The sequence below is a fragment of the Pinus tabuliformis genome, chromosome 1_2, assembly GCF_031772625.1.
Source record: "Pinus tabuliformis cultivar Carrire ecotype Pingquan chromosome 1_2, CPIR1, whole genome shotgun sequence".
In the NCBI taxonomy this organism is placed as follows: domain Eukaryota; kingdom Viridiplantae; phylum Streptophyta; class Pinopsida; order Pinales; family Pinaceae; genus Pinus; species Pinus tabuliformis.
In genome coordinates this window covers 788,558,782-788,630,870 of record NC_142298.1, presented here as the reverse complement: position 1 = coordinate 788,630,870, position 72,089 = coordinate 788,558,782, and the positions used below count along the sequence as shown (strand labels likewise).

The following is a 72,089-nucleotide window of genomic DNA, read 5'->3' as shown; positions in this document are numbered from 1 at the left end:
TGTAGGTTTTTTTTATGCCCCTATACCAATAGGTGTCATATATCATGATTGACTTGGTTTAACTTTGAAATATGTTCATACCTTTACTTGTTGCAAAGGTTTTCCACATTTGTAAAAAAGTCAAAAAATTAAAAAATGCAAAGAGGGTATACCCTAGAAAAAGAATAAAAGGGTGAAAATAATTAAAAAAGAGGCCAAAACAAATGAAAGAAAATGAACCCCAACAAAAATAAAAGACCAGGAAAGTGTGCAAGTCTAAATGCCACTACCTTTTACTTTGGTATAATAAAAAATTATGTGCATCTTGTCGCCTATGCCACAATTCATGAATAGTCAAATAGTTTAAGCTTGACTAGTTCATATTTTCAATTTCATGTTGTAGAAATAGAGAATAAAGATCTAAACAAACAGTTTAATCTTGGCAGATAAGTAGATAGGTAGAGTGAATAAAAGGAGCTCAATAATTTAATCTGAGCCCTTGGATGTAATAAGTGTAGATTTCGATAGAGATCACTATGTAAAAGAAAAGAAAGTTTGATAAGGGTTTGCTAGTCTAAGTGCACCCTTATAAAGAAGTGAAAATTCTAGGGTAAAGTAGGTATGGTAGGTAGATGATGATTGCAGAATAAATATGTGGTGAATGATAAGTTTAAATGTTAAATATTTTACTTTCATCACTAGGCAAAGGCATGTATCACATGGAAAGGCACTTCAACATTCAAAGTCAAAATAATTAACTTCCCTACTCATTCCCTGGTCATCGCGCATATCGCCCAGACCTCTGTGGTCAACTTTTAGCATGCAATGGTGAGTGGTTTCATGAATAGTACTTATGCTACATTTCAAGTAGCATATGGAATCACACAATCTCGCCCAAATACCACTTACCCTCCACTAGCAGTGCGATGAAACCCGCTTACGGCCTCCCGCTAAAGACAAAACATCAAGTCACCTCCCCGCTGACGCCACCTGTCCATATCACGAACCCACCAAAAAGCTTTGAATTTGCATAAAAAAAAGTTAAAACAATTTTCTGTCCTTATTCTGAAAACTCATGCATGCAACTAGAACATAGAAGTCAACTAGCTTGTACTCCAACCATCAGCCACCCTAAAAGTTGAAGTTCAATGCCGCTCTAGTCCACCATTTGCACCCAGTGAACCTGCACTCCATTGCCCGCCACTTAAAAGTAGGTATTTACTAGTTTCCTTCCAGAAACCCTGTAAATACTTGATTTCCTTTGTGATTACTTTGAAAAACCCAAAATTAATTACAATTCAGCTGCGGAATTTAGAATTGAAGACTCCCAGGACCCTCTGTTTTCACCAACTCTACTTGAAAACCCCATTTTCCTATCTAAATCCACAAGAACCAGAAATGGAAACCCTCGTGGCCCTCAATATAGTAGATAAATATTTTCAAATAAAAGACCTTGAAACTGATAAAATCTCCTTGAAAGTATTTTGTCAATGTCGGGACAATTACATGAATGGCTCAGATACCATAGGAAGTTGGGAATCAATTCTCTCAAGGTACATGATCCCCTCTGTGGACATTTTCCCTGACATTATTGATCAATTTCAAGCCAATTATAATCCCACCCTCAGAGCAATAATGTCTCACAATCAAACTGTTCTCTTCACAATTACTGTAGATTTGATCAATGAAATGCTACAGTTTCAGCCCAGTGAAGACCTCACCCCCATTTCCCTTGGGGAATTACTATAGAAAGCATCTAAAATGTCCCAGTCATAACTCAGTTGCCTTTGCCAGATTTTTATGGATAAACAACATCAGCCCAAATATCCTCCTCCCTATGTGGCATCTTTCTTCACATAGATAGGCAAAAATATAGTCAATATGATAGCTACAGTCATGGGTTTCAATACTAGTGAATATGTGGATGAATTGACTCTAGTTTTAATGTCCATTTTTACCCCTGGTCAGCCTCCTGCTGTCAAATATAACTATGCTGCTTTCATTGCTGAGAAAATCCATGACCAGTTCATGAGGCTAGAAAATGAAAAGGTGTTCAAGTATTCTACAGTCATATATCACGTTTTCCTTTACTATCAGTCTGACAAGTTTCCATTCTCTGTAAATAAACTTGATACAAAGGGTAATCCCAGATCAGTCATGTTTTGGACTTCCATCTTCCACTATTAACATACTTTTCCCTATTTGTACAATAAATTCATTGACCAGTTTGTCCACCCTGTGACCACCATGCTAATAGGAAGTCCTCCTCCTAGGCTTAGTGATGAAATCAAGAGAATCCTTCAACTGTCAAAGCAGTACAAGATAGGTGACTGGTACTTGTACCAGAATCACAGTGAGATTTGGATCTATGATTGTGAACTCCCTCCATTCAAACTGCCTAAGTATGTTCCTATGAGATTGTTTGCCCTAGAATGTTATAGGCAAATGTTAAACTCTAATCAAATTAATTTCACCAAGTTGAAGAAGAAAGCCCAATTGAGGATAAAAGACCACTTAGGCCCATTTGTGTGAAACAATAGAGAAGCACGGAAAAGAGAGAAGAAATCCTAGAAAAAACGAGACTAAAGAAAAGCTTTGATTGGAGATATGATCCACAAGGTTTCATTTATGATAGGAGAATGAAACATAAGCTATCACCATATATACATCACAGAATCCCTAAGATAGAACAATATGCAAATATGGATGAATGGAGGGAAGGAACTCTAGTTGAAATTGATAGTGATCAAGTTGAGGTAGAGAATGTGATGAAAGACTTAGAAAAAAAATTGATATAGACTTTTGTGAATAGGCTCCAGTTGAATCTACTCAAAGGCCAACACCAGAGCCTAGTGCCTCTAAAGCAGATACTTCTCAAAGGCACACACAAGAAACTAGTGCACCCCTAGCAGAATCACCACAGGAACAAGACCAGGGAACAAATACTCCAGCATCAGAACAACCAGAGATGTCAGAGCAGCTTGAAATCTCTAAAGAACAAGCTCCACCACAACCTCATCCAGCTCAGGTTAATATGGGAAATCCCTCGGTTGTGCAGACTCCTCTAAATGAGGAAAAGAACTTGAAAAGAGAGAGGGAAGTAGCTACCTCTGCCAATGGTCCTTCAGACCAGCCTGGTGCTAAGAGGCATAGGCTAAATCCATATTTAGAGGAAGACTTCTTTGAGGAAACAATAGGGAGTTTGAGGAAAGAAGGTGGAGACAGTCTACATACATTCCCAATAGGTGGGACACCTTCTACTTCACAAAGACAAGAGCTTGAAAGACAGCAGAGTGCCGAAGTTTCATCTTTCAAATCTTCATCTGAGAAGATCATAGACATAAAAGGAAAATTCAAGGAGATAAAGGCCAAGAATGAGCAGCTGAAGGCCCAAGCCTATACTCAATACTTGAAGATGGCCCCTACAAATCAAACCAGATTGATGTCAGCTTATGACATCAAAGAAGGAAAAATGCAGATGAGCTTTCTAAAGCCCACAGTACAACAACCCAAGTAATTTGCAGGCTACCTCAAGACTAATTTTGAGGTCTTAGCTAAAGATATCCACCCCATAGATCAGATAGAGCTGCATAAGCAAAAAAGGGAGATGGTTTATTCTACACTGACAAGCAAGGCAATGATGGCACATAGGTTGCAAAATTCATTGAACAATACTATTGCCCAATTGCAGCTAGAATAGGCCTCCTCACAAGAAAAGGACAATAGAATTAAATCATTGGAAGAGTTGATTATTGAGTTGGGCCATAACCCAAAGGATATCATGGCTTTAGAGAGCCTAATAGAGAAAAAGAATGAAGATATAGCCGCACTGAGAAAGCAGTTGAAATTTCCACCACTCATTCACCTTCAGACTGCTGAAGTGATTGAGAAGAAAAATGAAGAAGAGCTTATGCACTTGGTCCTTAAGATAAATGAGAAACTAAAAGAGACAGAGAAAGAATTAGATAAAACACTACAAAGAAGGAAATATGAGTTGACCACACAGCCTCAAAATGTAGTGCCAATGGTTTCTACAGTTATCCCTTCTACATTGGCAACTGCTTTAGCACCAAATGTCCCTTTGGCAACAGCTGCAACCATAGAAGTAATAAGTACAGGTACATCATAGGCAGGAACCTCAAATCAGAGCACAGAAGATTTGATCAAGTCCATGGAGGAAATGAAACTCCAAGTTGCTAAACCGAAAAAGTAAAAGAGAAATTCATTACTTTAGAGCAAAAATATGATGTATAAAAATTCAATTTTTCCGAAGAGATGAGAAAAGACAAAGGCTTGACTCAATAGATTAAAACGCTGGAAAAAGATCTTACATTTGAAAAGGCTTTGACTGATATCAAAAAGATATTATGTACCAATATCATTGATTCAATCAATGATATTTGGTCATCAATTCAAATCATTTTTTAACAAATTGCCTTAGTGAAAGTTTCTCTTCAAGAGATTGAAAAAACCAAGGAAGAACTAGGAAGGAAGCCTGAAGAAGCTATCAGATTAGTAAAATTTCTAAATAGTAGAAATAGGCATTAGTTGGAACAATTAGACATTGAGCATAGGACTGCTACCATCCTCAAAATAAAGAAAGTATTGACCAAAAGAAGTCTAATGCAAGGCCTGGAATGCAAATGTCAAAATATGTAGGAAGACATAGATGAATTTATGGAGAAATTTGGCATCTTACAAAGTAAAGGACTTCCAAGTCCTTTAGTCATCAATGACAAGCTAATGTTTCAAAATTATTATGTCAACAAATTACATCAGCAAGCTAACAATCAGGCCAGTTCATCTACAGTTAAGGTATTTCCCATAGGGAGAGTTCTCTATGATAGTCTAGGACCTTTTTTACATTGAGCATGAAGTGAAGCACTTATTTCCAGTGCAACCAAATTTTGTAAAATATACAGAAGCAGATGAAATCTATAGAAAAATGATAAGGACAAGAATATCGAGAGATGATTGGTGGACCAGCATGACAGACATCTTATGATTTACCATGGTAAAAAGTGAAGAAAATTGAAGTATTTAGCATAGTCAATTTTGGTAAAAAGGGATGAATGATGGTAAAACAGGTAAAGAGTATCAGTCATAGGTAAAAGAGTATCAGTGAAAAGCTAAAACCAATCATCCAGCATATAATTACAAGCAAGACAGCAAGATGCATATTCATAGGACCTGCCTCCAACTCCTTCTGTTAGCCTCCTATTACAATAGGTTTCATATTTCATGATTGACTGTTTACATGCCAAATATGTCATTCTTTCCATGCTGCAAAGGTTCCATATTTCCAGCAAGTTCCATTTTTGAAGAAATTCCATTTTGAAGAGTTTTTCGGTTAAGGGTAGGCCAAACAGCTTAATCTTGGCCTCCCTAAATTTCAATTGCTTGTTTTAGAAGATAGATAATGAATATCTGTCCAAACTGTTTAATATTGGCAGATTTGTAGATAGGTAGAGAAGCAAGGGTGCTCAACAGCTTAATCTGAGCCCCGGAAGAAATAAGGATCGATTTAGATAGGAGGATAGCCAAAAGAAAAGTTGAAAAGCTGGTTTTGCTAGTTTAAGTGCACCCAAACCAAAAAGAAGAGAAAATGCTAGGTAAGTAGGCCGGGTAGGTAGTTCTGAGGTGGAAAAATGTTGATTTGTGATCCATTTCATGTTTTCAAGTGTTATATCTATTGAAATCACAATTGCAAGGCAAAAATCCATTTGGAGCAGCTCAAGCGAGGCATGACTAACTTCTCCTTCTTCCTTTTCCCCAAATCATTCACTAATTTCCCCTAAAGATGTTAAGATCTGCTTAATATCTCTAAATTCATCATATTCCATAACATTTGCCTAAGTAAAGATCTGCTTTACTTAGGAGTGCTCATATTTCTTCTATAAAGTTCTATTTCCCCTTTATAGCCTAAGATTTCTATCCTTAGCGCTTTCTGATCAAAACTCATATTAACCTCTAACTTATTATGTAAATCCCTGTCTATTTCCCCTTCCCCTTACTAAAATATGTTAAATAGCTCCTCTACGTACATATCCCCTCCCTTTGGTTGAAAAATAACCATAAATATCCCTTGGGAATTACTAAGTTTGCTTGAAACTTAGTAAGAACCCTTAAGTTTGCTTCTTTAACCATCTTCCTATGCAATTGGACCCCTTCCAATGCATAAAATCCCTCCTTTGATGTATAAAAACCCTCCATTAACCTTGTTTTTACCTTTTCAAGGCATAAAACCCTCTTTCAATGCTATCGGACCCCTTCCGATGCATTAGTAACCCTTTTTAGTGCACAAAAATTATCCTCCGATCTATGAAGCCTTCCCGCGATCAAAGGAATCCCCCTCCGATCACATTCCCCCCTTTTCGACACGATATCACTGTCGCAGGTCACAGCGATCATTTGTTGGCCCATATAGTGATGCTCTGATGGAAACCCTCTGATCGCGACTTCGCAATCGGTGGTCGCAAGAGTTCTATGCCATATTCCATATCCCCCGACCCCTCCGCCAATCGATATCGCTATCGCAACCGAAAGCGATATTGCTATCGCAATGCATCCATGCCGTATATCTCCGCTTGCTCCTGTATACTCCGCTTTATCGTTATGCCCCGTTTATCGCATTTCTCCAGTTTTTCCGCAAAACTTAAGTTTTTCGCAAAACTTATGTTTTGTCGCGCTGCAAGCCCTCATCGCTATTTTGCTATCGCATCGCGCATGTAACCAAAGGCGCATACCCCTATTCCCTACCGACGCGATATGTTGATCGCTCAGTAGCCGTCCGATCAACCCTCCTCATCAACGGTCCATATTATGTCGCTCTTCCCATTTCGCTATCGCTCATCGCTATTTGTTTAAAAGGCTCTGACCCATTGCCCTTCGCCGATGCGATATTCTGACTCATCCTCAACCATCTGATCAGCTCTCCCAGATCTGACATCTATTTATTGATATCGGAGCGCCCCCGACGTGCGGGAGTTAGCGTCCGATGGAGGGTGGTTTTACTACCGTACGCTGGGACGCGTGCCCTGTTTTCATTGCATCGGACCTCCTCCGACACTTACTGCTCCTGTACAAAGGGTGGTCCAATAAAACCACTTACCGCCGTCTGCCTACGTCCTCACCTTGCCACCATGTCCTGTGCCATGTCATCGCCCCAGTCAGCTGCCACGTCATCTTGTCATACCCGAGACCCACCGATGACGTCATGCTGACGTCATCACAAAAAAGGGCACGCCAAAATGCCGCGGAAACCCAAATTTGCTCCGGACAATGAGCGCGGCCTCAGCAAGCCATCAGTGAACAAATCCTCCACCATTTTAGCAGTAATTCTCCCTTTTTGATCAGATTTTGATCGGCCAAGCGCCGATACTCCTCCAGAAACCCGCGGGAAGCATTGCAGCAGCTATTGTTGCCTTAAAATAGCAGAAAAGGGGCGATTTGACAGTTTGAAGTGTATCAGTGGAAGAATAGAGCCCCAATTCAGGTTAAAGAGTATCAGAGTAGCGGCAAAGAGTATCAGTTAAAGATTTGTAGAGGAAGACTTAAAGCCGAGGCAGATAAGCAATAAAGGGCCTCCATCCAAGTCAAAGAAGCAGTAAAAGCCATTTAAAGCTCACCAGAACAGATTAATGAGCAGTAAAGACACATGAGAGCAACGCTTCAGAGCCCAAGACACAGTTATGACAAAATGGCTAGTGCAGAGCTCAAAGGGCACCTCAAAGCCTCGTTTTTGATGCTGCTGCCTCCGGCACAGCTCAAATAGATACTTTTGCATTTATTTCAGCAGAAATTAGGTTAAATGCAGTTATTTCCCCAGATCTTCCCTCAGATCTGTTTTTGTAGATATTTTTCCAATATATACCACCCTGAGCTATGTATTAAGGGTTGGTTGGTTGGTCGATAAACTCATTCTAGACTTGCGCTGCATATTTTGAGAACTTTTATGAACAAAGATAGCTGGAATGCTTTGCTTTTGAACTGTTTGGTGTCGATTTGATGGCTGAAGAGTAGATTACAGAATTCTAGTGCTTCTACATGGATCAATAAATCTTTCTCCCCTGTTTTCAATCTCTATGTTTGTAATATCATCTATGTGTCATGATCTAAGTTGCAGGAAGAAAGAATAGCTCAGATGTTTGCTTAATCGTGCTCTGTGCTCAATTCCTGTTATTTCTCTATGTTTTCTGCTGAATTAGTTTTGAATATGAATACTTTATTGCTCATATTTGCTCTAGTTCCTTCATCTATGAATGTTGTTTAGGAATCCTTGATTGCTCCTATATAATGTTCACTCACCTTCCCTCTATTAGCATAATGAGAGCTACTTAGTCGCCTTTCATTCGCTGACCACCATTTCACCCTTATTCCAGCTTGAAGTTGTTCCTTGTTTAGCTATCATGCTCTGTAGTCACTCTTTGCCAAAGAAGACATATCCAGCATCCCTTAATCCTTGACTCCATGCCCAATGGTCTGAACTTCTCACACTTTGCATACCAACTCTATCTGAAACATCATCCATCCATCCCACCAAACTCAAAACAAAACCCATCTACGCCATAACTAGCCTAAAATCATATCAAAACAAAGCTAAATTACAAAGAGAGAGCCCTTTCTAATTGCAGGTAGGCTAGGACCTGCAATCCAAAGATTGGTTTGTGGTTACCTCGGTCATATCCCTTAAGGAGCCAAGGAACAACCTGAGTGATAACATCATTGGTGACTTTGCTGGGGAACTTTTCAAAAATTCCAAAAAACATGTTAGAAGCTGGCTCCCAAGAAGAAATCACGCTATAAAAGGTCAAATCCACACCCAAATCCCCTAGTTGTTGTTGAAAATCCTAATTTAATCCCAAGGAACCTCAGGAAGCTAGAGCGAAGAGAATATTTTGTTGATTATAGTCCTGAAACAGTTCAGCCAAGTTGTCTTCCAACCCCTTGTTAAAGTTTTATTTCGTTCAGCCCCTACTTCCCCTTGTTCATCATCCACCTCTCCAAGCACCTTTTGCACTCCTCCATTCACTATACATACTATCACTATTACCACTGTTATTACTGTTGTTCCAGTCATTCCATTTATCCCTACTGTTCCACTTATACCAGTAAATATGGCGAATAGATATGCACCCTTACAGCTACCTGATAATCCTGGGGCTATGCCTCAGGATTATCAAACCAAGATCACTTATTTTGACGGAACTGGTTCTCACACAGCCCTACAACATACCAAGAAAATGCAGGACTATTTTGAGAATTATGAAATAGATGATGATCATGTAAGAATGAAGATTTTTATCCAAAGTCTCACAGGGGATGTAAGGCCCTGGTTTAGAGCTCTCCCTGCAAATTCCATAGCTGACCCAGAGGCCCTTTACCAAACATTTCTTAACAGATGGGAGAAAAAGAAGGATCCGCTGCACATTCTGTTTGAGTATGACACCATAAAAAGATACCCTCAAGAAACCGTCTTAGACTATTGTGCTAGGTTCAACAATATTTACAATGCTATTCCACAAAACCTTAGACCTCCACCTGATCTAGCTTTATACAAATTCCTGATGGGTTTGATTCTGACATGGCATATCAATTGAGGGAAAGAGCCCCTCAAACATTAGCAGACATGCAGAATGTAGCTGTTAGTGTGGAGGCAAACCTGATTGCCAAAAGAAATAGAGCAAGAGCCGAGAGAAGAACCACCTTTAAAGAAGAACCTTCAGCTATTGAGCAAAAACTAGATGCAATCATGAATAACATGCATAGTCTTGGAGATAGAATGGGAACCATTGAAAGAAAAACATCATGGGATGGACAGCAAAATAATGTTGTCAGAAACCCAAATTTTAGGAAAAATCATAACCCAAACGTTGGAAGGGCAAGCCCTGATCATGATATAAGACCTCCTTTTCAAGAAAACTATGCTGAAGCATCCACATCCAGTGAGCCAATAGAGGACTCTCATATCAACTTGATGGGTTTAAAGGGTGAACAACAAGTTTTCCTAACCAAGGAAGACCAAGATGACCATGATATAAATCAATTTCAGACTAGATCCAGAGAGTCATTTGACTTCAAAGAAGGCTATGATTCAACAGTTTATGAGGTGCACAAACAATACCAATTGAGGACCAGAACCATAAATGTGGCTGAAACTACCAAAACGAATGATAGTAGACAGCCTAAGAAGATAAAGGACAAAGTTGTTCTCACAAAACCTGCTGATAAAACAAACCCAAAAGAAGTAACTGTAGAGGATATAACAGATATATCATATGTTCAAGCCTCTAATAACAAGCCTTTTGTATCCTCTTCCTCAAAAGACAATGTAAACAGCACTCCTGAAAGCCTTCCCAAAACAGAAAAATCTCAAGAAATCACTGAAAATCAAGAGAAAATCACTGAAAGTGCAATTGAAAAAGGAAAATTTGCCAGTCACAATACTAAAACTCAATCAGAAAAATCATTTGATTTAGAGGCAGAAATTGGTAAACTAAATATATCTATTCCTCTCTCTGAGCTTGCTAAACATGTTGTATATAGACAGCAAATCAAAAGATCACTGCAAATGCTAGAGAACAGGGATGATGTTAATGTCTTAGATGATCAACCTGAATTACCTTTTGGTCCTGAAGTCGATGGCAAAACAACACATGGAGTTGTTCCACCCTTTTATGTCAGTTTACACATACATGATAAAGTGTTACACAATGCTATGTTTGATTTAGGTGCTTCACACAACCTAATGCCAAAAGCTGTAATGGAGAAGCTAAACCTAGATGTCACTAGACCCTACAAAGACTTATTCTCCTTTGACTCGAGTCAGGTCAAGTGTTTAGGCTTAATCAAGGATTTATGTGTGTCTTTAGTCCAATATCCCAACAAAAACATCCTAATGGACATGGCGGTAGCTGACATTCCACCTAAATATGGCATGCTGCTATCAAGATCTTGGGGAGCCAAACTCCAAGGATCTCTGCAGTTAGACCTCTCTTATGCCACTATTTCGGTCTTTGGGCAACCAAAGAGACTGTATAGGGAAACACTGATGAAATATGTGGTAAGTAGTGAGGAAAAGCCCCAAAATTTTCCAATTTACTCAATCCATTCTGATATGGATTCATTTATCTTGTTTAATGATGAATTGTCTCCTCCCACTGATGATAAGCCTTTGGCTTTAGAACAAAAAACATGCATAAGTCAGGAATCGGTTGCCCATACCCAAGAAACTGTCAAAACAATCAATGCAACTAGCACACAAGAGGAACTCAATAAAACAAAAAACTCAAATCTGCCCACTCCTAAAATGGTTGAAACTCTCAATACTAGTCAAGAGCAAAAAATCCTATGGTATTTGGAGTTTGATGGTTCAGTTAATAAGCTAGGAGCAAGGGCAGGAGTATGGATCCATAATACACAAAACAATCATGCAGAGGGTCATGCTTATAGATTAGACTTTAGATGTACTAACAACATAGTAGAGTATGAAGCCCTCCTTTTAGGCCTTAAGCTAATCAAATATCTAGGAGCTACAAAAGTTTCCATTCTAGGTGACTCTCACCTAATTATTCAACAGATGAAAGGAAACCTTGTTGCAAAGGACAATAGGCTAAGAGCTTATAGGTCTGCTGCCACAAAAATCCTCAATTCCTTCACCGAATCCAAGCTTGCCAAAATTCCAAGAAGCCATAATCTCCATGCGCATAGTCTAGCTACTTTTGTTAGCACTTGTAATTTGCCTTTTGAGCCCAATCACCACTTTACAGCCGAGATAAAAAACAGGCCCGCAGTCCCAAACAATGTCAAAGATTGGTAAGTATTTGAGAATGATGCACAAATTAACAATTTCTTGACTTTGCAGCAGGAGTTTTCAAGTTTAAACATTGATATGGATGCCATGGATGACCCACAACAGCAAATGAGCCAAAATGAGCAAACTATAACAGCTGAGGCAGCAAATCAAATGTTGCACCCAACCATTTTTGATGCCAAAAACATTCAAGAGCTGAAGCAAATGAATTTAGAAGATATAGCTGAAGCAGAGGCTGAAGTGATGGATTTAAAAGACAACTTTCTGCCCACAGGCCTGACTCCCTTAGAAGACATTTTTGATTCAAATGATATCCCCAAAAAGCCAAAGATGCAACCATTAAACGCTGCAATTGGAGACTATAATATTGGGACAGCTGAAAAGCCCAAAATGATAAAACTGTCCAACTCTTTGCCTCCCGATCAAAAGCCAAAATATGTTGACTTGTTTAAAGAGTTCCACGATGTATTTGCATGGAGTTATGAGGACCTCAAGTCCTATGACACCTCTGTTATTCAACATACCATTCCTTTAAAACCAAATCAAAAGCCTTTCAAACAGAAATTAAGGAGAATAAATCCTATGCTGCCCCTTTTGATTGAGAAAGAAATAAAGAGGATGCTTGAGGCTGGTATCATTGCACCCATTAGATTTTCAGAATGGGTATCCAATCTTGTTCCCACAAGGAAGAAAACAGGTGAGATTAGACTATGTGTGGACTTAAGAAATCTGAACCAAGTCTCCCTTAAAGACCACTACCCATTGCCAAAGATGGACCATATTCTACAAAGGGTTGTGGGGTCTTCAAGAATTTCTTTGCTTGATGGCTTCTCAGGATTCAATCAAATATTAGTTCACCCGGATGATCAGGACAAGACAGCCTTTACAACACCATGGGGAACCTTTAAATATGTGAAAATGCCTTTCGGACTTAAGAATGCAGGTGCTACCTTTCAAAGGGCCATGGACATAGCCTCTTCCAAGGAAATCCATGAGTTCTTAGTAGTCTACCTTGATGACCTTACCCCATTCTCAAAATCTGATCAAGAACATCTAAAACACCTAAGGCAAGTGTTCCTAACCTGTAGGAAATATGGCATATCCTTAAATCCTAAGAAGTCCTTGTTTGGTCTAGAAGAAGGCAAATTGCTAGGCCATATCATTTCAAAAGATGGTATTAGAATCGATCCGGACAGGATTCAAGCCATTCTCCAAATCCCTTATCCAAGAAACATCAAAGAATTGCAAGCATTCCTAGGAAAGATCAATTTCCTAAGGAGATTTATCCCCAACTTGGTCGAGCTGATAAGAATGCTAAACAACATGCTAAAGAAGGATTCCAAGGTAAAATGGACTTTAGAAGCCAAGCAAGCCTTTGAGGGCATAAAATCTGCCTTAACCCAAGCCCCAGTCCTCACAAGTCCTCAATTTGATAAGGATTTCATCATTTTTTCATTTGCATCTTAACATTCCATAGTTGTTGTCCTTTTGCAAAAGGATGACCAAGGAAATGAAAAGCCAATTGCCTTCTTCAGTTGAGCCCTTAGGTATGCCCCCTTGAAGTACCAAATCATGGAAAAGCAGGCATATGCCCTTGTTAAGGCCATCAAAGATTTCAGAGTTTACATCTTATGCTCCCATGTGATAGCATATGTAACAAACGTTTGGTTAAAGACATTCTAAATCAAGAAGGAATAGAGGGCAAAAGAGGCAAATGGATTGCCAATATCCTTGAATATGACATTGAGATAAAGCCCACTAAACTGATAAAAGGACAAGGTTTAGCCAAACTGATGTCTGAAACCAATTTTCAAGCCCTAGACATAAATCAACTGGAGAATGAACAGGAGCTGGCGACTCCACAGATCAGTCAAGCTTTCTTGCATTCACCTTGGTATGCTGATATTTGTTTTATATTGTTAAACCTGCATGCTCCTCCAGGGTTGTCCAGAACCAAAAAGAGATTTTTAAAGATGAAAGCATCAAAGTTTTGTGTCTTAGATAGTGCCCTGTTTTGGAAAAATCATGAAGGAATATTGCTTAATTGTCTAACTTTGAATGAAACTGACAATATTATGAAAGAATTTCATGCAGGGGACTATGGAGGGCACTTATATTGGAAATCTACAACTGACAAGATACTAAGGGTTGGTTACTATTAGCCCTCCCTCTTTGCCGATGTCAAAAAATTTGTTGTTTCATGCCATAAGTGCCAGATCTTTTAAGGAAAAAGAAAATTGTTGCCCTTACCCCTTAAGCCCATTTCAACTGAGAAACCATTCCAACAATGGGGTTTAGACTTCATTGGTGAGATCCACCCATTTTCTTCTGGCCAGCACAAATGGATTTTAACAGCCACAGATTACTTCACCAAGTGGATTGAGGTCATCCCTTGTAGGCAAGCCAATGACTCAACCATCATCCAATTCATAGAATCCAACATTCTGTCTAGATTTGGCTGTCCCGAAAAAATCATCACAGACAACGCTGCTGCCTTTAAATCCAAGAAAATGATCAGTTTTTGCCATAAATACCACATTACCTTAGGTCATTCCACAGCATATTACCCACAAGGTAATGGCCTAGCCGAGTCATCCAACAAAAGCCTAATCAATATCATCAAGAAAGTCTTAGAGGAGAACAAAAAGAATTGGCACAAGAAGCTCACAAATGAACTATGGGTTGATAGATTGACAACTAAGAGATCCATCAGGATGAGCCCATATGAGTTAGTCTATGGCATGGAGGCCAAGTTCCCTTCTTCTTTGGGAATCCCTGTTATCAAATTGCTGCAAGAGATTCAAGCTGAGCCCAATGATATCCAAAGAAGAATAAATCAAACAATTCATCTACAGCAGACAAGAGAGCAAGTTTATCACAGAGCTCAGACTTTACAAAAGAAGCTCAAGAAAATGTTTGACAAAAGAACCAAGGCTGAAGATTTCTTTATCGGCAACAAAGTCTTAAGATGGGATTCCAGAAGGGAGGACAAAGGAAAGCATGGAAAATTCGACTTCTTGTGGAAAGGTCCCTTTGTTATTCAAGTTGTTCAAGGCAACAATACATATTTCCTCAAGAGTTTGGATGGCACGGAAGCTGAAGATGGCCCTGTTAATGGCTGAATGCTTAAGCACTATCATGACCCCTTTTGATGTACATAATGCAACTGTAATTATATTTGTACATTAATATTTGTGTTTTCATCATGTCTACTTACATCAGTCCGATAAGGGAATAACGCAACAAATTTTGAAGAAAGGATCAAAGGAAATGCACCATTCTGATCTCTGTTTTGAAAATTATCTCAAAGAAGTTCTCAGGCAGATTTGAATATGTTTACAAAGCACCCAAAAGGCAAGAAACAAAGCTGTGATTTTTCTGTAATTCAGCTCAAAAGGGATACTACATATCAGCTTATAAGAATTCAGTCAATAACATCAAGGGAAAGAGATTTTCATATTACAGCAACAGTTGAAGATCAAGGCATTCTGACCTGTTGTTCTTGTCTTTTCATCTAGAAAATCCATCCCCAAGTGGAGCCACTGTTAGCCTCTTATTACAATAGGTTTCATATTTCATGATTGACTGTTTACATGCCAAATATGTCATTCTTTCCATGCTGCAAAGGTTTCATATTTCCAGCAAGTTCCATTTTTGAAGAAATTCCATTTTGAATAGTTTTTCAGTTAAGGGAAGGCCAAACAACTTAATCTTGGCCTCCCTAAATTTCAATTGCTTGTTTTAGAAGATAGAGAATGAATATCTGTCCAAACTGTTTAATCTTGGCAGATTTGTAGATAGGTAGAGAAGCAAGGGCACTCAACTGCTTAATCTGAGCCCCGGAAGAAATAAGGATCGATTTAGATAGGAGGATAGCCAAAAGAAAAGTTGAAAAGCTGGGTTTGCTAGTTCAAGTGCACCCAAACCAAAAAGAAGAGAAAATGCTAGGTAAGTAGGCCGGGTAGGTAGTTCTGAGGTGGAAAAATGTTGATTTGTGATCCATTTCATGTTTTCAAGTGTTATATCTATTCAAATCACAATTGCAAGGCAAAAATCCATTTGGAGCAGCTCAAGCGAGGCATGACTAACTTCCCCTTCTTCCTTTTCCCCAAATCATTCACTAATTTCCCCTAAAGATGTTAAGATCTGCTTAATATCTCTAAATTCATCATATTCCATAACATTTGCCTAAGTAAAGATCTGCTTTACTTAGGAGTGCTCATATTTCTTCTATAAAGTTCTATTTCCCCTTTATAGCCTGAGATTTCTATCCTTAGCGCTTTCTAATAAAAACTCATATTAACCTCTAACTTATTATGTAAATCCCTGTCTATTTCCCCTTCCCCTTACTAAAATATGTTAAATAGCTCCTCTACATACATATCCCCTCCCTTTGGTTGAAAAATAACCATAAATATCCCTTGGGAATTACTAAGTTTGCTTGAAACTTAGTAAGAACCCTTAAGTTTGCTTCTTTAACCATCTTCCTATGCAATTGGACCCCTTCCAATGCATAAAATCCCTCCTTTGATGTATAAAACCTTCCATTAACCTTGTTTTTACCTTTTCAAGGCATAAAACCCTCTTTCAATGCTATCAGACCCCTTCCGATGCATTAGTAACCCTTTTAGTGCACAAAAATTATCCTCTGATCTATAAAGCCTTCCCCCAATCAAAGGAATCCCCCTCCGATCTCATTCCCCCCTTTCCGACGCGATATCACTGTCGTAGGTCGCAGTGATCATTTGTTGGCCCATATAGTGATGCTCTGATGGAAACCCTCCGATCGCGACTTCGCAATCGACGGTCGCAAGAGTTCTATGCCATATTCCATATCCTCCGACCCCTCCACTGATGCGATATCGCTATCGCAACCGAAAGAGATATCGCTATCGCAATGCATCCCTGCCGTATATCTCTGCTTGCTCCTGTATACTCCGCTTTATCGTTATGCCCCGTTTATCGCATTTCTCCAGTTTTGCCGCAAAACTTAAGTTTTTCGCAAAACTTATGTTTTGTCACGCCGCAAGACCTCATCGCTATCTCGCTATCGCATCGCACATGTAACCAAAGGCGCATACCCCTGTTCCCCGCCGATGCGATATGCCGATCTCTCGGCAGCTGTCCGATCAACCCTCCTCATCAACGGTCCATATTATATCGCTCTCCCCATTTCGCTATCGCTCATCGCTATTTGTTTAAAAGGCTCCAACCCATTGCCCTTCACCGATGCGATATTCCGACTCATCCTCAGCCGTCCGATCAGCTCTCCCAGATCCGACGTCTATTATTGATATCGGAGCGCCCCCGACGTGCGGGAGTTAACGTCCGATGGAGGGTGGTTTTACCGCCGTACGCAGGGACGTGTGCCCTGTTTTCATTGCATCGGGCCTCCTCCGACACTTATTGCTCCCGTACAAAGGGCAGTCCGATAAAACCACTTACCGTTGTTTGCATGCGTCCCCACCCTGCTACCGTGTCCTATGGCACGTCATCGCCCCAGTCAGCTGCCACGTCATCTTGTCGTACCCGGGACTCGCCAATGACATCATGCTGACATCATCACAAAGAAGGGCACGCCAAAATGCTGCAGAAACCCAAATTTGCTCCGGACAATGAGCGCGGCCTCAACAAGCCATCAGTGAACAAATCCTCCACCATTTTAGCAGTAATTCTCCCCTTTTGATCAGATTTTGATCGGGCAAGCGCCGATACTCCTCCAAAAGCCCGCGGGAAGCATTGCAGCAGCTATTGTTGCCTTAAAATAGCAGAAAAGGGGCGATTTGACAGTTTGAAGTGTATCAGTGGAAGAATAGAGCCCCGATTCAAGTTAAAGAGTATCAGAGTAGCAGCAAAGAGTATGAGTTAAATATTTTCAGAGGAAGACTTAAAGCCGAGGCAGATAAGCAATAAAGGGCCTCCATCCAAGTAAAAGAAGCAATAAAAGCCATTTAAAGCTCACCAGAACATATTAATGAGCAGTAAAGACACATGAGAGGAGCGCTTCAAAGCCCAAGACACAGTTATGGAAAAATGGCCACCAGAGAGCTCAAAGGGCACCTCAAAGCCTCGTTTTTGATGCTGCTGCCTCCAGCGCAGCTAAAATAGATATTTTTGCATTTATTTCAGCAGAAATTAGGTTAAACGCAGTTATTTCCCTAGATCTTCCCTCAAATCTATTTTTGTAGATATTTTTCCTATATATACCACCCTGAGCTATGTATTAAGGGTTGGTTGGTTGGTCGATAAACTCATTCTAGACTTGCGCTGTATATTTTGAGAACTTTTATGAACAAAGATAGCTGGAATGCTTTGCTTTTGAACTGTCTGGTGTGGATTTGATGGCTGAAGAGTAGATTACAGAATTCTAGTGCTTCTACATGGATCAATAAGTCTTTCTCCCCTATTTTCAGTCTCTATGTTTGTAATATCATCTATGTGTCATGATATAAGTTGCAGGAAGAAAGAATAGCTCAAATGTTTACTTAATCGTGCTCTATGCTCAATTCCTGTTATTTCTCTATGTTTTCTGCTGAATTAGTTATGAATATGAATACTTTATTGCTCATATTTGCTCTAGTTCCTTCATATATGAATGTTGTTTAGGAATCCTTGATTGCTCCTATATAATGTTCACTCACCTTCCCTCTATTAGCATAATGAGAGCTACTTAGTTGCCTTTCATTCCCTGACCACCATTTCACCCTTATTCCAGCTTGAAGTTGTTCCTTGTTTAGCTATCATGCTCTGTAGTCACTCTTTGCCAAAGAAGAAACATCCAGCAGCCCTTAATCCTTGAATCCATGCCCAATGGTATGAACTTCTCACACTTTGCATACCAACTCTTTCTGAAACATCATCCATCCATCCCACCAAACTCAAAACAAAACCCATGTACACCATAACTAGCCTAAAATCATATCAAAACAAAGATAAATTACAAAGAGAGAGCCCTCTCTAATTGCAGGTAGGCTAGGACCTGCAATCCAAAGATTGGTTTGTGGTTACCTCGGTCGTATCCCTTAAGGAGCCAAGGGACAACCTGAGTGATAACACCTTCAACAAAAATAGGGACAACAACAAATAGTTCACATTCAGTTTCTACTTTCGAGACCATCTGTCTCTATATTCATGTAAAAGATATTTAGTTTTCCTAGAATATATCTCTCTTAGCTAGGAGATATTTTGATGTAAATTTTGTATAATTACTTCCTTATTCGAAGTACTGGAGGTGGATTCTTAGACATTTCTGTAGACAATGTACTTTTGGAATTGAAGTGTTGTTAAACAACTTCTGTATCTTTGGCTGCAACAAAGTAATAAAGCAAAGGACTTTTACAGGATACATGTGTTAGACGAGAAACAAATAAGTATTCTATATCTTGTGTTTTTACAGTTTTTTTGGTTTAATCAATATTCATATGTGTTTCATATCTGAATGATAAATGAAAAGTTATATTTCAGAAAGAGCTTTACTGCATTCTGTCTTTAAAATCATTTATTTTCTTAATGTTTTCTTCCAAGCCATTATAAGAAGGGAATTCTTAACTGCTCCCTACTTTCATAGTTTATCACTGTGACCATTTAACAAAAAATACTTAATTTATTTTTGTTAATGAGCACCCTCTTTCTTTCATCATGGGTTTTGTTGAAGGATTCTTGATTTCCCTTCCTCCCTGTTCAAGACCATTCCACCCATTTTAAGCTATCATTTGTCTTTTGTTTAGCTATCTTTCCCTGTGAAATTCTCCTTTGTTAAATCAACCTAATCCAGTTAAGCCATCTTCAGTTGACTCCATATTCCAATGGCTTGAAATACCTTGTTCTATCCATCTACTCTTGAAATCCACCACCAAAAAAAATCAAAACCTCCCAAGCTTTCATAACTAGCCTAATATCCCATAAACAAAGCTAAATCATAAAGAGAGAGCCCTCTCTGAGTATAGATTGGCTAGATTTTGTACTTAAAAGATTGGTTTGTGGTTACCTTGGACCCCTTTCCTTCTTCTAACAACTTCAAGGAAAATCTGAGTGATAACATAGTGGCGACCATACTGGGGAAGGACAATTACTCAGTCAAAACAAATCTTTAAGAAAATTTAAACCTTAAATCTAAAAGCATCTTAAAGAATCCATAGACGTTGTTTTTGATATCTATTAAGAAAATAAAAAACAAAACCCAAAAATCTAGCTTCAGAAAGGACTCATTACACTAGAGCTAATCCTAATCCCAATCCACGACAAGTGTTTGAGAACCCCATTCTTATCCCCAGAATTCATAGAAGAAAAGAAAGTTCTGTTAGTCCTCGACCCACATTCAGATCCTTATCTTGTCTTGGTAATTGGATTTACCTCAAAGACCTACCCTTTGATGAATACTTTGGAAACTCTTTGTTTAGGACTTCATCCAATTCTGAATTAGCAAACCTAGTCCAAGACCCAGAGTTCATCCGAGAATTAGAAATCCAAGTAGCCAATTTGTCAATTGATAGATATTTGCAAAAATCACCACAATCTGATCTTACCACTGGAGCAACCCCTAATCCCTCTGTAATTACTTCTATTTCTGCAAGCTCATTATCATTCCCTCATAACTCTCAACCTCAAACCACTCCACATCTGACCATCACCTCCATCTCTCCATCCACAACTCAAACATCCATTATTATTCCAACCCCAGCTTTTGTTTCACCATTACCAATAGCAATGGCCAACAGATATGCCCCCCTAGTACTACCAACAAACTTAGGTGCCATGCCCCAGGACTACCAAAGTAAGATCACTACTTTTGATGGCACTAGAACCTATACAACCCAGCAACACACCAAGAAGATGACTGATTATTTTGAAATTTATGAAATAGATACTACTGATGTGCAAATGAGAATATTCGTTCAAAGTTTATCTGGGGAAGTTACAACCTGGTTCAGAGCCATAAAATAAAATAGTATAAATAGCCTAAGAACTCTCTATCAGCAATTCCTGAACAGGTGGGAGAAAAGGAAATACCCCCTTTAGATTCTATCTGAATACGAAAACCTAAGAAGAGTACCATAAGAAATTGTGCAGGACTATTGCACTAGATTCAACAGTGTGTATAATGTGATCCCACTAGATCTTAGACCCCCACCTGGTTTAGCCTTAATCAAATTCCCAGATGGATTTTATTTTGATATGGCTTTCCAGTTGAGAGAACGAAACCCCCTACTTTGGAAGATATGCAAAGCATAGCAGTTAGTGTTGAAGCGAACCTGCTATCTAAAAGAGCTAAGTCCAGGAGCGAAAGGAGGATACCTTTAAAGGAAGAAAGCTCACCCTTTGAACAAAAGCTAGATGCCATAATTAAAGGAATGGATAGAGTAGGAGATAGAGTGGAGACAATTGAAAGGAAATATCCCTGGGATAGCCAGCAAACAAATACAGGGAGAAATCCTAATTTCAGGAAATATCAAAACCCGAACACTAGAAAGAATGGTCCTAACCAAAACATTAGACCCCCTTTCCAGGAGAACTATGCAGAAGCTTCCCACTCTGAAGGCCCAGAAGAAGATACTCAAATTAATTTGATGGGGCTTGATGATGAAGGAGAATTTTTCTTAACCCAAGATGATCAAGAGGCCCACATACTTAAACAGTTCCAAACCCAATCAGGGGAATTGTTCGATTTTAGAGAAGGATATGACTCAACCATCTTTGAGGTGCACAAGCAATACAATCTAAGAAGTAGGAGAATTGATGTCCCTGAAACGAACAGCAAACAGTTCTAAATCAGCCCAAAAAAGTTAAGACATTAATCAAACCTATACAAATACTTTCTAGATCAAACACTAATCCTTCTAACCCCATAATTGAAGATGTTTCTAATAATCAACCAAACTATAAACAGCCCTCCACTTCCCTTCCTTCCAAGGACATTGTGGAAGAACCTCCAAAGGTTGATCTAGGAGAATCAACAAATCATGATTCTACTATTGAAAAGGGGAAAAACATAGAAAACACAGAAAACAGAGAGAATACTGCTGCTCAAAATCCAAAGGCCCAAATAAAAAAACCCTTTAATCTATAAATAGAAGTAGGTAAGCTAAAAAAATTTGTCCCATTATCTGAATCAGCTAAACATGATGCCTACCGAACTCAAATCAATAGATCACTGAAAATTACTGGAACTGAAGATTCAGTTAATCTTTTTGATGACCAGCCCGAATTAATCTTTGGCCTAGAAGTGAATGGAAAAAAATTGGAAGGAGGAATTCCTCCCTTCTATGTGAGCTTAAACATACAAGATAAGATTCTTCATAATGCCATGTTTGACTCTGGTGCATCTCATAATCTCATGCCCAAGTCTGTAATGGAAAAGCTAGACCTAGACATCACTAGACCATACAAAGATTTGTTTTCTTTTGATTCTAGTCAGGTGAGATGTTTAGGACTGATAAAAGACTTGTGTGTTTCATTGGTTCAATACCCTGTTAAAAAAAAATTATTGGACATAGTGGTAGCAGATATACCACTCAAATATGGCATGTTAAGTCCAAATCCTGGGGTGCTAAGCTTCAGGGATCTCTTCAATTGGATATGTCATATGCCACTATATCGGTTTGTGGACAACCAAAGAAACTACAGAGAAACATTGATGAAATACGTAGTAAGCAGTTAGGAACGACCCCAAAATTTCCCCATCTACTCAGTACACTCTGATATGGATTCGTTCATTCTTTATAATGCAGAAACCAGTCCTTCCAATACTTTAGAGGTTGTAGCAGCAGAACCAAAAGAAATTGAAAAAGAAAAATCAAGTGTTCATATTCAGGAAATATCAAATAACAAAGAAAGGTCAGATGAAAATGAAAACCCAGATCCCACGGTTAAACAAGTTCCTACTACCCCAGACACAAATTATGAGCATGAAATCCTTTGGCATTTAGAATTTGATGGCTCGGTCAATAAACTAAGAGCAAGAGCAGGAGTTTGGGCGTACAATTTAGAAAATGATCATGTTGAATTCCATGCCTACATATTAAATTTTAGATGCACCAATAATATGGTAGAATATGAGGCTCTCTTGTTGGGTCTTAAACTTGTTACTAAATTAGGAGCAATCACGGTGTCTGTCATAGGATATTTGGAATTAATAATTAAATAGATTAAAGGAACTTACTTAACTAGGGATCCTAGACTATGATATTATAGAGGAACAGTCATAGAAATTCTCAACACTTTTTTGGAAACCCAGCTTGCAACTATCCCTAGAAAAAACAACATGCAAGCCCACAGCCTGGCCCTGTTTGCCAACACCTACAAATTACTTTTTCAACCTAATCATCAATATACTGCTGAGATTAGGCATAGACTAGCCATCTCTGATAATCTGAAGAACTGGCAGGTTCTTGATAGTGATAAGCAGATCAATAATTTTTTAACTTTAGATGAAGAATTTTCTAACATTAACATAGATGTTGATACAGTTTGTTAGGGTCCCACCCTAACCCCCTTATTTATGTAGTAGGATCGAGTCATAGTTATAGTTAAGTAAGGAGTCAATAAAGCCCATATTAATAATTGTAAGTGGTTAACCCGCAATTAATGATGTGACCACAGTTAGTTGCAAATGGGCCATGGTATTAGATAGATGGTATTAATAAGAACCATGGTATTGCATGTATGAGTCATATATAAAGGATAGAGACTCCCTGCGAGGAGCATCGTGTCTTATTTTGTAATCGAGCTTTGCTCTATTGGAGGTTGCCCCCTCGAAGAGGCAATTGAACATTGCTTTCTGAATAATAAAATAATTGCTCTTGTTTCTCATTATTCTATGTTCTGGGTATATTTATTCGCATATTTGGTGTTCTGGTAATCGTCTTACAGGTTAAGAGCATAACAAGTGGTATCAGAGCACTTTCCAGGGCAGGTGGGATCTCCCCGGGGTGCTTATTGGTGATCTAGCCCATAAGAATCAGGACGACGAGCTGAGCAAGGTGGTACCATTCAATTGTTAGTGAAAAAAAAGAAAAAAATTGAGCGGTCCCAAATTTCAAGTACATCGGATTGGTGCATGGTAGAAACTAGAGCTCAAGCTATGGCCAATGAGAAGATCGACAAGCTTGAACAATCCTTGCAAGCCATCCAAGCTCAGCTTGACCAACTAACTGACGCACTCTCTAAGGGCAAGGAGGAAGCCCGCGAGGAGGCGTATATTGGCAATGGACACAATGAGGGTGAGTCTAGCCACTCTCTTCACCGCTGGGGCACCAACCAACAATCTTGTCCGTGACCTCCCAAGCTGGATATGCCTAAATTTGATGGTTCTCACCCAGCCGCATGGGTAGCACAAATGGAGCAGTATTTCAATCTGAATAACATCTTAGATAATGAGACTCAGCTTATGGTGGGGAGCATGTACTTGGACAATGAAAGATGGCAATGGTGGGAATGGCATCAATGTTGCAATGGAAGTTTTATGACTTGGGCCACCTTCGAAAAAGCTCTTACAGAGCGCTTTGACCATGAATCTTCTTTTTTGGGTCATCTCACTAAGCTCCGATAGACTGGCACTGTGGATGAATATGTTACAGCCTTTGAAGCCTTAGCTTTCTGCACTAGGGATCTCCCAGATGCGTTCTACACGGAATTTTTTATCAGTGGTCTTAAAGAGGCCATACAAGCCCACGTCCGTCTACACCACCCTCCAACATGGTCGGAGGCTTGCAAGGTAGCCCGTAACATGGAACGTGCATTAGTAGCCCAATCCATGCGCCCAAATTTCACCGCCAAGGGTCGCCCCCCACAAGCTCACAGCACGACTCAAACACGTAAGGTTCAAAAGGTGTCACCTGCAAAAATGGCCGAAAGAAGAAAGCAGGGATTATGTTACTACTGTGATGAAAAATACTCCCCAGGTCATAAATGCAAGGAGCCCAAATTTTTTCAAATTGATGCCACTGATTACAGCTCATCGGAGGAAGCCCCACCACTTGAGGAACCGGAGGAGGTAGAAGAGGACAACCAGAAGGACAATGTCCCTGACGAACCAGTTATTTCGCTGCATGCTTTGGCAGGGATTTCTTCACCTCAAACTCTCAAAATCAGAGGTTTTATTAAACATCACCCAGTAGTAGTCTTGATTGATAGTGGAAGTACACATAATTTCATCCATCAAAAAGTCGCGGAAGCAGTGCATTGTTTTGTACGAGCAGTTTCTAACTTCCAAGTCCAAATTGCAGATGGGGGAACAATGAAATGTGAAGGCTGCTATGAAAATTTCAAACTTCAAATGGGGGATTATCAGTTGAAAACCCACATGTTTGCCATACACATGGGAGGGTGCGACATTGTCCTCGGTGCTGAATGGCTTCGCACTTTTGGGCCAATCACAATGGATTTCTAGGAGTTATATATGAGCTTTAAGCAGAACAACTCCACACATACCCTCCGTGGACTCCAGGCGAGAGCTCCCTCTATCATTAGCTCACATAGGATGGAAAAATTGCTAAAAAAGGGCCATCATGGAGTTATCGCTCAATTTAATGCCATCCAGGACGTCGAACCCAATTCTCTGCCGATTCATCTTAATATGCAACAGATTTTAAATAACCATCTGCCAGTCTTTGACAAGCCTCATGAGCTTCCACCCTCGCGAGGGGAACATGATCATAGCATCACCTTGGTTCCAGGGGCCCAACCACCAAATGTGCGCCCATACAGATATCCGTTCACCCAAAAGAATGAAATAGAAAAAATAATCAAGGAACTTTTGGAAGCAGGTGTCATTCGTCCTAGCGTTAGTCCTTATTCATCATCGGTGGTCATGGTGCTCAAGAACGATGGGGGATGGCAGATGTGTCCAAACTTCAGGGCCCTCAATAAGTTGATAGTCAAAGATAAATTTCCCATCCCAGTTGTTAATGATTTGCTGGATGAACTCAATGGGGCTTAATTCTTCACTGAGTTGGATCTTCGCTCAGGCTACCACCAAATTCAGATGAAGGAAGTCGACATTCCAAAGACTACTTTCAGAACTCATGAAGGCCATTATGAGTTCCTGGTCATGCCATTCCGTCTTTGTAATGCCCCATCTACTTTTCAGAGCCTTATGAACCACCTTCTCAAACCATATCTCAGGAAATTTGTCCTTGTCTTCTTCAATGACATCCTCATCTATAGTTGCACTGGGGCCGCACATCTTCAGCATGTAGATCTGCTCTTGCAACTACTCCGCAAACATAAATTATTTGTTAAGATGTCCAGATGTTCTTTTGGCACAGAAGAAGTTGAGTATTTGGGCCACATTGTGGGGCGTGAAGGTGTCAAGGTGGACCCCAAAAAGATCCAGGCAATGCAGGATTGGCCTCAACCTAAGACCTTGAAGAGCCCGAGAGGATTTTTGGGTCTCACAGGCTATTACTGCAAATTTTTCTGCAATTATGGTCGCATTTCGAAGTCCCTCACTCAACTCCTCAAGAAAAATTCATTCTTCTGGAATGATGATGCACAACAGGCATTTACAGCTCTCAAAAATGTCGTGTGTTCCACTCCAGTCTTAGCACTACCTGATTTCACCAAATCTTTTGTCATTGAATGTGATGCTTCGGGTACGGGTATTGGGGCAGTCTTAATGCAGGAAGGTCGACCCTTGGCTTTCACAAGGCAACAACTAAGTGGGAATAATCTGGGACAATCTACCTATGAGAAGGAAATGATGGCCATCTTACATGCAGTAGATACCCGGTGACCTTACTTACTGGGGCGACATTTCCAAATCCGCACAGACCATCACAGTCTTTAATATTTTTTGGAGCAATGCCTATCCTCCCCACAACAAAATAAATGGCTCACCAAAATGCTGGGATATGATTATGAGATCATTTACAAGAAAGGGTGCGAAAATAATGTAGCAGATGCATTATCTCGCCAATTTGAGGAGGAAAGTACCCTGCTCGCAATTTCCCTTCCCATTCCAGAATGGATTGAAGAGGCTCACAGGGAATGGTTTTCACATCCCTGGCTCTCCCAACTCATTATTCAATTGTAGGAAGATCCAAATTCCACCAAGGGCTACTCGTGGCAGGATGAGATTCTTCACTACAAGGACATAGTCGTAATATCACCAACATCCACCCTCAAAAGCTGCATTTTGGCAGAATTGCACTCATCCCCCATTGCAGGACATTCAGGCTTTCAGAAGACATATGCTTGCACTAGAAGATCATTTTTTTGGACAGGCATGAAAAAGGACATCCTTACTTTTGTAGCGGAATGCGATGTCTGTCAATGCCACAAAGGGGAGACAATCAAAGCACCAAGCACATTACAACCGTTGCCCATCCTGGCATCTATATGGACGGAGGTTTCTATGGATTTCATTACAGGTCTTCCAAAGTCAGGAAACAAGTCAGTCATCATGGTGGTGGTGGACCAACTTTCTAAGTATGCTCATTTCTGCGCCCTACCTCACCTGTTTACACCGACTTTTGTCGCTCAATCTTTCATGGATCAGATCTTCAAATTGCATGGCATGCCCACTTCTATTGTGTTTGATCATGACCCGATCTTCACCAGTAATTTTTGGCAGGAACTCTTCAGGCTTCAAGGCACCCAACTAAAACTCAGTACTTCCTATCATCCACAAACGGATGGTCAAACTGAAGCTGTCAACAAATGTCTGGAAACCTACCTTAGGTGTTTCACTTCAGAAAAGAAACATCTATGGGTACAGTGGTTGCCTCTAGCTGAATGGTGGTATAACACCAACTATCATGCCACCACCAAAGTAACTCCCTATGAAGCAGTTTATGGTCAACTCCCTCCTTCCCCTACTTCTTATATCAAGGGGTGCTCAAAGGTACAAGCAGTGGATCCACTCCTACAAAATTGCACAACCATGCTCGCCCATCTTAGAGAGAATCTTCATCAAGCTCAAAATTGCATGAAGCAACAGGTAGATCATCATCACTCAGAGTGCCAATTTCAAGAAGGGGATCAGGTATTTTTGAGGCTGCAAACATATAAGCAAACTTCACTCAAAGACAAGGGTTGTCATAAACTATCTCCAAAATTCTATGGACCATATCAAGTACTTCAGCGCATTGAAGAAGTGGCCTACAAGCTATCTTTTCCACCCACTGCAAAAATCCATCCAGTTTTCCATGTCTCATGCCTCAAGAAAGTGATTGGGAACAATTGCAGAATTCAAACCAGTCTACTTGAATTGGATGAAGAAGGGTCAATCTAGCTCCAACCTGAACAGGTCCTAGACACATGAGAACGACACCTGCGTGGCCGCATGATCAAGGAAGTCCTCGTCAAGTGGAAAGACACCTCTCTGGAAGATGCAACCTGGGAACCAACCACTATTCTTCAGTAGTTTCCACAGCTCCAACCTTGAGGACAAGGCTATTCTTAAGGGGGAGGGCATGTTAGGGTCCCACCCTAACCCCCTTATTTATGTAGTAGGATTGAATCATAGTTATAGTTAAGTAAGGAGTCAATAGAGCCCATATTAATAATTGTAAGTGGTTAACCCACAATTAATGACGGGACCACAGTTAGTTGCAAATGGGCCATGGTATTATATAGATGGTATTAATAAGAACCATGGTATTGATCCATGGTATTGCATGTATGAGTCATATATAAAGGATATAGGCTCCCTACGAGGAGCATCGTGTCTTATCTTGTAATCGAGCTCTACTCTATTGGAGGTTGCCCCCTCGAAGAGGCAAGTGAACATTGCTTTCTGAATAATAAAATACTTGCTCTTGTTTCTCATTATTCTATGTTCTAGGTATATTTCTTCACATATTTGGTGTTCTGGTAATCATCTTGCAGGTTAAGAGCATAACACAGTTATTAGCTCTAATCAAATGAATGAGGTAGAACTTAACATTTCAGAAGAAAATTCAACAAATATTCTTCATCCCACAAAATTCACACAAAAAGAAATTCAAGACCTGAAACAAATGGACCTAGATGAAATAATTGAAGAAGAAATAGAGGTTATCAACCTAAAAGACAATCATTTACCCAAAGGATTGACTCCTCCAGAAGATTGTTTGACTCCAATGACATTCCCAAGAAACCTAAAATGGAGCCATTAAAAGCAGATTAGCAGATGTATAAGAGTGCAACTTAGGAACACAGGATAATCCAAAAATGATAAAATTGTCAAATTTTTACCTCCTGATCAGAAGCTAAAGTATGTTGAACTTATGAGGGAATTCCGGGATGTCTTTGCCTGGAGTTACAAATATTTGAAGTCCTATGACACCTCTATCATTCAACACATTATACCTCTGAAAGAAAATCAAAAGCCCTTTAAATAGAAGCTCAGAAGCATTAACCCTGTGCTATTACCATCAATTGAGAAAGAAATCAAACGCATGTATGAAGCAGGGATTATTGCCCCTATTAGTTTTTCAAAGTGGGTGTCTAACTTGGTACCTACTAGGAAGAAATCTGGGGAAATAAGGTTATGTGTTGATCTGAGAAATGTAAATAAGGTCTCTCTTAAAGATAACTAAAGGTCTTCTAGAATTTCACATTTAGATGGGTTTTCAGGATATAACCAAATCTTGGTTCATCTTGATGACCAAAAGAAAAATGCTTTCACAACACCATGGGGTACTTTCATATACATCAAAATGCCATTTGGACTAAAAAACGCAGGAGTAACCTTCCAAAGAGCAATGGACATTTCCTTTACCAAAGAAATTCATGATTTTCTTGTTATATATCTAGATGATTTAATTGTTTTTTCTAAATCAGATCAACAACACTTGGACCATCTCAGGCAAGTCTTTTTAAAATGCAGAAAATATGGCATTTCTTTGAATCCAAAGAAGTCCTTGTTCGGTCTGGAGGAGGGTAAACTTTTAGGTCACATTATTTCCAAAGATGGCATTCGAATTGACCCTTCTAGGATTGAAGCTATTTTACAGATACCCCATCCAAGAAGTATTAAAGAACTTCAAGCTTTCCTAGGGAAGATAAAATTTTTAAGAAGATTTATTTCTAACTTAGCTGAACTCATTAGATTACTAAATAACATGCTAAAAAAGGATTCAAGTATCAAATGGATAGTAGAGGCCAAGCAATCATTTGAAGAAATCAAAATGGCCTTAACCAGAACACCAGTCCTCACGAGTCCACAATTTGATAGAGACTTCATCATTTTTTCTTTTGCATCAGAACACACCATAGCTACAGTTTTATTACAAAAGGATGATCAGGGATGTGAAAAACCTATAGCCTTTTTAGTAAAGCACTCATAGATGCATCATTAAAATACAAAATGATGGAGAAACAAGCTTTTGCACTGGTAAAAGCTATTAAATATTTCAGAGTCTACATATTATACTCTCATGTAATAGCTTATGTTCCTAATGCAGTAGTCAAAGACATCCTAACTCAAGATGGAGTTGATGGTAAAAGAGGAAAATGGATAGCTACCATCTTAGAGTATGATATAGAGATAAAACCTACCAAGCTAATAAAAGGTCAGGGATTGGCCAAACTCATGGCAGAAACTAATTGTCAAGCCCTAGACATAAATGAACTGGATAACGAGTAGGAGATGGCGACTCCACAAATCAGCTAGGCCTTTTCAGATTCACCTTGGTATGCTGATATAATTTATGTTTTACAAAACCTATAGGCTCCTCCAGGGTTATCCAGAACCAAGAATAGGTTTTTGAAAATGAAAGCTTCAAAGTTTTGCATCTTAGATAATACTCTTTTTTGGAAAAATCATGAAGGAATTTTGTTAAATTGTTTATTAAAAGATGAAGCTGACAAGGCTCTCCAAGAATTTCATGTAGGAGACTGTGGTGGACATCTCTATTAGAATGCAACTACAGATAAGATCCTAAGGGATGGATTCTATTGGCCAACTTTGTTTGCATATGTGAAGAGATTTGTAACTTCTTGCCATAAATGTCAAATCTTTGAAGGCAAAAGAAAATTGTTACCTTTACCCTTAAAACCCATTTCCACCGAGAAACCTTTTCAATAATGGGGTCTTGACTTCATTGGAGAAATTCATCCACCCTCTTCTGGCCAACACAAATGGATACTCACTGCCACTGACTATTTTACTAAATGGATAGAAGCCATTCCCTCCAGACAAGCCAATGACACTGTGATCACAGGTTTCCTAGAGACCAATATTTTGTCCAGATTTGGTTGTCCCACTAAAATCATTACTGATAATGCTGCAGCCTTCAAGTCAAAGAAAATGATTAATTTCTGTAACAAGTATCACATTACACTGGGCCATTCCACAGCCTACTACCCTCAAGGGAATGGACTGGTAGAATCTTCCAACAAGAGTCTAATTAATATCATCAAAAAACTGTTGGAAGAAAATAAGAAAACTTGGAACAAAAAGTTGATCAATGCTTTGTGGGCATATAGGCTTACAACCCAAAAATCCATTGGAACCAGTCCCTATGAGTTAGTATATGGCATGGAGGTTTTTTTTCCTTCATCATTATGGGTTCCTGTCATTAAAATACTCCAAGAAACTCAAGTGGAACCTAATGATATACAAAGAAGGATAAACCAGATCATCAATTTGCATCAAACCAGGGAGGAGGTGTACCAAAGATCCCAAGTGTTGCAGGAGACACTTAAGAATATATTTGACAAAAGAACCAAGGCAGAAGATTTCTACCTTGGAGATAAAGTGTTAAGATGGGATTCAAGAAGAGAGGATAAGGGGAAACATGGGAAATTTGACTTCCTGTGGAAAGGACCATACATCATATATGCTTTCAAAGGAAACAATGCATATTTTCTTAAAGAATTAGATGGTACAAAATTAGAAGAAGGACCAGTCAATGATCGGATGTTGAAGCATTACTTTGATCCTAGTTACTAATGTTACCATATTCTTCACATTACACATTATATCTTTTCTAATGTCATAGTGTTGATTGGACAGTAAGATTTTGGGGTTGAAGCCCGAAGAGAAGGCCCTAAGCTTCAGAAGTATTACTGTCATACATAGACATAAAGAAGCAGGCAAGAGGAAGATTCCAAGGCATAGCCACAATCATTCAGAGGCCACTAATCTAATGTTCTTGACTTTCCAACAGGAAAACCCATCCCCAAGTGGATCCACTATTATGCCCCTATAACAATAGGTGTCATATATCATGATTGACTTGGTTTAGCTTTGAAATATGTTCATACCTTTACTTGTTGCAAAGGTTTCCACGTTTGTAAAAAAATCAAAAAATTAAAAAAAAATGTAAAGAAGGTATACCCTAGAAAAATAATAAAAGGGTGAAAAGAATAAAAAAGAGGTCAAAAAAATGAAAGAAAATGAACCCCAACAAAAATAAAAGACCAGGAAAGTGTGCAAGTCTAAATGCCACTACCTTTTTTACTTTGGTATAATAAAAAATTATGTGCATCTTGTCACTTATGCCACAATTCATGAATAGTCAAATAGTTTAATCTTGACCAAATAGTTTAATCTTGGCAGATAAGTAGATAGGTAGAGTAAATAAAAGGAGCTCAACAGTTTAATCTGAGCCCTTGGATGTAATAAGTGTATATTTAGATAGATATCACTATGTGAAAGAAAAGAAAGTTTGATAAGGGTTTTCCAATCTAATTGCACCCTAATAGAGAAGTGAAAATGCTAGGGTAAAGTAGGTAGGGTAAGTAGATGATGACTGCAGAATAAATATGTGGTGAATGATAAGTTTACATGTTAAATCTTTTACTTTCATCACTAGGCAAAGGCATGTATCACATGGAAAGACACTTCAACATTCAAATTCAAAATAATTAACTTCCCTACTCATTCCCCTAAAATCTTCACAAATTCCCTAAGTACTAAAGGTAATTACCAAAGTTAGAGGGGCTCAAAGCATTTCTATGACTTTTGGAGGGACCGAACCCTCGGCCCAATAATTGGAAATGCCTAAAGTACTTAAGCCCCTTCATCAACATTGTCCCCCCATAAGATCACTCATTCCTTTGATAAAACTTTTCCTAAGTAAAATCCTATCTTACTTAGGGAAATTGAAACAAATCTGCATAAAAACCCTTTTGTACACTTTAGCCTAAGTGATATATTATACGATGAAACACTTTTGGAAAACATTGGACTTAGTGCTTTACCATTCACTTTTGTCATATTAACAACAAATGTTTATTATATAATTCCCCAATAAAACAAAATTACCCAGGCCCGTATTATATTATTATACAGAACCCCAAATTATTATATATCCTGCCCCTTGGTTAAGTATAACCATAAAACAAATAAATAAACAGATTAATTAACTAATCTGTAGTTAATTAAGAACCCTACCCTGCCACCATTTAATTAGGATTAATTAAGTCATTCGAACTAAGTAATAACTCGATAACCAATCGAATCACCCCCGATATGATTAACCTTTCTAATTTATATCGGGTCTGCCCTCCGTATCTGCCAGTCACTTCATCTCCCCGGCAACCATCCGATCAGATCCTGCAGATCCGATAGTCATCACGCATATCATATAGACCTCTGTGGTTGACTTTTAGCATGTGATGGTGAGTAGTTTCATGAATAGTACTTATGCTACTTGTCAAGCAACGTATGGAATCATTCAGTCTCGCCCAAATACCACTTACCCTCCACTAGCGGTGTGATGAAGGCCGCTTACCGTCTCCCGCTAAAGACAAAACATCAAGTCGCCTCCCTGCTAACACCACTTGTCCATATCACAAACCCACCAAAAAGCTTTGACTTTGCATAAAAACAAAGTTAAAATAGTTTTCTGTCCCTATTATGAAAACTCATGCATGCAACCAGAACATATAAATCAACCAACTCGTACTCCAACCATCAGCAACCCTGAAATTTGTAGTTCGACGCCGCTCCAATCCACCATTTGCACCCAATGAACCTGCACTCCATTTCTCGTCACTTAAAACAAGTATTTACCAGTTTCCTTCTAGAAACCCTGTAAATACTTGATTTCCTCTGTGATTACTTTGAAAAACCCAAAATTCATTACAATTCAGTTGCGGAATTTAGAATTGAAGACTCCCAAGACCCTCTGTTTTCACCAACTCTACTTGAAAACCCCATTTTCCTATTTGAATCCACAAGAACCAAAAATGGAAACCCCTGTGGCCCTCAATATACCTCCTATTACTACTCCTCATAGAGATTTGGATTATCTGCCCTTAGCAGATAAATATTTTCAAATAAAAGACCTTGAAACTGATAAAAGCTCCTTGAAGGTATTTTGTCAATGTCGAGACAATTACATGAATGGCTCGAATACCATAGGACTTTGGGGATCAAATCTCCCAAGGTACATGCTCCCCTCTGTGTGCATTTCCCTGACATTATCCATCAATGTCAAGCCAATTATAATCCCACCCTCAGAGCAATAATGTCTCCCAATAAAACTATTCTCTTCACAATTACTGCAGATTCGATCAATGAAATGCTACAATTTTAGCCCAGTCAAGACCTCACCCCCATTTCCCTTGGGGAATTACTAGAGAAAGCATCTAAAATGTCCCAGTCTGAACTCAGTCGCCTTTGTCAGATTTTTATGGATAAACAACGTCAACCCAAAGATCCTCCTCCCTATGTGGCATCTTTCTTCACAGATGTTATAGACAATTTTGTGCCTTGCAGCATCAGGCATGAATTGTCAATAATCCAAGGGATCCAAAGTCCCTAAACATGATGTTCCTACCCCTAGAGGAACAAGGTCAGCAAACCAACAGCTTTCAGATCAGTTCTCCACCTGAAAACACTCAAAAACAAGCAATCCTGAAATCAAAGCAGGTGCTCCACTAGGCTTCTGCGCTGAAACTCAACTCCTCCATGGTGTACCTGCGTTGCAAAGCAGGTAGAACAAAGGCCACCTGCACTGAGCGAGATGGGACAAGTGGCACACTGAGTCATTGCTCTGGAATCTTCCAAAAATGACACTTGGATCAGGGATTTCGCCTTGTGATGAGTCAGAGGCTCTGTTTCTCCAAGTTGAAGCAAGGTTCTCCAAGTGGACTCAAGAACTGAAGATCGACTGAAGAGAGAGAGGACACAAGGCAGCTACACATCAGTTGCAAGCTGACTCATCCTTTCTCAATTCATCTATATATTGAGCTCTCTCCTATGAGATTAGGAGGCTGGAATTTTGTGCAAAGTAATGATATGCTGTTGGTTTCACTATAGAGCTATTGGGTGATTGCTTGAAGGAGGTGAACAGGAGAAATTCTTTCTGCTGGGAGGTGTTGCTGGATTGGAGCCTTCAATGGTTGTAACACTCTCAGAACTTTACTTCTTCTATTAATAAAAGCTATTGAGGTTCTTCTATATGCACTTGTTTCAATGATATATTGTGATGATTGTATATTTGATTTATGCTAATCCTTGAATCAGTTATGATTGCATGCTTCTTGTAGTTTCCTTCTTTGTTATTTTGCAGGATCTCATTATAGCTGGGCCAGCAAAAGAGCAAGGAGCTGGGAGCAAGCAAGCAAAGAGAAGAGTTTGGATTCGACATTAAGCGCAAGGCAACGGTTAGTGCATTTCTTCATTTTCTCTTGCTTTCATAAAGAAGTAAACCTTAAGTAGTTTTCTTTACAGTTGTTGCTGAGGTACTATCACCCTTAGAGTGGCATAGGGTCATCCGAATCGGATACTTTTCCCTACAACAAACTGGCGACTCCGCTGGGGATCGTATCTGTTTGATTGTTTGTAGTATTTTGCTATTCATTTCCTGAACAAAAGAGTACCAAATCGAAAAGCTTTTGACTATATCAAAAGCGAAGTAGAGGGCAGCTACTCTAGCTCATTTCTGAGCATGTTCATGATTTGAAGAGCTGATCTACAAGGATCCTTGTAAGCTCTTAGTGATAGCTTTTCATCTTCCTTGTCATCCCTTAGTGTGTGCTTGACTGATAGCTTCTGATTTGAGCAAAAACTGTGAATTTTTGAGAAAATTGTGACCCGAAAACTATGAAAACGCAACTTTCGTTTTCCAAAGCAGGTAGTACACAGGTTACCTGCTTTGCAACGCAGGTCCCGAAGGGGCTACCTGCGCTGAGAGCCAGACTGGCTGTGCAGCACCTGCGTTGGCCCAATTTTGCCTTGTGCATTTGGGGTTTCCTCCCTTTTTCTTGCATGTTTTCACTATAGATTTTGCAGCCAGTTACCAGTCTTGTACCTGTTCTGAAACCAACCTTACTTGCCATCATTCTGCCTTTGTTATATAACGAAATTGTACTTGTTCTTTTGTATTTCTTACATCATTTACAATTTCCCATAACGAAAGTGAACTAGTCTTGCTTTGGCCTCTTAGATCTGAACCTGTGTTAGGCATTTTGCTGGTCTAAAGAGTTAGCTTGTTTGCTGTCCATAGCTGATTAGTCTTTTTACTTTCGTCATTATGGTTTGATTTCATGTATTTCCAGTGATTAAAAAAGTAAATCTTAAGGTGTCTGTTGATTTTGGACAAGCTTGTTTGTTTTCACTTTAAATCGAAATCAAAGTTAAATAACAACTTTCTTTTTGTAATACATCAACATTAAGAAAGGGAAAAGAAAATACATGCATTGTGCATTTTGCATTTGAAAAAGTTTGCATGATGATTTAGGAGAAAGTGCATTAGTGTGTGCTGTATGAACTGGGTGAAAAGATATGCCTTTCTTCTCCCTCAGTAGTTAAGATTTTCATCAGTCAAAAAAGATTTGAAAAAGCTTGCTTCTCATCTTAGGCTGCATTTAGGAATTTGTCATATACATCTCGTGGTGAACCTTGAAAGGCAAACTTTAAAAAGATCAACTTAAAATATACTGAATGAACCTAACAACGCATTGAAACATAACGCAAACACATAGAGGTCTAAGCTAGAGATGTGTTCCGGCGTCGTTAAACTTAGTGACTGTCGATCTCTACGAAGGTGGGTGATTCCTCCTGAGAGTCGGTGGCACTAATACGGACTTGTGCTCCCACGTACCGTCGAGTATATATTGGGAGACCCCTATAGGCATATATCCTTTATCCTTAGGAAGCCGTGTCGGCCGCCCTACTGATCGCAATGCAGTGAACACAGCATTCACGAAGATTGACCACACGTACCGTAAAACGTATTCCGTGGTTTTGCGAAAGGTTTGGCACACCCTCTGCCTAGATCTCCAGAGCAATTTCTTTTGGCCTTTTTCAAACTCTATAACTGAAAAAGTCCAACCGAGCATTTGTCACTTCGGGCTCGTTAAAACATCGAAGGAGACTAGAGTCATCTTTAGCTTTTTCTCGACTCTTAAAACATGAAAAAGCAAAGTTGTGTCTAAAGCGTCGTTAATAAAATTTATTTTAAACGGAACATAATCACCTCCTATTCCTGCGTTGATCTTCGAAGTTAGTCTTTTGGCATCGTAAGTTCTTGTAGAATCGCTAAAATCTTTTGGATAGACTCAAAATGTCTGAACAACCGTCGACATCCAGGACTGTGTCATCCGACACAGCAGCGGCAGAGCCTCCTGCTGCTATCCCAACAATGTTCGATGGTATACCATCTGTCCCGGCAAGTTATCAACAACAAGCCGGAGCCCCATCAGGGACGATGACATGGTTAGTTCCTATTTCTTCGTCCGGATTATCATCTGGTATTTCTTATGTTGAAACTCAACAAATCAATCCAACATGTCTTCAAAGGCCAATCTGCCCTTTAAGTACTGGATTGCCACCATATGGAGGACAGTATGCCTTTTCATTGTTCTCCCCTGGAGAACAACCATATGGGAGTTTACAACAAAATTCAGGTCAAACTGGAAATACATCCAGCGGATGGGTACCAATACTGCCTCAGCAACCAAGAGTTGCATATTCAATGCAACCAGTCCACCCTGTGTCGAATGTTGCCACTATACCTGGTATGGTGATTGCGTCGCAAGTACAAGCGCTGCCTACTGTATGTCAATCCCAAGTTTCTCAGGTTGCCATACAACAGCCTCTTGTCTCGACATCTCAATCGCAACCTCAGGTCAGTACCTCCTTATCTGGAGCGACTCAGGATCAAACAAGTACTGTGACTCCTCATCTTGGTCAATCATCGAGTATTGGACATCAGCAAATGGTCCAACAACCAGAGCTGGTTCGAACTCAACAATCGCATTTCCAGCAATCATATCAAGGACCTGAGCAACAAGTCTTTGTAAGTAATGGGCAACCATACTATAATGGTTATGCCCATCAACCTTGTCAAAGTTGCCAACATTCTGCTGGTATGCAAAGACCCACTGCTCAGGCGATTCCATCTTATCCTGGATATGCTTCGCCTAACCTGAATCAACAGTTGCCCTTTGTAGCAACTCTAGAATTACCAGATCTAAACCGGCTGACGAATGATCCAATTGCTTATGCCCCTTGGTGGCCAGCGATTCCGCACAAACTTCCATCAGACATTCCTAAATTTAATGGAAATCCGGGTGAAGATCCGTCAAATCATGTGATGACATTCCATCTATGGTGTTCATCGAACACCCTGAATGATGATTCGATAAGACTTCGCCTCTTTCAGAGGACGTTAACGGGTCCAGCGGCAAAATGGTATATTGAATTGCCTAGAGCTTCGTTCGACAACTTCAGTACCTTAGCCACAACCTTTTTAACCCATTTTCAATTACCGATAAGGTATGAAACGGGAACAGAACTCCTTACCAATTTCAAACAGACGACTGCCACCCACATATCTGATCATATACATGAGTGGCGACGTCGTCATAGGATGGTAAAAACGTACGTTCCTGATCAGCTATTAGCTAAATGGTTTATCAAGTCGTTACTTCCCGCTATAACGGAAGATGTGGCAAAGGGAGGAGTCGTAACGGAAGAGCAAGTTATAGCTCGTGCGCAATATCTAGACTTGGTTTATACTCAGTCTGGCACGCTCTACGACAAAATACCTGACGCCCCTAGACCAGAATTCTCAATTCCTCCTCCTCCTAAATCAAACAATGACTCTCACGCCGGCGATGACGTGATTGGCAAGCACAAAATTTACAGTCAAAATGCAAATGAAAAACTTCTTGCCTCAGAGGTAAATGCCATGTCGACCGACAAGGGCAAACAACTGAAGCAACCAGGGGGCAAGAAGAAAAAGACAGGAAGAAAAAGGAAACCCCCGGAAGGGTGTCATATATGCGATGAGGATCATTGGACGAAATATTGTCCACATATAGCTGAAGTTAAGAAACTCTTCAAGAGTTCAAAAACCCCAGCAGTATTGACTGATCCGTTTCCTAATCCAGGTCAAAATATGGTTGCTAATCAAAATGCTTCCGGATCCCAAGTGCTTATGTTGTCTACCTCAAAGCAACAGAATAATGCTTTGACAAGGAATAAAGATTTCGGGAATCCAAAGCTGTCGAACAACAAGGTTAACAAACGACCTAGTAGTTCAACAACAACTTTGACCGAAGTTGTGCCACCCATCGTTCCTGAGCCAATGATAAAGTCGCCAAAGGGAGTAGTACACAAATCGACATTTAATCCTCGTGCCAAAGAAGCACAGAATTATAATATAGTAAAGGACTTGGCCCAATCGCCGTCCACTATGTCGACACTTGAGGTACCACAAAATTACCCCTCCCAAGAGCAAGCTTTATTATCAGCAATAGGTGGGATTGGCCCAATGGATTCCAATCTTGTGGCCTTTGATCATAAAGGATATGACCCGCAATTACCAGCTCAACTAGCTTTCCTTATTCAAGTGAAAACCCTCAACAAAACTGTTCATCGAACAATTATTGATGAGGGGGCATCTACATGTCTTATGTTGATGAGTTGCTGGAAAGATTTAGGCTCACCACCCTTGTCGAAATCGTCAACGACGTTAAAAGCATTTGATGGACGATCATACACTCCATACGGGATTTTAAGTAACTTGCAAGTTGAACTGGGGGGGAAAACAGTAGGAATTGATGTTGAAGTAATTGATGGAAACCTCGATTACAACATCCTACTTGGAAGACCATGGATCTATGCCATGGCCGCAGTTGTGTCGACCTACTTCAGGAAGATTGCATTCCCCTTCCAAGGGGGAATTACAATCGTTGACCAACAAACTTTTCTCCACGACAGTTCACAAGTTACAGGGAGCATTCCAATGATCCATGGAAGGAATCATTTGCTCCAAAATATCGGAGTAGGTCTCCTAAAAGACCCTACCTTAATGGGTACTTTCGCCCTACCGCCTCCAAGTAATCTGGTGGGAGTGGCCACAGTGGAAACCTACAAAATGAAATCTAATCCAATCTTCTGGTTGGATTCGGAAGATTCCTAGATATTTTGTCGGCTCCGAGGATAGTACCTATCTCAGGTCAACCTCGTTAAAAAATGAAGAGTCGAGGATAGTTCCTATCTTGTGTCAACCTCATTAAAAAATGAAACAAATCCCCGAGGTAAACCTTCATTCCAACCACCGAGTCGGATGCAATGAAGCTTGGGGGGCATGCACCTCGATTTGCATTATTATGCTGGGGGCATGAAAACTTATCATCGAGCAGTTTTAGCAATGTTCATGCTCGTTAAAAAATAAACGCAAGATCCGAGCAGTTTTAGCACATAGTTCATGCTCGTTAAAAAATAAACATAAGGTTGAGCAGAGTTCAAGCTCGTTAAAAAACGAACCCATCCCGGTAAATAACCTTGGTAAATGTAACCTTTGACAGCCATATTAAAAAGCCCTTGGTCGTGTTTATATGCCATCACCTCCATCCGTTCATTTGGCCAATCGTTCATCTCCATATGATTGTTTACCTTCTTTTGAGGAACAGCTGCGAAGAGTGATTTCACTAAGCCATCCTCGTGACACTGCCGTGATTGGAATATTCCAACCTATACCTGGAATCTGCTGCTATACCTGTTTATCACTCGCTCCTCAAAAGACGAGTCTTCTTTGATCTCTTTTCACTGACTCGTAAAATATGAAAAGTTTTCCGAGTTTTGGCCTTCCAGCTCGTTAAAGCGACCGGAAAGCTATCCCTCCTCTAGATTTTAATCTTTTTGGACCTGAGGGATTATTGCACAAAAAGATCGAGCGCTTGTTTTGTTCGGCTCGTTAAAAGTACCGAAAACTCATCCCTTCTGTATTGTTTTATACTTTTTCGGACTTAAGGGATTAGATGACGAAAAAGGAATTCTGGAGTTGACTTTATGTACCTTTTCAGACTCTCTAAAAATGAAAAGGACCGAGTTATCCTTGTCGTTAGACTCGTTAAATTCATTAAATAGCGACAAACTTGTCTTTAGACGAGAACGAGTTTCCCTATCGCTAGGCTCGTTAAAACATAGCGATGGGCTTTCCCGAAGGGCAGGTTATAGAACAAGCATATGTTATCCTCCTCAAGCTTGACAAAAATAAAGAGGTACTGGTCAGAAATGACTGGGGAAAAATTGGGAGAACCTCACAGCTCTAATGGTAGCAATTCGCTCTTGAACATGACACTTTGTCCTCCGTATCACATCGGGTTGGGTTGTTTCATTCACCGGTCTCATCACCATGGTCCTCGCCACACCATCCACATTTGGGGTAATGCTACCGATCCATCACATCAGTGTCGTTATATGTTCAAGAGATGTTGTTCTGCAAAGAGTCAACCGTGTCCCATCCACTACCATACATTGTCCTTCATCCATTTCATGACCGCCACCCTGAATCATACATCACAGTTTGTTTTCACCTCATCACAATCACTAGCTCCGTTCCGTGTCAATGATGTGGGATTCATTAAGGCCCTCCTTTGACGGATCGCTCCTTGTCGACATCAGCTCATTATCCAAGGAGTTGATCTAGGAACAACCCCTTCAGTACTTTGAAGCTTGCATGCCTCAATGGCAAGTTTCTCACTTCCGGCGACAGGTATACATCAATGACCTTCGACCAGAAGATTTTGCGTGGTGGTCGACGCCAAGTCCTTTATTCCCACCATGTGAATTGTACTGCTGTACCTTGAGGGTCATCATCCTTATCGGTGATTCCTCTCACGCTTGTTAACGGTTTACATCATTGACCGGTAATCAAGCGATGTCTTTCCATGTTCGACTTCAAGAAATTCTCACATGGATCGACTTGTACATCGAGTGAAGATCGGAAGAGATTGAAGACCCCGGATCTAGTTTCATCCATCCGGGCTGCGATATATATTCAGGATATAAAGACATTTGATATGTACATCATTGCAGCAGATGATCATCCTTCTCAAAGGATGATAATTTCATCAGAGAATTATCAGTCTACCATCAGACGATCGTCTGTTCTATGTACCAAAATGAATTTATAAAGCTAAGCATGGGAATGCCCGCCTCAGCTAGATCATGAAAAAGTATGAAAAATAATGTATTGTATTGTATCTTATTACAGGACACTTCTCAGCAGATTGAATGAACTTCGGATCCTCCTAATAAAGCATTTCACCCGATAAACGACCTCATACTTTAGGGGGCATCTGTTATAGACAATTTTGTGCCTTGTAGCATCAGGCATGAATTGTCAATAATCCAAGGGATCCAAAGTCCCTAAACATGATGTTCCTACCCCTAGAGGAACAAGGTCAGCAAACCAACAGCTCTCAGATCAGTTCTCCACCTGAAAACACTCAAAAACAAGCAATCCTGAAATCAAAGCAGGTGCTCCACTAGGCTTCTGCGCTGAAACTCAACTCCTCCATGGTGTACCTGCGTTGCAAAGCAGGTAGAACAAAGGCCACCTGCGCTGAGCGAGATGGGACAAGTGGCACACTGAGTCATTGCTCTGGAATCTTCCAAAAATGACACTTGGATCAGGGATTTCGCCTTGTGATGAGTCAGAGGCTCTGCTTCTCCAAGTGGAAGCAAGGTTCTCCAAGTGGACTCAAGAACTGAAGATCAACTGAAGAGAGAGAGGACACAAGGCAGCTACACATCAGTTGCAAGCTGACTCATCCTTTCTCAATTCATCTATATATTGAGCTCTCTCCTATGAGCTCAGGAGGCTGGAATTTTGTGCAAAGTAATGATATGCTGTTGGTTTCACTATAGAGCTATTGGGTGATTGCTTGAAGGAGATGAAGAGGAGAAATTCTTTCTGCTGGGAGGTGTTGCTGGATTGGGGCCTTCAATGGTTGTAACACTCTCAGAACTTTACTTCTTCTATTAATAAAAGATATTGAGGTTCTTCTATATGCACTTGTTTCAATGATATATTGTGATGATTGTATATTTGATTTATGCTAATCCTTGAATCAGTTATGATTGCATGCTTCTTGTAGTTTCCTTCTTTGTTATTTTGCAGGATCTCATTGTAGCTGGGCCAGCAAAAGAGCAAGGAGCTGGGAGCAAGCAAGCAAAGAGAAGAGTTTGGATTCGACATTAAGCGCAAGGCAACGGTTAGTGCATTTCTTCATTTTCTCTTGCTTTCATAAAGAAGTAAACCTTAAGCAGTTTTCTTTACAGTTGTTGTTGAGGTACTATCACCCTTAGAGTGGGATAGGGTCATCCGAATCAGATACTTTTCCCTACAACAACAGAGATAGGAAAAAATATAGTCAATATGATAGTTGTAGAGGTTTCAATACTAATGAATATGTGGATGAATTGACTCTAGTTTTAATGTCCATCTTTACCCCTGGTCAGCCTCCTGATGTCAAATATAACTATGCTGCTTTCATTGTTTAGAAAATCCATGACCAGTTCATGAGGCTAGAAAAGGAAAAGGTGATCAAGTATTCTATAGCCATATATCACCTTTTCCTTTACTATCAGTCTGATAAGTTTCCATTCTCTATCAATAAACTTGATACAAAGGGTAATACCAGATCAGTCATTTTTTGGACTTCCATCTTCCACTATTCACATACTTGTCCCTATTCATATAATGAATTCATTGACCAGCTTGTCCACCCCGTGACCACCATGCTAACAGGAAGTCCTCCTCCTAGGATTAGTGATGAAATCAAGAGAATCCTTCAACTGTCAAAGCAGTACAAGATAGGTGACTCGTACTTGTACCAGAATCACACTGAGATCCAGATCTATGGTTGTGAACTCCCTTCATTCAAACTGCCTAAGTATGTTCCTATGAGATTTTTTGCCCTGGAATATTATAAGCAAATGCTAAACTCTAATCAAATTCATTTCACCAAGGTGAACAAGAAAGGCTAATTGAGGATAAAATACCACTTAGGCCCATTTGTGTGCAACAATAGAGAAGTAGGAAAAAGAGCAGAGGAAATCCTAGAAAAAATGAGACTAAAGAAAAGCTTTGCTTGGAGATATGATCCACAAGGTTTCATTTCTGATAGGAGAATGAAACATAATCTGTCGCCATATATCCATCATAGAATCCCAGAGATCGAACAATATGAAAATATGGATGAATGGAGGGAAGGAACTCTAGTTGAAATGGATAGTGATCAAGTTGAGGTAGAGAATGTGATGAAAGACTTAGAAAATATACTTGACCTAGACTCTTGTGAACAGGTTCTAGTAGAATCTACTCAAAGGCCAACACCAGAGCCTAGTGCCTCTATAACAAAGACTTCTCAAAGGCACACATAGAAAACTAGTGCACCCCCACCAGAACCACCACAAGAACAAGACCAGGGAACAAGTACTCCAGCATTAGAACAACCATAGATGTCAGAGCAGCCTGAAATCTCTGAAGAATAAGCTCCACCATAGCCTCATCCAGCTCAGGTTAATATGGGAAATCCCCCGATCGTGTGGACTCCTCTGAATGAGGAAAAGAACTTGAAAAGGGACAGGGAAGTAGCTACCCTTGCCAGTGGTCCTTCAGACCAGCCTAGTGCTAAGAGGCACAAACTAAATCCATATTCAGAGAAGAATTATTTGAGGAAACAACAGGGAGTTTGAAGAAGGAAGGTGGAGACAGTCTACATACATTCCCAACAGGTGGGGCACCTTCCACTTCACAAAGACAAGAGCTTGAAAGACAGCAGATTGCCAAAGTTTCATCTTTCAGATATTCATCTGAGAAGATCATAGACATAAAAGGAAAATTCAAGGAGATAAAGGCCAAGAATGAGCAGCTGAAGACCCACGCCTATACTCAATACTTGAAGATGGCCCCTACAAATCAAACAATATTAATGTCATCTTATGACATCAAAGAATGAAAAATGTAGATGAGCTTTCTAAAGCCCACATTACAGTAGCCCAAGTCATTTTCAGACTACCTCAAGACTGATTTTGAGGTCTTAGCTAAAGATATCCACCCCATAGATTAGATAGAGCTACATAAGAAAACAAGGGAGATGGTTTATTCTACACTAACAAGCAAGACAATGATGGCACATAGGTTGCAAAATTCACTGAACAACACTACTGCCCAATTGCAACTAGAAAAGGCCTCCTCACAGGCAAAGGACAACAAAATTAAATCATTGGAAGAGTTGATTATTGAGTTGGGCCATAACCCAAAGGATATCAAGGCTGCAGAGAGCCTAATAAAGAAAAAGAATGAATATATAGTTGCACTGAGAAAGCAGTTGAAATTGCCACCACTCATTCACCCTCAGACCGCGGAAGTGATTGAGAAGAAAAATGAAGAAGAGTTGATGGACTTGGTCCTTAAGCTAAATGAGCAACTAAAAGAGACAGAGCAAGAATTATAGAAAAAACTACAAAGCAGGCAAAGTGAGTCGACCACACAGCCTCAAAATGTAGTGCCAGTGGTTTCTACAACAGTCCCTTCTACATTGGCAACTGCTTTAGCACCAAATGTCCCTTTGGAAGCAGTTGCAACTATAGAAGTAACAGGTACAGGTACATCACAGGCAGGAACCTCAAATCAGAGCACAGAAGAGTTGATCAAGTCCATGGAGGAAATGAAGCTCCAAGTCACTGAACTACAAAAAGTAAAAGAGAAATTCATTACTTTAGAGCAAAAATATGATGTATCAAAATTCAATTTTGCTGAAGAGATGAGAAAAAACAAAGGTTTGACTCAACAGATTAAAACACTGGAAAAAGATCTTACATTTGAAAATCCTTTGACTGAGATCAAAAGATATTATGGACCAATATCACTGATTCAATCAATGATATTTGGTCATCAATTCAAATCATTTTTTAAAAAATTGACTTAGTGAAAGTTTCTCTTCAAGAGATTGAAAAAACCAAGGAAGAACTAGGAAGGAAGCCTGAAGAAGCTATCAAATTAATAACCTCTCTAAACAGTAGAAATAGGCATCAGTTGGAACAATTAAACATTGAGCATAGGACTGCTACCATCCTCAAAATAAAGAAAGTATTGACCAAAAGGAGTCTAATGCAAGGCCTGGAATGCAAATGTCAAAATATGGAGGAAGACATAGATGAATTTATGGAGAAATTTGGCATCTTACAAAGTAAAGGACTTCCAAGTCCTTTAGTCATCATTGACAAGCTAATGTTTCAGAATGATTATTTCAACAAATTACATAAGAAAGCTAACAATCAATCAGTTCATCTGCAGTTAAGGCAATGCCCACAGGGTGAGTTCTCTATGAAAGTCTGGAGAACCTTTTTCACATTGAGCATGAAGTGAAGCACTTATTTCCAATGCAACCAAATTTTGTAAAATATACAGAAGCAGATGAAATCTATAGAAAACTAACAAGGACAAGAATACCAAGAGATGATTGGTGGACCAGCATGATAGACATCTTATGATTTACCATGGTAAAAAGTGAAGAAAATTGAAGTATTTAGCATAGTCAATTTTGGTAAAAAGGGATGAATGATGGTAAAACAGGTAAAGAGTATCAGTCACAGGTAAAAGAGTATAAGTGAAAAGCTAAAATAATTCATCCTGCACAGAATTATGTTTAAGATAGCAAGATGCATATTCATAGGACCTGCTTCCAACTCCTTCAACAAAAACAGGGACAGCAACAAGTAGTTCACATTCAGGTTCTACTTTCGAGACCATCTATCTCTATATTCATATAAAAGATATTTAGTTTTCCTAGAATGTATCTCTCTTAGTTAGGAGATATTTTGATGTAAATTTTGTATAAGTAAGTTTCCTTATTCGAAGTACTGGAGGTGGATTCTTAGACATTTCTATAGACGATGTACTTTTGGAATTGAAGTGTTTTTAAACAACTTCTGTATGGCTGGCTGGAACAAAGTAATAAAGAAAAGGACTTTTATAGGATACCTGTGTCAGACGAGAAACAAATAGGTATTCTATATCTTATGTTTTTACAGTTTTTTTGGTTTAATATGTGTTTCGTATCTGAATGATAAACAAAAAGTTATATTTCAGAAAGAGCTTTACTAGATTCTGTCTTTAAAATCGTTTATTTCCTTAATGTTTTCTTCCAAGCCATTATAAGCAGGGAATTCTTAACTGCTCCCTACTTTCATAGTTTATCACTGTGACCATTTAACAAAAAATTCTTAATTTCTTTTTGTTAATGAGCACCCTCTTTCTTTCATCATGGATTTTGTTGAAGGATTCTTGATTTCCCTTCCTCCCTGTTCAAGACCATTCCACCCATTTTAAGCTATCATTTGTCTTTTGTTTAGCTATCTTTCCCTGTGAAATTCTCCTTTGTTAAATCAACCTAATCCAGTTAAGCCATCTTCAATTGACTCCATAGCCCAATGGCTTGAAATACCTTGTTCTATCCATCTGCTCCTGAATTCCACCACCAAACAAAATCAAAACCTCCCAAGCTTTCCTAACTAGCCTAATATCCCATCAACAAATCTAAATCATAAAGAGAGAGCCCTCTATGAGTATAAATTGGCTAGATTCTGTACTTAAAAGATTGGTTTGTAGTTACCTCAGACCCATTTCCTTATTCTAACAACTTTAAGGAAAATCTAAGTGATAACAGGTTTTAACCCTGTACAGAAATTACCTGCATACAAATTCTAAAACACAGAAAATAAAAAATGCGCGAGCATAACACATAAAACACATATACATAGAGATTTTCCCCTGGATCCCAAAACTGAGACTACTAGATTGATTGCTTCATTATTTTCCTTTCAATGTTACAATACATATTTATACATGCCAAAGCATCCAATACCATGGATTGAAAACCATCACGTCCAAAAGCATGTGCAAAATCATGCACAAAACCATAGGTAGGTAACCCCATAGAAAGAATGCCTTACAAGAGCCCATCAGAAGCTCTAACAACTCCGATATGGTCCTTACACCATTACCAAAGCTGTAACATTCCTCCATTCCTTCGCTTGCACCGAGTGTTCAATGTGGACCACCTCGACCATGTTTCCCACCATCACTAGACACAACAGAGGTTGCAGAACAGCTCACCAAGGACCAATTTCAGCAGAAGTTTCCTCATCTCATGGAGGAACTCAATGAAATGGGGACCATTGCTTCCTAAGGAGGGAGGAATGATCTAGGTGGATGTTGGTGGCCACCCACCTATCCCACTTGGAACCCCACAAATGTCTCTTTTAGTTTTTCAGTTTCCTTAATTGTAGCACAGTTTACTATTTTTAGCAATTTTTCGGGTCTGAACTTCTGGAGTCGTTTTGGGGCCCTAAACGACATTTTTTGGGAAATCTAGGATCAACATGGATCCATCCCAAAGTTGTACTCCTCGGATAGGTCTTTCTAACGAGCTATTATGCACATCAAACATAGATTGTATGCCAAAGTTACGACCCCAAGAAGTTGATGTACCAATTTACCCAAAACAGGGCCCATAGTTTGGTGTTTCATCTCCTAGGGTTAGGTTTTTGGATGTTTAGGGTTTTCCATTATTTCTCAACAATAATAGGCCTTCGAGCCTCATTTTAACACATTTTAGAGGCATGTAGCCGCCACATCTCTTCTCAAGGATAAGCTACAATTGCCCTAGCTGGTTTATTTCCATTTATGTTTGTAAGCATATTTTAGTATTTTACATTAATGAAATGAAGTATTATTTCTGTTGCATCTTTGTATTTATGGTTATCTCTATAATTTGTTGCGTTCCTACTTAAATCTAGATCAAGGTTATAGACCCAACCCAATAGCTAGCACGAAGTAGAGAGTGTAAGTAGTGTCATTGATCACATGTAAGGTTGCTTAAAAGCATGGATCTCATTATGCACACGCATGCGATCCCATCTATGGCCACACTCGCCAAGGTGAAGACAAGAATCAAGTTTGACTGGAGTTGAACATGTATTTCGATAGGTTGATGTGCATATTCACTAGTGCAAACACTATGCATCAATATGTTGCTAGTCCAACTTCACTCAAGATGATGATGCGCATGTTATTAGATGAGTTGGACAGAGGACCCATATCAATGTACCCAGATGCAATGGAGGCAAGAATTCGCTTTCAACAGAATGTCACCATTGAGCACGTAGACACCATCACAGATGATTGAACTTGTCATCAATTTGCCACTGTCGATCATCATGAGAATGCCGAAGAGTTGGGCTTCCCACAACTATCTAAGTCTTAGTGATAACTTTCATGGCTTGCTCAAGCGTATTTTGTCTCACATGGGTACATATGCAAATTGTATGTAACATCTTGTAAAGTGGAAGTCCAAGTGCCAATAGTTGAATGTAACTGTCATGTAGTAGGTGAAGAGTCATGAGGGAGGTGAAGAGTCACAAAGGGCAATGTCAAGGGTCACCCCACCCTTTTCTATTTATAGAACCTCATAACTCATTGTAAGGGCTTTTGGGTAGCCAAGCTTCTGATAGGAGTATCTTAGAGAAAGCTTGGAGTGTATTGTAACGAGCCTTGTCTTCTCCACAGTGTAGAGCTAGTATATCTCTTTGTAGGAGTAGGCAGTAGTGACTGTAACGTTCCATTATCAAGACTAGTGGTTGGTCATGGTTGTATTGTATGTTTGGAACTTTCACTTCTTAATATAACAGAGCCAGCACGTTTCATGCATATGTTGTTATTGTATTTCAGTTATCTTGGTTACTTTAATGACATATGTATCTATTTTCTTACGCATGTATGTATAGACTCCTTCTGTATATGTATGTATGAATCTTACTGAGATCTGCTATTGGTTTAACCATCACTTTAGATTGTTGGTTGACGTGCCTTCTAGTTCGTAATGCATCTTTGCTCATGTGTTCCCTTCCAAGCTGTGTGTTTACACATGTTTCGAAAGGCTGCACTCATTCCACCTTCCATGTGTTAGAACCATTCATGTGCCTTCCTTGGCTTGCTACGCATGTCACACCCTTGCTACCAACAAGGACATCTTACTTACCTCTGCACGCAGCTGCGGTTCAAGGCGATACCATACGACCCACTATTGGGACTCCTACACCAAATGGTCTGAGGTCTAGTTGGGACTTATTATCAGGGAGATCCCCTGATGTTGGCAAGTCCAACACAGTGAACACTTGGTCAATAATAAAGTAATCATCAATTTATCTTTCTACAGCTAAAGTTGAATACATAGTAGTAGAAAAATTGTGTACTCGAGTTCTCTATATGAAACAAATTTTATAGGAAATCAGAGAGGAATATGATCAAACCATTTTTATTTGTTGCGACAACACTACTATAGTCAATATCTCAAATTATCCTTCCATTCACTCAAAAAAATCATATTCCAATCAAGTATCATTTCCTTAGAGAAAAATTCATCAAGTAAAATGTTAATATGGAATATATTGGCACCAAAGAATATATTGTTGACATCTTTATGAAAGCTCTTCCCAGAGAAACTTTTGAATATCTCAAACAAAAGTTGGGAGTGATCTCTCCTTTATCTCAATAAAGGAAGCACAAACTCAGTGGGAGCACCCTTTTCTGTTGATGCCAATGGGGGAGAGAATGTAAACAGGAGGGATAAATAACAAGTATGAAGATACTATATCCAAGGTGGGAAGTCATCTAAAGAAACATATATCAAAGTATTTGCCATGAATAAAAAATGGGTAGATTGTTGAAAATGGTTTTTATTGATATCAAATATTATCAAAATGAAAGAGGAAATTACATAGTCAAATAGAATATTTAGAGACCTTTCCAATGTTATATGGAACTCCCTCTAATTCCATAACAATGACAAGGTATGACATATTTTCTTAATATGGCCCAACCAAAGTACAAGTAGGCCCCATTTGGATACCTTATCTTTAAAGGAATTTTTACTTCAACTAACTAGTTGAAACAGAAGCATGGGATATATGGCTAGAAAACTTATTCTAAGACATTTCCAATGATATAGGGCACACATAACTCCTCACAGTTAAGGAGGAATGAATTTTTTAATATACATTATACATTTTGCAAGTTGCACTAGTCGACCCATCCAGTGGACAAGTCATCCCTGACCCAACATCCATATGCACTGTAAATAAGCATGAGAAGGAGTATTTCTAACCACTTGACTCAAGCATTCAGTTTCATGTTTAGGAGAGTGCAGGGGCAAGTCTGAATTTCATACCTCATGAACCAAGAAGAAGTGAAGTGAAGCCAAGTTGAAACAATTTTTTATAGAAGTGTTTTGGCACATCTTCTAAAAGGTTTTTGGCATTATTCATGGGAAGGGTTTCTCGTTTATTTGAGTTCTGTTTTTTAGAGTTGATTATACGTATCTTTAGAGACCATGTAGACCGAGTTCTAGTGTCCTCATATTCTTGACAATTTGGAGCTTACAATTTTATAAGTTGGTTCTTATAGAGGATTGGTGTCCTCACAAGAGATTGTAATAAATTAAAGATAGGTTTCAAGTTTTGATTTTCACTTTACTCTATGTGTTCATACATTGTGAATGCTTGATTATGTGAGATGAATTGAGTTTCAAAAATAAGTAAGTGAAAATTTGTCAAAAGTAACAAAATATTAACTCACCTCCAATATTTCTAATGATGAAAAACATGGTGGTTTGGTGTATAAATACATCAAATGTTCCATTTCTAGACAAAATTGTTGTCCACGAAACTATAGAAGCTTGATTTGATAGTGCAAGTTCCAAATCAATAATATATATGTGTGTATTACTATCTAGGATATATTTTTTTCTTGAAATATATGGAAATCTTAAAATACTCTTCTCTTTTATTTCTACTATATTTTTCTCAAATTAATCATTTTAAGAAAAAACTATATTGTTCCTTGAAGACAATCTGAGATTAAGAAACTAAATAAAGAAAATAGTTTGATAATGTTAAAACTCGTTTATATAAGACAAAGAGAAGGGCTAATAATTTTAAGGGTATAATGGGTTTGATAATTTTGAAAATATTTAATGTGAAAGTACTTTAAATTATCTATTATTAACATATTGTCATTTTTTTGTATTTATATTTTTTTCAAGGAAAAACCATAATTTTCATTAATATTGAAAATTACATTTTGAATATGTCAAAAATAGCACTCAAAAACCAGCCATCAAAAGTAGTAAAAAAAGGTTGTCTATGCATGATTTCATTAATATATACCACATGAAATTATTAGTATATACCACATGAGAAAATTGGGAGGGGCACTGCATGTAGACATTTTGTATTTGTCAAAATAACACTCAAAAACCAGCCATTAAAAGTAGTACAAAAAAAAGTTGTCTATGCATGATTTCATTAGTATATACCACATGAAATTATTAGTATATACCACATGAGAAAATTGGGAGGGGCACTGCATGTAGACATTTTGTATTTGTCAAAATAACACTCAAAAACCAGCCATTAAAAGTAGTACAAAAAAAAGTTGTCTATGCATGATTTCATTAGTATATACCACATGAAATCATTAGTATATACCACATGAGAAAATTGGGAGGGGCACTGCATGTAGAGTGGAGCTATCCCACACCTCGAGAAGAGGGTACTTAAGCTCATAAGTAATTACGTTTGAGGATGTAGTCTAATAGTTTAATAATTTAGTGGGGAGGTTTAGTCGGGGTCTTGGTTTGGACAAAATGTATGTCTCAACCCTGCTCCACCCATGATTGGCACTAATGAAATCATTAGTATATACCACATGAGAAAATTGGGAGGGGCATTGCATGTAGAGTGGAGCTATCCCACACCTCTAAAAAAGGGTATGTAAGCTCATAAGTAATTAAGTCTGAGGATGTGGTCTAATAGTTTAATAATTTAGTGGGGAGGTTTAGTCGGGGTCTTGGTTTGGACAAAATGTATGTCTCAACCCTGCTCCACCCATGATTGGCACTAATGAAATCATTAGTATATACCACATGAGAAAATTGGGAGGGGCATTGCATGTAGAGTGGAGCTATCCCACACCTCTAAAAAAGGGTATGTAAGCTCATAAGTAATTAAGTCTGAGGATGTGGTCTAATAGTTTAATAGTTTAGTGGGGAGGTTTAGTCGGGGTCTTGGTTTGGACAAAATGTATGTCTCAACCCTGCTCCACCCATGATCGGCATAATTTCTTCGTTTGAAAAATAGTAATTAATTTTTATATCTAATTTTAATTTTAATAATATGAAATATATAAAGACTTAACTATTTTGATGTTTGTTATGATATTTATACGTTAGTTTGACAATGTGGTATAGGTGGTCTAATTTTACAGTTGATTCTAAATTGACAAAGTAGTTAAATTTAGCTGTGGTTCGAGTCGAAATCCCATTCAACCGGTCGTTTTCCTTCCTCGTCTTGCTCAATGTCAGAAACAGGGGACTGCATCTTCTCACCAAAAAGAAGACGCTCCTCTTCCCACAAAATTTTCAAACGCTGCGGTAGCTCTGGCAGTCCTTTCAATAAATGCTTAACAAGATACTGAGCCGAACGAGCATTCTTCGTGATGAAGGGATGTCTCAACAATTCCTCAGCTGATGGCCTCTTCGCTGGATCGTATTGCAAGCATGACGAAACCATCTCCCGGAGCGACTTCGAGAATTTTGCACCAGTAAGCTTTGGAACGATGCTTTTCGCCAGGTTTGTAATGACTTGCATCGGCTGACCCCCAGAGTAGGGCGGCCGGCCCTGAGCGAGCTCAATGGCGGCAATGCCTAACGACAAAATGTCAGCTTTACAGTCATATCCTCCCAGTCCCGCCTTCCCACATAATATGACTTCCGGCGCCATCCAGAAGACGGTGCCCGTCAGCGTGTGTCTCAGCATCTTGTCCCTGTCACCGGACTCGTATATACACGCCGATACGCCGTAGTCCGCCAGCTTGATCGACCCGTCGCTGTCAATCAAGATATTCCCCGACTTGATGTCACGGTGAATATGACCCGCCTTGTGCAGATAATCCAACGCCTGAAGAGTCTCTTTCAGAATTGTTGCCACAACTGCCTCCTGTAAGCCCTCGCGCGCCGAGCTCCTGAGAATGCTTAACAGAGAGCCTTCTGCCACTCCAAATTATAGTAGAAATAAAGAGAAGAGTATTTTAAGATTTCCATATATTTCAAGAAAAAAATATATTCTAGATAGTAATACACATATATATTATTGATTTGGAACTTGCACTATCAAATCAAGCTTCTATAGTTTCATGGACAACAATTTTATCTAGAAATGGAATATTTGATGTATTTATACACCAAACCACCAAGTTTTTCATTGTTAGAAATATTGGGGGTGAGTCAATATTTTGTTACTTTTGACAATTTTTCACTTAGTTATTGTTGAAACTCAATTCACGTCACATAATCAATCATTCACAATGTATGAACACATAGAGTAAAGTGAAAATCAAAATTTGAAAAAGATACAAGTGAAACCTATCTTTAATTTATTACAATCTTTTGTGAGGAAACCAATCCTCTATAAGAACCAACTTATAAAAATTGTAAGCTCCAAATTAATCGTTCCAATAAGCTTGCTTGGATACGGTTTCCGCGAGTGAAAGTATTATTACGTATGTAATAATGATGATTACATGGCTCACTAACCCTGGTTCTTATGCATGTATAGTGGTGTGTTGTTTCGCCAACGAATGACTCGCGCCTATAGCAAACGTATACGGAAGAATATGAGGACACCAATCCTCAATAAGCACCAATTTACTGTAATTGTAGACTCTAACCTAAACTCAACCTTTGATACACCAGAACCTGGACTTCAAATCAAGCTTGATCTTAACCTTTAAACAACATAACTCATCCCCTAAGACTTTTCCTTCAAATAACAATACTCATCCTTAAAACTCATCTTTTACAGGGACAGAAATTGGCCCTCATAAAATAACTATAAAACTTAGGCTTAAGACATACCTAAAACTCAACCTCCATAGGCACATAATTCAACCCTCAAGATAGGCTTGATGCTCGACCATCTCCTCACTAGAACTTGGTCTACATGATCTCTAAAGATACCTATAATCAACTCTAAAAAATAGACCTCAAATAAACCAGAAACCCTTCCCAAGAATAATGCCGAAAACCTTTTAGAAGATGTGCCAAAACACTTCTATAAAAAAATGTTTCAACTTGGCTTCACTTCACTTCTTCTTGGTTCATGAGGTATGAAATTCAGACTTTGGGAAGAGCTTTGGTAAAGATGTCAACAATATATTCTTTGGTGCCAATATATTCCATATTGACATTTTACTTGATGACTTTTTCTCTAAGGAAATGATACTTGATTGGAATATGCTTTTTTTTAGTGCATGGAAGGATAATTTGAGATATTGAATATAGTAGTGTTGTCGCAACAAATAAAAATGGTTTGATCATATTCCTCTCTGATTTCCTATAAAATTTGTTTCATATAGAGAACTCGAGTACACAATTTTTCTACTACTATGTATTCAACTTTAGTTGTAGAAAGATAAATTGATGATTACTTTCTTATTGACCAAGTATTCATTGTGTTGGACCTGCCAACATCAGGGGATCTCCCCGATAATAAGTCCCAACTAGACCTCAGACCGTTTGGTGTAGGAGTCCCAATAGTGGGTCGTATGGTATTACCTTAATCGTAGTCGTGTGCAGAGGTAAGTAAGATGTCCTTGTTGGTAGCAAGGGTGTGACATGCGTAGTAAGCCAAGGAAGGCACATGAATGGTTCTAACACATGGAAGGTGGAATGAGTGCGCCCTTTGGAAACATGTATAAACACACAGCTTGGAAGAGAACACATGAGCAAAGTTGCATCACGAACTAGAAGGCATGTGAACCAACAATCCAAAGTGATGGTTAAACCAATAGCACATATCAGTAAGATTCATACATACATATACAGAAGGAGTCTACACATACATGCGTAAGAAAACAGATACATATGTCATTAAAGTAACCAAGATAACTGAAATACAATAACAACATATGCATGAAATGTGCTAGCTCTAATATATTAAGAAGTGAAACTTCCAAACATACAGTACAACCATGACCAACCACTAATATCGATAACGAACGTTACAGTCACTACCACTTGCTCCTACAAAGAGATATACTAGTTCTGCACTGTGTAGAAGCCAAGGCTCATTACAATACTTTCCAAGCTTTCTCTAAGATACTCCTATCGGAAGCTTGGCTACCCAAAAGCCCTTACAATGAGTTATGAGGTTCTATAAATAGAAAAGGGTGGGGTGACCCTTGACATTCCCCTTTGTGATTCTTCACCTCCCTCATGACTCTTCACCTACTACATGATAGTTACATTCAACTATTGGCACTTGGACTTCCACTTTACAAGATGTTACATACAATTTGCACATGTACCCATGTGAGACAAAATAGGCTTGAGCAAGCCATGCAAGTTATCAATAAGACTTAGACAGTTATGGGAAAATTGGGAGGGGCATTGCGTGTAGAGTGGAGGTATCCCACACCTCGAGAAGAGGGTATGTAAGCTCAAAAGTAATTAAGTCTGAGGATGTAATCTAATAGTTTAATAATTTATTGGGGAGGTTTAGTCGGGGTCTTGGTTTGGACAAAATGTAGGTCTCAACCCTGCTCCACCCATGATTGGCACTAATGAAATCATTAACATATACCACATGAGAAAATTGGGAGGGGCATTGCGTGTAGAGTGGAGGTATCCCACACCTCGAGAAGAGGGTATGTAAGCTCAAAAGTAATTAAGTCTGAGGATGTAGTCTAATAGTTTAATAATTTATTGGGGAGGTTTAGTTGGGGTCTTGGTTTGGACAAAATGTAGGTCTCAACCCTGCTCCACCCATGATTGGCACTAATGAAATCATTAATATATACCACATGAGAAAATTGGGAGGGGCACTGCATGTAGAGTGGAGCTATCCCACACCTCAAGAAAAGGGTATGTAAGCTCATAAGTAATTAAGTCTGAGGATGTGGTTTAATAGTTTAATAATTTAGTGGAGAGGTTTAGTCGGGGTCTTGGTTTGGACTCTCAACCGTGCTCCACCATGATTGGCATAATTTTTTCGTTTGAAAAATAGTAATTAATTTTTATATTTAATTTTAATTTTAATAATATGAAATATATAAAGACTTAACTATTTTGATGTTTGTTATGATATTTATACGTTAGTTTGACAATGTGCTATAGGTGGTCTAATTTTACAGTTGATTCTAAATTGACAAAGTAGTTAAATTTAGCTGTGGTTCGAGTCGATTTCCCATTCAACCGGTCGTTTTCCTTCCTCGTCTTCCTCAATGTCAGAAACAGGGGACTGCATCTTCTCACCAAAAAGAAGACGCTCCTCTTCCCACAAAATTTTCAAACGCTGCGGTAGCTCTGGCAGTCCTTTCAATAAATGCTTAACAAGATACTGAGCCGAACGAGCATTTTTCGTGATGAAGGGATGTCTCAACAATTCCTCAGCAGATGGCCTCTTCGCTGGATCGTATTGCAAGCACGACGAAACCATCTCCCGGAGCGACTTCGAGAATTTTGCACCAGTAAGCTTTGGAACGATGCCTTTCGCCAGGTTTGTAATGACTCGCAGCGGCTGACTCCCAGAGTAGGGCGGCCGGCCCTGAGCGAGCTCAATGGCGGCAATGCCTAACGACCAAATGTCAGCTTTACAGTCATATCCTCTCAGTCCCGCCTTCCCACATAATATGACTTCCGGCGCCATCCAGAAGACGGTGCCCGTCAGCGTGTGTCTCAGCATCTTGTCCCTGTCACCGGACTCGTATATACACGCCGATACGCCGTAGTCCGCCAGCTTGATCGACCCGTCGCTGTCAATCAAGATATTCCCCGACTTGACGTCACGGTGAATATGACCCGCCTTGTGCAGATAATCCAACGCCTGAAGAGTCTCTTTCAGAATTGTTGCCACAACTGCCTCCTGTAAGCCCTCGCGCGCCGAGCTCCCGAGAATGCTTGACAGAGAGCCTTCTGCCACGTAGGGCATCACTTCCCATAAGAACCGATCTGCGACGAAAGAACAGTGAGCACCCAACACGTTGGGATGTCGGAGGAGCATCAGTGTTCGGCATTCCTCCTTGAGTTTATCGATATTTAGTTTCGGGGTTTCGAGATCGATTCTCTTGATGGCCACCACTTCATTGAATTCCAAGCAAATGGCTTTGTATACAGTCCCAGTGCCACCTTTACCTATTTGCTCAAGAATTTGGTATCTCTCTTCCTGAGCAGGATAAGTTCTGTGTGACTCACAGTCTTCCGAATGCGCCACTCTTCTACTTTGAAATGATCCTTTCATAGCTTTCTGTAAACTAAAACTATGGCTGTCGGGAGTAATGGCGGTCGCATTGCAGTTACCCATGAATTCAAATCGGTGCCACAGGGTACAACTGTTAAAAAACTCAAACTGTATCCAACGCCCACTAATGAATTGAAACTGAGAGCGTTTGAATGAAACATAGTATTATATGGATACTTGCATGTATGCTTCTCTATACCTTTATTAGATGCAACGTTTCGAATGGGAAGGTACCTCATTGTGAATTGTGAATTTGAAATTACTTCCTTCGTCTGTTCGTTTGTCGTTCATTAGGGTTTTATATATTAATTTAATATATTTAATAATTAAATTAAAATATGAGATTTTAATTTAATGATCAATAATTATCAGATAAATGGGAAGATTTAATTTTTATAAAATATTTTTAAAAATATTTTTATTAGTATGTACACAAATTAAATATTGAAATTAATTTTTAAAATATTTATGTAGTTTTTGCTTTCTTAATTAAACTGATTAATTAAGTAAAATGTCATATGAACAAGTGTTATATGAAATGATTTATGGTTTTATGGCTTTTTTGGCATGTGGTATTGATAATTCATGATATTGGCTTTTCTTATTGCTACAAAATCTATTTGCACTTTAAAAATCTCTATTAATTTTCAAATGTAAATGTGTTTAACTTATATGTTAATTCTCTAATAATTAATAATAATTAGATATTATTTGAGTTTAGTTCTTTAAGCTAGGATGCAAAGCCATAGTTAGGGTTTCTGTAGCTCTCTGATCGATAGGGAATTCTAGTGATTCAAAGAAGAAATCTATTATTATTATTATTATTATTATCCATTTTTAAGGTCACGACACACCAACTTTGTGTATGAGACCACCTTGTTTGTGGGACAAGGGACCCACCTCTGCGCAGCAATTTGACTGCTAAGTCTATGAAGGCATACATACTCTACCCCCCTCTGGTTTTGAACCTATGACCTCTTAGGAGGAAACACATCCTCTTAACCATTAACCCCACTCAAGTTGTATAATTCAATTGGATGAATGACAATTCAAGTCTCAATTTCATGTAGTGTCATGCTAAAATCTGGATCTGTTCTTTTGGTTGTCCAAGAAGCTTTAGCCCTTAATCTTCCTTTGAAAAAGATGCAAAATATTTAGCCCTTAATGTTCCTTTGAAAAAAGATGCCTAGAGCGCTAGAATTTATTTTTTCAAAACAAGGTTTGGTCCACAAATTCTTTTTTTTCAAAAGAGGGTTTGGTCTATAAATTTAATAGGTATTGGCCACGATTGATGATCTCCACAAATGGATACATGATATGCGGAAACTCCTCTTAATTGATGATCTAAATATTTATCCTTTGGCTCAGGGTTTTTTTGTTATGGTTTTTGACAATATTGAGGATAAGTAGAATATTCATGAATATGGACCCTGATTTTGGTAAAAACACCATGGATAAAACACACTTTGTTGTGTCATACATCAACAAATAACATGACAATCATGTTGCACCTAGGGGTGTAAACCAATTGACCATAAAATTTACTATTAAGTTACTCCTTGTAACATTGTTAGTTCAAACCTTGCCTAGTGTGTGTGTCATGCTTGGGGGAAATGTAATACACTTAGAGGTTATAATGGTAGTAATCAAAATTAACCACATGTCATGCAAATATGATATAAATATAATGATTGACTTCTCTACATAAAAAAAATGAAAACATGAAAATTATTCCATTGACATAAATATCCATTTAAAGCTAAAAAAACCTCATGAAGAGTAAAATGCCTCACATTAATTAACACAATGAAAATTATGATGCAGCTTAGCAATTGTACTAGCTATAGTTATGGTGCAGCTTAGCATTGTAGTTATTGGAGAACTAATGTTTGTAAAGAATAAAAAAAAAAAGTGATGGGTTGCAATAATTCCACTATATAATTACAACATATCTCACTACCCTTTATTTATTTCCACTAAAAACCAAAGGGATCAAATCCGCATTGTCCACTTCTCAAACCATGAACTTGCTTGTGAGGTTCATTAGGAAAGAGGTGCACATCTATGACTTCATCCATCAAGTCATCACTATTAATATCATAGATATCACCTCCCCGTGAATAAACCAGTAATAAAAATATCATTTTTGTCTTCCAATCAAATTCATTTTCACATAAAGTCATGGAAGCGTATGGAATTTTTTCTTCAAACAAAGGTATCATTACAGGATCCCTACTCTTCAAAACATCAAGAAACTCACCATCAAATTCAAAAATATGAAAAGGGATATATTCAATGATCACTAGAAATTATGATGGCCATTAGAATGTCCTTATGACAATGTCTCTCAACGTCACAAGCTTTGTATTATAAAGAAAAAAAGGCATATCAACAAGCTTTGTATCATAAAGAAGAAAGGCTTATCAACATTAATATCTTCTATATGATTTGTAGTAATAATATTTTCAAGGTATTCAACACCATAGTTCTCATCCAAATTTGTAATATCATGCATGGATGAATCTTCTAATGTGTGCAAGGGATGGCCACCTATCAAGTAATCCTCTTAATGCTCATTTCCATTGATCCATAACATACTTCTTCCATGAAAACAAAATAAAGTTTTTAACTTTGCATATTTATCCTTGATTTGATCCCATAATAAAATTAGGAGATAATTATGTTGTAACATCCCAATTTATTTCTTTGGGATAAAGTTTAATTAAATTTACTTTAAAATATGTATGGAAATTTTTATTTTCTAATATATCGATTACCATGAGTTAGATATACCATATCATTGTAAATATTTTACTTTTGCAATTAATAAAATGGCGATAACTAAGACTAGCATACCATGAATGCATATAAGGATATGATGTCACAAGTTACGAAAGGTAAGGAGGTCTAAGGGATTTATTTATTATTCCTATATATTGGCCATTTTTTCGAGCATTAGGAAAGGAGAACATATCAGTAGCCTGGGCTACGAATTTCAATCTATAAGAACATTCATTAATTAAAAAGTGACTAAAGAAAAAAAAAAGTCACTTTAATAAAAGAAGAAAAGACCCATGGTATTCAGATGACCCATGGTATTATGATAGCCTGTTACTATTAAAGGAGATAAGGCTCACTCCTTAGGCATGCTTATGGTATTATTGTTTTGTTGAGTTGAGTTGAGCTCTTGGAACTTGTTTGGGTGAGAGAACACATTATGTAGAGGGTTAGTTTCGGTGGTTAGTGGTTCATCCTAGATGATCTAGTAAGGAGGGGTTTTGGTATTGAGAGATATATCATATCCACTCAAATAAGAGGGATCAAATCAGATCATTCATTAGGCTTAACATGGAGAGTGTGAGGAGAGGTAAATCAGATCCCTCACAAGAGCATAACATTTGAGGATCTATTGTTAACTATTCAAATATCGTGTTGGTATTTTAACATATTCAAAATCCATATTTGCCATTTAATATCATATTCTAGTTGATAAAAGAAGGTTTATTTTTTGATAAATATTATCTGTGTTTTTCTTGCTAAGTTGGTTTTTCTTTATGTGCATGTAAATTTCGTCATCTTATATTTGGAATAAAGCATTACAAGTGATAGTGCCATGTGCCACTAGCCTGCACGTTGGGAAACCAACCCAGTAGCATAGGTTGAGTAGCTTGAGATTACAAATGCTTCTCTTAATGAGCTCAACATATAAAAAGAAAGCATAGCCAAAATTAGAAAGGAGCTCCAAATGATTATATATACTAAGGTTCTATTCTAAAGAGTTATGCAAAATGAAAAGGAGAATTTGAGAATTTGCAAGTTTATTGGCTCAAGGACGATAAATGAAACAGGCCTTAGAAGGCCTCACAAATGCCATAAATAACTTAGTAGGAGGGAAGCAACAGTTCAACAATACTTCAATGGGTTCTTTGAGTAGTGACACTCTTACGAAGCATATAACAAGATAAATTAGCAAACCCTTCTCCAAAGGAGTCCATATTACTCTTCAACAAATGCATTCGAGGGATCTACATAAAGAAAAGGACAACAAATTTTCTCTTTGTACTTGGATCAGATTTAAAGTTTATGAAGATATGGGATGTTCTCTCTCAATTGGAGGAGTTGGACACATGCTTGTCCAAAGTAGCCCAATATGATTGTAGGATATTAGGTTGGATAATGAACCCATTAATGCTTTCTTGATCTAGCACATGTTTATGGAGCACCCTTGTAAAGAGGAAATACTTACAATTGCTTCTTTCCTCTATGAAATCATAGAGATAACTACTCTTGTTCCCCCATACAACAATGACATTCTAAGAAGGGTGTTACAGTTGATTGTTGAGAACTTCCAAGGATTACAAGATATCGAGGACCTTACCTCTGTTAAGAAAATCAAAATCTTGGATATGGTGGCCAGAACTAGAATATGTGTCGTTATGTTCAATATAGACTGTAGTAATTTGTTTTTTCATATATTCCATTGTTTCTTCACCAACATGATAGAATATCATCTAGACATTATAAAAACCGATATGAAATATATTTTGTCTTTGATTTTAGGTGATGATGATGAAATTTGTAAGCAACTACAATCAGAGTTGGTCATATGGTGGAAAGAGTAGGTTGTTTCACCTACTACTCATGAACTCTTAGAAAAATTGATTGAGCTTAACCATAAATTGTTCAAAAGGTAGTTGAATCAAAGAGAGATAAATTCAATGGGGTTGCAGGTCACATGTTATGCCAACTCTTGAAGAATGTAATTAGTATCGGTCTTCATAATTGTACTTGTCAAAAGTAATTTTAATATTAAAGAAAATGACTCATTAAAGCATGGGTTTCATGTTTGGGTCAATGTTTTATAGGTCAAAGCCTCCATTGAAGGCTTATAGGTTTTGCCTTGAGTCATTAGAGTCATTTTCATTTTTATTAGACCCTTCTTGGGCTTTTGTATCATGTAAAAATAATTATTTTTTAGTCAAAAAGGTTGTTTGTCACCTCCACACCATGTCAACCATGTCCCCATGAAGTTGGCCTACATTAGGGAAATTCAACCTAGTAGAAAGGCTATATATAGAGAGGCAGTTTGACCTATTTGGAGTACTCACTCAAAAAGTTTGATCTACAAGGAAGAGAAGAAGAAAAGGAGAGAAAAGTAGCTAGAGAAGGATGAAATAAGTTGTGAAGACCTAAATTGAGTTCTTGGGCTATCTATCTCTCACACGTGTGAAGTTTTTGGATAAATTCTAGGGCCGAAATTCTGAATCTACTACAAGTCTGAATTTTTGAAGTTGGGGGCCAAAAATCTATTGATGGGGGCCAAAACTATGGAATGTAGTTGCTACTAGGAAACTATCACTTGGAGACTTTGACAAGGATCATCTATTGAAAGTAAGGGATAACTTGGTGATTGGAGGAGGTCTTTGGCTAGGTCTAAAGGGTCTTGGATTGTCTCATCTTGATTTGAATCTACTAGTGGAAGATTTGGACCAATTTTTCCCCTTGAAGGGGTTTTCCCTAGCTGAGTGCCTACATTTTGTGTCTCTTGTTCTTGTGGTATTCATATAAATATAATTTGGTAATTTCATGATGAAATGTAAATGAATAAAGAAGTAAAAGAAGCCAACATAATTCACATGCAATTATCAAGAAAGAGGAATAAAACCCTAATATAAGCATTGATTTCTCAACATGGTATCATACGTAGGGTGGAACAAGGTTGAAGATCACTTTGTTGGATATCATTTGAAGAAGGGAAAGTGGCCTTGGAAGAAAATGTTACTCCTTCTATGGAAATTTATTTGGAGATGGGTCTCAATATCATAAAATTTGCAAGAAGCTGGATTGGAAGGATCATCTACAATCTATCTAGGAGAGTCAAGAGTGAAGGATTCTTGGTTGCATTTACAGGTACATTTGATGATGACAACACATGGATAATTGACAGTGGAGCCTCAAGACATAAGACAAGAGAAAGTGAAAAATTTCATACTCTATCAAGGGAGCCATCATCACATGCAATGGAGATAGGAGACAACAAAAATTATGCAGTCAAGGGCCTTGGATCTACATCATTGAAGCTAGAAAGTGGAGAAAATCTACACCTCAACAACATCCTTTATGTCCCAGCTTTCAAAAAATAATTCACTTTCCATTTCTTGTTTAGAAGATAAATGAGATAGGTTTTTTTTTAAGATAGTAAAGTTTTGGTTTTGGGAATGGATTCAAGTGTTGAAAAGGAAAATGTTATTAGAGTTTGTGAAGGAATACTATATAGATTTATAACACCATCTCCTCAATCCCTAGTTCATATGGAAATCAACCCTATCGAACTTTGGCATAGAAGATATGGGCATATTCATTATAAGATAATACCCTCTCTTAGTAAAATTGTAAAAGGCATCCCCAACATCAAGGAAGATCATTAAAAGGTATTTAAGGGATGTGCTTTGGGAAAGAATACTAGGAAATCTTTTACAAGCAATGATACAAGGTCTAAGGAGATAATAGACCACATTCATTCTGATGTGTGTGGGCCAATGTATAATAAATCCCTTGGAGGCCATATTTACCATGTGACCTTCATTGATGATTACTCTAGAAAGGCATGACTCTATCTTCTCAAGACAAAGGATGAAGTATTTGAAAATTTCAAGGAATTTAGATCCAAAGTTGAGACCTTAACCGAAAGAAATATAAAGCCTTTGAGATCTGAAAATGGAGGCGAATACACTTCAAAAGAGTTGATTACATATTGTACAGAAGCAGGTATTAAGAGGGAGGTCATTGTTCCCTACAACCCCAAGCAGAATGGAGTTACAAAAAGGAAGAATAGAACTGTTGAAGAATGCATAAGGACCATGATATTTGATCAAGATCTACCAAAATTTCTATGGAGAGAGGAAGCCATGATAGTAGTATATATAAAAATTATAAGTCCTCATAGAATCCTTGATAATATGACACTTGAAAAAGCATTCATAGGGAAGAATCCATGTGTAGACCATCTCTGAATCTTTGGTTGTCCTGCATACGTCCATGTTCCAAAAGACAAACGAAAGAAGTTGGAATATACAAGCATAAAATGGATCTTCGTTAGCTATAGCATTTCATCAAATGCTTATAGAATCTACATCAAGAAAGGAAGACAAATCTCAGTTAGAAGGGATGTTATATTTGATGAAAACCATGCCTAGAAAAGATCGAAGGATATACCAATCAAATCCGATGAAGAAGATGTATCATTATTTGAATAATAAGAGCATCAATATAAGACAAATTCAAACCAATAAGAAGTAATAGGTTTTAACCTCATACAGAAATTACTTGCAGATGAATTCGAACAACAGAAAATAAAAATGTGAGGGCATAACACTTAAAACACATATACACAGAGATTTTCCCCTGGATCCCAAAACCAGGACTACCAGCTTGATTTTTCATTATGTTCCTTTCAATGTTACAATACATATTAATACATGCCGAAGCATCCAATACCATGGAATGAAAACCATCACATCCAAAACCATGCACAAAACCATAGGTAGGTTCGCTCAACCTAATATAGGGTCCAAAAAAAAAATCTCCCAGGGGCGCTACCCCGAACCTTGTAGAGGGGGGCTAACCAAGCCCTCAAACCCCCTGTGACCCCCTCAATGTGCAGTTGGCTGTTATGAAACCAGCTCAAGAAAAGATAGAAAAGATAGATCAACGCCTTAGAATTCAGCCTCTTTGAGGGGGCAACCTCCTTTACATTACATAAATGAACAATTCTTGGATGATTCAAATGAAAAAACCTCCTTTCTATATATAGGAGTCTAAGGAGTCACAATATAATCCAACCGACCTAACAATAATAATATAAAGCCACAAAAATAACAATAGAGGGATTCTATGGGGCACAGTAATAACAATATGGGGGCGATAGGGGTACAACAGTATTAATAAGGGGTATAACTACAATAGTAATGGGGTAATCACTAGTATTATAGGGACCCAACATGCCCCTCTCCTTCAAAAAAGTGTTGTCCTCAACGCTTGAGTAGTTCTGGATACTTCTGCGTAAAATTCTCATCCTCACATGTGGAATCTTCAGCGGATAAGTTCTTCCACTTGATAAGATACTCTGAAATTGATCGATTTTGTAGCTGTCGAGTTCTTGTTTCTGTGACTGCTTCTGGTTCCAATATAATTTTTCCTTCCTCATCAAGTTCTGGCAATATTGTTTGAACTGGGAGCTTGTCGCCTATAACCTTCTTTAAACATGAAACATGGAAAACTGGGTGCAATCGAGAAGCTGCAGGAAGCTCCAATTTGTATGCCATAGTACCAATATTTTGCAACACCTTGTACGGACCATAATACTTTGGTGATAATTTACTATCCTTCTTAGCTTGCTTGAGGGACATTTGCTTATATGGTTGTAGCCGTAGGAATACCCAATCACCTACATCAAAACTTCTTTCACTGCGATGTTGATCTGCCTGTTGTTTCATTCTATTCTGTGCCAACATGAGGTTATCCTTTAAGAGTTGGAGGACTTGTTGATGTTCGATGTGATGTTCCACTGCCTGAACCTTAGAATTTTCTCTTAAATATGATGTGATGGATGGTGGTTGATACCCATAAAGTGCCATAAATGGGGTCATTTTTGTTGCTGTATGGAAGGAAGTGTTATACCACCATTCAGCCAGAGGCAACCATTTGACCCATTGTGTTTGTTTATCAGATACAAAGCAACGAAGATATCCTTCCAAACATTTGTTTACTATCTTAGTTTGCCCATCAGATTGAGGATGATAAGATGAGCTATGAGCTAACTGAGTACCAAGACAAGAAAATAATTCTGTCCAAAAATTTCCCATGAAAATGGGATCTCTGTCGCTTACAATAATCTTTGGGTTTCCATGTAGCTTTTGAATTGTTTCCATAAATGTAGTAGAAAATGTACTAGATTTAAATGGATGTGATAATGCACAAAAGTGTGCATACTTGGTAAGTCTGTCAACTACCACCATGATGACACTCTTTCCCTCAGACTTGGGTAAACCTGTGATAAAATCCATTGAAACCTCCTCCCAACGTTGGCTTGGAATGGATAAAGGTTGTAATAGACCCAGTGTCTTAATTGTTTCAACTTTATTTTGTTGCAAACCAAACATTCCGCCACAAACTTTTGAATATCTAATTTAAGGCCATCCCAAAAAAATTCCTTCTTAACCCTGTGGTAAGTTTTTAAAAATCCTGAGTGCCCTCCTAAGGGAGAAGTGTGCAATTCCATAAGAATATTTTGTTTTAGCTGGGAATTCTTATAGAGGTATAAGTGATCTTTGTACCATAACGAATCATTTTGCCAGCTAAATGTATCAGACGTACTAGAATCTTGTTGTAACTTTCGAATAAGTGCCCACACTTCTTCGTCATTCTTCCATTCCTCCCTTGCTTCGTTTATCCAATCTGGCTGGATAATAAAAATGGTTCACAACAATGCTTCCACATCCTCATCCTTTCTTGAGAGTGCATCTGCCACCACATTTTGCTTCCTTTTTTTTTAGATGATTTCAAAGTCATAACCCAACATCTTTGTGACCCACTTTTGTTGCTCTTCAGAGGATAATCTTTGTTCAAAAAGTATTTAAGGCTATCAGGATCCGCTTTTACCTTGAAGTGTCTTCCCATTAGGTAGGGTCGCCATTTCTTAAGTGCATGGAGTATTGCCAACATTTCCTTCTCATAAATAGCTTTGTTAAAAACTTTCCCTTGATTGGATGACTTTAAAAAGCAATGGGTCTTTCATCTTGCATTAGAACAGCACCAATTCCATTTCCTAAAGCATCACATTCCACAATAAAGGTTTTTGTGAAGTCCGGTGTAGCTAAGACCGATGCTTGGCACATTGCCTCTTTAAGATGTTCAAAGGCCTTTGTTGCTTCCGGAGTCCATGAAAATGCATATTTCTTCAATAATGTTGTTAGAGGTGATGTTATTCTCCCATAATTCTTAACAAACTTGCGATAATTCCCTGTCAACCCGAGAAATCCTCGCAGATGCTTTATGGATGTGGGGATTTTCCATTCCTTAATGGATTTAATTTTGCTAGGGTCTACCTTAACTCCTTCATGAGATACAATATGACCCAGATATTCCACCTCCTGGACTCCAAAGAAACATTTGGATCTTTTTGCATATAATTGTTTCTCCTCCAATAGTTGTAGCACCCTGTCAACATGTTCAACATGATCCTTCCAAGACTTGTTGTAGATTAGTATATCATCAAAAAATACTAACACAAATTTTCTAAGGAATGGTTTGAAAATTGAATTCATCAAACCTTGAAATGTTGAAGGTGCATTGGTAAGGCCAAAAGGCATGACCAAAAATTCATAATGACCCTCATGAGTTCTAAACGTTGTTTTCGGAATGTCTTCAGTCTTCATTCTGATTTGATGATATCCTGAACGAAGATCCAACTTGGTGAAGTAAATTGATCCATGCAATTCATCCAGTAATTCATCAATGACAGGAATGGGGAACTTATCTTTAATAGTGAGCTTGTTGAGCTCCCTATAATCCAGACACATGCACCATGATCCATCCTTCTTGTGCACCAATACTACTGGAGCAGAGAAAGAACTTTGACTCGGTTGAATTATACCAGCCTCTAGCATTTCTGCAACCATATGTTCAATTTCACTCTTTTGGACATAGGGATATCTGTACGACCTGATGTTTGGAGAAACACTTCCTGGAATCAGATGAATAGCATGATCATGATCACACATAGGTGGGAGACCTTTGGGAGTCTCAAATACCTTGGAATGATTGTCCAGGACTTTTTGGAGATCTGGAGAAATAAATGATTCCGATGTGGAAACATCTAGCGAACATAATTGTGCAATTACACCTCTTTGCTCCATTTTTAGAAGCTTTGTCATACCATTAGAGCTGATTATCTTTCCTGGTTTCCCTGCAATACCCCTTAATTCAACTTCCTTTCCTTCCGTAGAAAATTTGATGAAAAGTTCTTGAAAATTAAAAGCTATTGTACCCAAGGATTGTAGCCATTGGACTCCTAGTACAACATTAGCACCTCCCATTAGAATGGAAAGCATTGGGCTAGTCAATACATATTCTCCCATGGATAGCTTGATATTATGGCACTTTCAAGAGCAATTTATTGTTCCTCCATTTGCAATCATCAATTGACACTCTGGTGCTGGATATAGGAAGCAATTCAATTCTTTTGCTACCTTACAATGAATAAAATTGTGGGTGCTTCCTGAATCAATCAACACTATTACCTTTTTCTTCTTGATTTGTCCTTCTATCTTGATGGTTTGAGGAGTGGTAATTCCCGCCAATGCATTACAAGATATGGTCGCATTTATTTGTTCTTCATCTAGGCTTTGTTCCTGGAGTATATCCTCTTCTTTTGACCTTTCTTGCTCCTTTTCTTCTTCCTCTTCACAATCTATGTAGAATAATTTCTTCTCAACACACTTATGACCTTTAGTGTATTTGCTATCACAACTGTAACAAAACCCTTTTGCTTTTTTTTCTTCCAATTGTTGTGGTGTCAACCTTATAGGTTGTGGAAGACTAGGGGCAACAACACTTCCGTCTTTATAGTTGTGAGTGGTATGCTTCCTGGTTGCCATAATTTTGCTTTCCATTTTTCTTGCTAACCTGAATGCCTTCTCTAATGAATCAGGTTCCCAAAGGCGAACATCATGTTGGATATTATCCTTTAAAGACCCTATGAACACATCAATCCTATGCTCCTCTGGAATATATTTTACCCTTATGTTCAATTTTTGGAATTCCTCAATGTGCTCCATTATTGAACCCTTTTGTTTGAGACTTATCAATTGGCTAAAAAAAGTGTTGCTTTTTGTATCCTCATAATGTGCTATCAATTCTTTCGTAAAAATTGCCCAAGTGATAAATTGTTTACGAGAGCAAAGCCATTGATACCATACAAACTGATTTGGTTCCAAATATAAAGTTGTCATACGTACCTTTTGTGTGTTTTGCACATTATTGAGATCGAAGAATTGCTCCATCTGTAATATCCATGTGGCGGGATCCTTGCCATCAAACTTCCTCATATCGATTTTTGGAATATGGTGGGTCTTCAATCTAACATTAGATTCTATGGAATCATGATTAACATTTCTTTTGTTCACATCATGAGTTTCCTTTACAACCTTTTCACCATTAGTAAGTATTTCTTGTAGAAAATTTGTCAAATCTGTCTTCAAATCTACCATGTCTGTCTTCAAATCTACCATGTCTCTCTTCAAATCTGTCTTCGATTCATCCATATTAGCTTCCATGCCCTTTATCTTAGATTCCACACCATTTATCTTAGATTCCATGCCATTTATCTTAGCTTCTGTTAGCTTTTGTGAGCGTGACATTTGTTGCACTTGTTCTTGTAATTTTGATATATCATGTAGCATTTCTTCCTCTTCTTCATGAGTCATGCTAGAGCTTTCAGGTTCCTTACTAGGTTTTTTCATTTTCTTTCCTCGGGGCATCAATTACCGATAATAATGCTTTACTATGCCCTTTGAATTCCTTCAAACCAATCTTACGCAAAAATTTAAAAAAAAAACTACACACCTTTTTTCACTTTGTAGAAGCCTGATATTAAATCTGATGTATCTCTGTAAATTTAGATCCACCAGTTCTGAAATTGCGACCTGTAGTAGCCTTCTGCGTCCTCTTTCCAATGCCACAAGTCTGACCCAAATTGGATTCTCCAAGGAAGCGTTATGCGAAATCTCCCACAGTGACTTGATTATAGACTAGTTCAGTAGAGCGAACTTGTATGACGTGCCACGAGTCACTGTTTCGACCTTTGGATCTGAAAAATGCATACAAGAAACTACAGTCCGTCCTCTTTCTGTACCTTCTTACTAAATTTCAATCCGATCCATGATTTTCCCCAGGTCACCTGTTTGGAATGAAATTCAGGAGTCTACAAAAAGACCAACTTCCTTAGATCATATCTCCGCAAACATAGCACTAAAAGCTCTAAAATTTGGACCCGAGGTTCAGCGTGATTTCTTCTCAAATTTGTTTTTTTTGCAACTTCTGAAACATCACAAAAAAAAAGTTATAGCGAAAATTCCACGATGACCTGTTTGGAGCAGCGAAACCCTAGAATCTAAAGCTCTGATACCAAATGTTATGAAACTAGCTCAAGAAAAGATAGAAAAGATAGATCAACGCCTTAGAATTCAGCCTCTTCGAGGGGGCAACCTCCTTTACATTACATAAATGAACAATTCTTGGATGATTCAAATGGCAAAACCTCCTTTCTATATATAGGAGTCTAAGGAGTCACAATATAATCCAGCCGACCTAACAATAATAATATAAAGCCACAAAAATAACAATAGAGGGATTCTATGGGGCACAGTAATAACAATATGGGGGCAATAGGGGCACAAAAATATTAATAAGGGGTATAACTACAATAGTAATGGGGTAATCACTAGTATTATAGGGACCCAACATTAGCGCAAAGAAGGGGGGCTCTGCCCCCCATCTAACCCCCCCTATAAACTATGTAGGCCAGTCGTGGAAAGAATATAACACAACCCAACATTATCTGTTAGGTCCCTATACTACTAGTGTAACCCCTTATTATTATTAGTACAATCCCCTTATTATATTGTTGTGCCCATGTAGTCCCCATATTTTTATTATCGTGCCCCATAGAAGCCCAATATTGTTATTATTGTTCCCTTACAT

General features: G+C 38.6%; 1 protein-coding gene and 1 pseudogene across 1 annotated transcript; both read right to left on the bottom strand.

The window, feature by feature from the left end:
• Positions 1–53,327: 53,327 nt before the first annotated feature.
• LOC149208254 (serine/threonine-protein kinase BLUS1 pseudogene) lies at positions 53,328–54,641 on the bottom strand (annotated as a pseudogene).
• Positions 54,642–57,251: 2,610 nt separating this feature from the next.
• Positions 57,252–58,391, bottom strand: LOC149208253 (serine/threonine-protein kinase BLUS1-like). The gene has a single exon (XM_089398280.1). It carries the CDS (start codon positions 58,389–58,391, stop codon positions 57,252–57,254), a length of 1,140 nt encoding a protein of 379 aa, XP_089254406.1.
• Between the last annotated feature and the right edge of the window lie 13,698 nt (positions 58,392–72,089).

Excerpts from the sequence above, each read along its gene's own strand:
- LOC149208253 (XM_089398280.1), bottom strand. The coding sequence starts at position 58,391 with ATGGGTAACTGCAATGCGACCGCCATTACTCCCGACAGCCATAGTTTT.